Source organism: Synchiropus splendidus, chromosome 1 (genome assembly GCF_027744825.2).
Source record: "Synchiropus splendidus isolate RoL2022-P1 chromosome 1, RoL_Sspl_1.0, whole genome shotgun sequence".
NCBI classification, from domain to species: domain Eukaryota; kingdom Metazoa; phylum Chordata; class Actinopteri; order Syngnathiformes; family Callionymidae; genus Synchiropus; species Synchiropus splendidus.
In genome coordinates, this window is record NC_071334.1 from 60,104,636 (window position 1) to 60,176,724 (window position 72,089).

Here is a 72,089-nt window from a genome sequence, read left to right on the forward strand (position 1 = left end):
CTGAATGTGCGCTTCTGTGCAGTTTGGCTGTGACAAAGTCATAAACCAAGTAATGCTCTGTCCCAGACTCGCCTCATCCCTGTCCCAGCTCCAGCCCACAACAGGACATCAAACCCTGGAGTGGAGGTGTGGAGAGCGAGCACCTCCCCTGTGACACTCTACCACGGTCCAGTGCGGAGACAGGAAAGGTTTTACACCTCAATATGAAGAAAAAACAGTCAGTAAATGTAGCGTTATACACAATAACAAAGCGCGTCGTGGGTCAGCTGATTGGTAGGCGCATGTTATTTATGGTTCTGGCTTTTTTTGGGGGGTGTTCGAGTTGTGGATTTTCGTTCGAAATCCGAAGCAAAAAAATCTCGAAATTTTTGTTCGAACTCCGATTTGTTGGAATTCCAGGATGTTCGAAAACCAAGGTATGTATAAGGTGTGTGTGTATTCCCTTTAGAATTCCTTTTACAATATATTCCTTTTAGAATTGTCTTCCCACATTTCGCCAGTGGCTCCTAAGAAATCGGCATAACGCACATGGGATGATCGTTAGCTGTACGCCATGTGCGCGTACACAGACGATATGACAGGTCATTAACTGCACATTTTAAGTTTGCGTTTGGTATGACATAAAATGGTACATTTCAGTTCTCATATTCCCGTGCGCGAGCGGGCAGTAAGAGGCGCTAAAGCCTCCTCTCCTCCCCCTCTCCTCCCTCTCTCCTCCGGGACTCTCCGCGCCGCCGCGCTGCTCCTGCAGCGCCGTCAGTTGTGGAGAGTCCACGACCAGACTCGGAGCTCAGGACACGCGTCGGTTGGACGTCACGAAACCACGTGTATTTAGAAAGTCTCGCTCAGTGAAGTTGTAAGTTAGAACGACGGGCACACCGTCACTTTGAGGAGTTGTTTTTTTTTTGTGTGCGCGCCACTGTGCGGCGGTGTTTTCACCCGAGTGTCCCTCGCCTCTCAGCCCGTGGATGAAGCACTCGGGCTCGGGATCAGAGCGCGGCTGGAGCCGCCTGTCGTAGAGCACAGAGGCTTCTTTTCAGACAATGAAGATGGATTTATCTGCGCTGATCTTGCTCTCCGTGCTGTGCCTTCCACCTCTAACTGAAGCAGCTCCCTCTCTGACCACCGAGCAACTCGACATGGGGGTGGTGAGTTTATGTTCTGTTCACTTTGACTTCCATTTGAAACGCTTGAGCGAACTTCCTGCGATCCCCAGTGGATCGGTCCAGTTGCTGTCAGTGAAACGGTCGCCTCAGAATCGAACCACGCTGTCGTGTTCCTGGACACTCACTGACTGGAGTCGTTTCCGGCTTTGAAGTGATTCATTGTCAAAATCAATTTGTCATTGAATGCAATATTTATACTGCAGTTAAGCGCATTTGTCTACTGGTGACCTTATGAGCGATTTTAATCCTGATTGTAATTTTACATCTCAAAACGATGAAGGAAAAATAGGGAATTGTGTTGAAATCTACTGAAGTGACTTAATTTAAAGAATGAATAAATAAATATTTTTCATGTATTTTGTCATTCTGTCCTTATTTAAAGGAGTCTATTTCTGTTTGGCAATGATCACTTCATTTTTAAATATCAATGTCATCTGAAGTTCAGCCTTTTTGGAATTCTCACAATGCAGTTAAGTTTATTATGTATTGGGCCAAGTAGTCTGGACGCCTACATGTTTATCAAAGAGCCACTTTCTTGCAGCTATTTACCTCCACATGGTTCATGGTTCTCACGTCACCTCATGTTGGATCAATATGAACATGTCCTTGTTTGCTTGTTGGACAGGAAGCTATGTCCAGATATGGTCAGCTTGTGATCTGATTCAACAAGTCGAAGCTTTGAAGCTTTCAAGAGGCAGTCTTATTTTCTGGCCCACCTTCAGATTGACGGGTGACAAAACAGTCTTTTATGTTGCCATTGTGATCATTGCGATTTCTATTTGGGCCCGTAAAGCTGCCACTTTAGTGTATTTCAACACAATTCCCTAGTTTTCCTTCATCATTTTGAGATGTACAATAAAGTCAAGATGTTGTTTTATCCCTCGGTTGTTCTCTGCTTAAATTATATGAAGGTCATTTTAAGGCTTTAGATGCCACTATCACTTAACTGGGGCAGGCAGCATTATGCTATTTAAACAGGCCACGCTGCAAATTTGAAGCTGATGTAGCTACCAAGACCTGTAACTTCACAAGACCTGTAACTTCAATCTGAGTGACATATGCGGGGATTGTTTCATCTGCCATCTTCATCCGCCAGCAGTACATACTGTCAAAACGGTGACGGAAGTAGCTGGACTGTGGAAAAACATAGCGGCATATGCAGCAATACATCAGTGTTCACAGTCATAAACAACAACGATGATGCCCAGTCATCATTGCTGTTGCTTCAGAGATGAACAAGAGCGTCTCCAGCAGGCACCTAGAGGGGCATCTGGGTGTCCTGGGGACTGAAAGTGGACACCCTGTTCTCTCAGTAGGATGCCCTAAATTTCCGAGTCGTGCCACTTTAATGCCCTACTCATATTGTCATAACACTGGTTTCCATGACAAGGGTGTTTCTGCCTGGTAATTTCACGTATACAGTATATGGTCCAAATTGGCAGATTCCTTTATGCAACCGTAGCTTGGTCATTGGATGCCCCATATTTGCCTACCAGTGTAATTGCACGGTTATCCTCGCGAGTTGCGACGCAGCATAGAAGTTTGATGGGATGTCACACGCTCATGACAGGAGGAAAACACAGGTACGTTCCAAACAAATTGTTTACAGAACTAACTGACAGGCTTTTAATAGGTGGAGTATTTTGGCATTTTTTGAGACTATGTGATTCGTAAACTGCACTGGGGGGGTGGTGGGTGGAGGGTCCACACAGTAACCAAAATAGTGGAACAGGATCAAAATTCATTTGGTTCGATTTTTTAAACAAGCAGCAAGCTTTTATATGTGTTTTTAAAAGTTGGTGAAAAATGTTGCTTCTCAAGAACAATGTGTACATTTTATTTTATTTCATTCAACACACTGCACCGAACTCCTTGACTCTTTCTCCATTCGATCTCACAAAAAAGACAAAAATTGCTTGGAATGTGAAATCACAGGTTGCAGGACGTCTGGGTGTCCTGAGGACGTCCATCCTGTAATTTCCATCCTATAATTTCACCGAATATGATCGAAATTCACAGATTCTCAGCCGTAGCTCGGCCACCATATTCGTTTACCGGCATAATCCCGGGGTTATCCACATCTTGTGAGTCGCCACACTCACGGCTTGGAAGCCCGCTGTGACTGATGAGAGGAGGACATGCAGATGAGTTCCAAACATTAAACAGTCATTTACAAAGCTAAATCATAGCTTTGTAATTGGAGGACTATTTTGGCACAAAGCTTGTTCCCTTCGCCCCCAAGTGCCGAGCCGTGCAGCGAGCTGTGCTGGGGTGCGTTGCAGTTTGCTGCATGTCACCCAGCACTTGCCAAATGCGAGCAAAATAGTTTAACAGTTATCAAAATTCACATGGTTCTGTTTAAGCAAGCGGCAAACCTTCATATGTATTTGGTTTGAACGAATCAATGTTTCAATGTGTGGAAGTTTAGAAAACAGATGAACTGTTGCTTATCTTGCATAAATATATAAAGGAAGTTGAACTAAACAGACACTTAGCTTGTAGTAAGGGAAAGAATGATTATAAAAAGATTTTTTTTTTAATTAATCAGGGTCAGCTGAGTAAAACTGCTTCCCAAGAGACTCCGGCATCTGAAAGTGTTACTGTGGCAACAGCAAATGAGTTCAACCTTTCTTATTTGACTCAGATGTTTGTTTTTATAAAAAGTTATTTTTGTACAAATAGATGTTTACAGCTTGTTGTTGTAAAGTCAGTTGTTGACATGGCGTGTCGGGAGGGGACTGGGCTCTGGGCGAGGTCCTAGCTAAAAGCCTGGTGTTACAACTGAAATAACTTCTTCGAGGAGTCTAAAATATTTGGCTGTTGTTAATGTACTGTGTAACACACAAGTAGGGCTGCCACCATCTGATGAGGAGAACTCTAGACAGACAGTGAAATGTTGAGCGAAGAATGTTGGAGATGGTAGCAACAGAAGAGGGAGACGATCACTGACAAACAACACATATTATACATATTACAGGGTTTTAAATTGGTTATTAAATGTTGCATTTATGGGTGAGAGACCCAGGTGACGCGTTTGTTTTTCCTGACTGACTCTGAAGTGGGAGCAACCCACTTTTGTCTGCTTTGATAGTTAAACTGAAGAAGGCTACAAGGGAGCCCCTGCAAGTTTTGATGATTCAATTTTGAACTGCCACAGTGTGGTTAGTAAATTGGGCCACAAACACGTTTGCCGCGCTTGAACAGTACAAAATATTATTTTTGAAGTGCAAAATTAGTCTTTGTTTTCACATCTTATGCAGTCCAACCAAATTGATTTTTCACCATGAGCAATCAGTCATGTATGAGGGAAAAACAAACCTTATAATAACAAAATGTCTTCTTGTGTCCGACTAATGTAAATAATAAGAATTTGAAATTGGTGAGCAACTGTTCACCCCTGACCTCTCAGTGGAGACACTGCACAGATGGTGGTGGTTGAGATGCTGGTGTTTGATCAGGAAATCCTTAAAGCAGCCGCACAAGCATCTTATCAAACCAGAATACGGCAAGAACAAGAAACACGTGGGCGTCGCTGGAGTTCTGAGCTGATATTCACTGTCAGGCCCACACTTTGGCTCATCAATGCCAGAGAATCTGGGTCGATTCCTTGTGAGATTCTCAACTCTTCTCATCATGTTTGTGCAACTTCTCTAAACCGCAGCTAGTTTGGACAAGCTACGTTAAGCAGATTTTCACACCCAGGGTTCAAAAACATTTCAAGAGATCTGAGCTGGAGATTTACACTGTCAATCAAGAGAGCAGCACAGGTTCCGGGGGATTGTTTCATGTTGTGCTAATTCTGACGTTCCCCACCACAACTTTTGGTGTCAGCAAAAATCTGCCCTCATATCTCCGCCATATATTCACAGTAGGCAGCCTGCCTTTTATGGAGAAGCTGATGTGAAACAGAAATATCTAGTGTCAGTTGAGGAACACACTTGTCCACACGCTTCGTCCATTTTGTCATCAAATTTTCCCTTTTATAGATTAAAGCAATTGCTAAGAGGACGTCACAATTCGAGTCTCCCTAACAAGGACTCCGCAATAGTTGTGTGCATACAGACAGTTAAATGTATGTCGCTTTGAAATATAACCGCTGGTGCGCCATACCATGTTAGCGGTGCTAGCTGCATTCATGTCAGTGTCTGCTTGCTAGCTCATATTTGCTTGTCACACAAATCAAACCAAATGGAAAAAAAAAATATGGTGGACGACAGATGACGGCCATTTTTTGATCTCTTGTTTACGGTATTTTACATTCAAAATTCTAAAATATGTAGTGAAATCAGGCAGATTTATTGTGTGTACCCAGCCCTATTGTCACGGAGTCAAGGATGTGGAGCGGGACCCAAGTGCAAGTGGTGAAAGTCACAGTGAGGCAGGAGCGAGTCAAAAACAAATATTTTAATAATTAAGCAACAAAATCACAACTGAAAGCGTCACCGAACCGGGAGAAACAAAAGCAACGACTGAATGTCCAAACGGAGTAACCAAAACTAGAAGAAGTCCATAAACATGAGTAAAAAGCCCAAACAGAAAGCGTCACCGAACCGGGAGAAGCTAACTCAAATCTGGAAACTGAGAGACGAAAGCACGATGAACGGAGATAGTCAAAAAACATACCAGGAAACGCAAAGAGACAAAACACTAAACTCAGGCACCAGGGTTTAAGACAGAATAATCAAAATAAGCTAGCTAGCGCACAGAACGAGAGAACGAACAAGGAGAGCCACAAGAACCAGGAGTTACCACAGGGAACAAAGGAGAGCGTCATCACAGGGAAACAATGGGAGTCGAACACAGGAACTACAGGAGACAATCTGGCACACGGTGCTGGAGTCCAGGTGTTTTTGTACATGGGTGATCAGGGGTTGATTGGCTCCATCCGTGTGCCAAAGGAACAGGAAGAACGGAGGGAGAAAACAAAACCAGGACTCACGTGAGAAAACAAGAGCAGAATCATGGCACCTATATTTACACTTTGTTTCTTTGTGTAATGCCATTTTCAATCTTGAAATGGCACTATGGAAACAGACAGAAAGGATCAAACTGACACCTGATTAAAAAAAAATAAATGCCTAAATGGTTAGGAACACTACCTACAGACAGACTGGCCAAAGACTTGAAGACATACATGGAGATGTTGAGTTTGTTAATTTATTGTTCCTGCACTTCTGTCTGTGACCTGTAGAAAACTTTGGTCAGCTCCGTTGTGTAACATGTTCTTTATAAATAAAATGGATTGGATGTGTGGGAGAAAGCAAACTCTGCTGGTTATGTGTCTCAATGCAAAGAATCTGCCAAGGTAGGTGAGAGTGCCATGTCTTTTTTTCTGAATAATGCCGTGAAGACATTTGTAAAACAAAACTTAGTCTACAAGCTTGTCTTCCAAAATATTATTTTATTCCTGACGTTTCTATGCCATCATCAGCAAACCTCAAGTTAGGGTAAATATCTGGGTTATTATGGAGAAAGACACATTTGATGGATGGATCATTGAATATTGATGAAATCAAAGTAAAGCAAATGCTAGCTCTCCCTGGGGTCAGGTGGTTTGAACAGCAGACTGCCACTGGCCCCTTCTCAAGAGGGAGGCAGATGTTTTTGTCCTTTGGTGGTGTTGGCTTATTGGACAGCTTGGGGAGTTGATCAGACGGCCAGATGAGCACCCGTCCTGCTCCCTCGTGATTGAACGACTGAATTGATGAAATTGCACCGAGCTGTTTGGGGGCAGGTGTTTAATTTTTTTAGAGAGCGCTTAAGTGGTTACCCCCGGCACAACCCAGTTGTGTTTAGAGCTGCCTGACATTAGGGACTTGGGTCTGAAAACAAGCAGCTGGGAAAGATCCCTGTCCTACACGTCAATCTCATTAGACCCCAAAGAGCTGAATCGATGGGGGATTTTGGTGTGTGTGTGTGTGCGCCACCTGCAGTAGTTGCTGTGCACCGTAGCTAAAATTAAGTGAACTATAAAGCAGCGCCTTCTTCCTATCTGGTTTGATATACATCAGAGAAGGAGCAGGTTGATGCCACGTGTCTTTGTTTGGTGTCATCTGCTTGATTTAGTTCCTCCTCTGTAATGCCTGTGTGTGTAACAGGGACACTGTGAGTGTTGTGTGTAATGAAGACTGACAAGTTGTGTTCTCTGGTTCTGATGGGAAAACTTGCCAATCCGAATTGGCTGGATAATGCCCTCAATGAGAGTCCCATCTGGAGCGTGGAACACAGAGCTTAAAGAAAACAAAATCAAGTGAGTGGCAGAAGCTCCACCCAGTTTCCTTTGCGGTCCCTCATAATGTTGTTTTAACTTGACTTCATGCCACCGCTGGGCCTCATTCATACTTTTTTTCTGTTTCTACTTCATGGAGTTCTTATATTCTTACTGCCTGGCTTTGCTTTCTTCTCCTGAAATGTGTGGGTTTCTTGTCCGGGAGCATTTGATTCATCAGAGCTTCCAAAGAACCTCCAAGCTGAGCCACATGATGACATCATGAGATGGTCTCAGCATTTTTTAAAGAATCCTCAGGATCTTTTCTTTCTTTCTTTTTTTTTTACATAATAATGGAGTTTCAATTTCTGAATACATGTACTGTATAACCCCCAATTTACACTGGAGACAGAGGTGACACAGAGGAATCTTATCAAGAAGAATGAATTATTTTCAGTCTGTCATTTTACAGTACACCGCAGGCTGAGCTCTGCCTTGCGCCGCCTCAGATCGGCGACTGTTCTATTTTTCAAGCTCTCTCTGCGCTGATACCGCTTCAACTTGGAGTGGAGAGGATCGTTCAGACAGGAAAACGGCTAGGAAAGCGAACACTACGTGGTGACGTTGGGAATACTTTATTGTGAAAGAGCAGTAAAACAGTACGTCACAACTGGCTGGTGTGACTCACAAAGCCTTCTCTAAGCGTTTCTGACATGGAAAACAAGGCTTTTTCTATTGGAGGTCGAGCATCAGCCCATTCATTCACTACAAAGACATTAGAAATGAGCCTTGGCTGAAATTTCCGAATTTGTTGGTGGCCCACGAGAGTCATTGCTCATTTTGAGAGCAAGCGCATCACTGACTACGGTTAGATACAAAGCACAGCCCGACTAAGGCAGAAGCTCGATTAAGCTGTGGAGTGAGTAGTTCACCACCGTAACAAAGGGTGGCGCTGTAAGCTCTTCAGTCCTGTCAGTTCCTGTGACCATAGAGGACGAGCATTCAATGTTGAGAGTTAGCGAGGAGCCGACTGTTATATTGAACTCTGTAGACAGTGATAGTGCTGACAGGTTAACAAGTTTAACTTCAGAGGTCCAGAATCGTTGCGTCGGAGCGGCGGTTCAACACCATCACCGTCCTTCTGCAGTTTTTGGCTTAGCATCGGGGCCAAGTCCAGCATGCCAACTTGTTTTACATGGGCAATGTGAGCTCACAATGGTTGGCCTGCGATAACCCCTCAGGTGCGAATCAACCCTAAGCTAGATTCCACTATGCTCTATAATATCATGACCCTTAAAGAGTAGGATAGCTGGCAGTGTTTCTGCTTCAACGTTTAATAGGCCATTCTCAAACTGAATGTCAACAATTAACCACAAAATGTCCTAAGTATATAAGAGTATATAAGTGATTTGAGGCAGTGTCAATGGAGGAGGAAAACCAAACACAGTTTGATCTGCTTCCAGTAAAAACAACAAATTACCTGAGAAAAACTTTTCTGTTCCTTGTTAAAACATTGGCTACAATTCAATGTTGACTAGTGTTTTCTGTCCTGCCAACAACTTAACATCAGATTTTAAGTTGTTGTTGAGGTTCCCTTTTATAGCATCACAACTAAAGTATTTATGTTCATTCTCCCTTATGGAATGTCATGGGAAAGCCTGTGTTTAAAATTCTACGAGTTATGTTCAAACAGAATGTGGAAAAAATACTCAAATACCAAAATATAAGTTTTAATGATCAAAGATGTTTACCCCAATAATGAAACTAAATAATTCAAACTGTGTCTGGTGAATTAAAAAAAACATGATTTACCACCGTTTCCATGTAAATGTAAATAGTCTATGAAAGTTGTGTGGTTGTCTCTATTTCTGTGAAATGTTGCTTTAAGTTATATTCAGGTGCTCCATGGCAGCATGTATTACGTCTGTTAAGGCCATTCTCTTTAGTGTCTGACTCTTAACTGACTGGCACTGGCGGCACCACTACGTGTGTTTTAATGTGTGGCAGCTGCAGCATATCTACAAGGCAGCCTCCATGGGTGACAGATGAATTTTGATGGCTTCTTGGTTTAATGTTTGCTTAGGGCCTTGTGGTTAAATGGCTTACTGTTCAAACTACAGGTCAAGGAGTCATTAATTTTGCATGTGAATTTGGTCTTTGATGAAATCGGTTGGTGATCTGACCTTCTGCCCGAGTGAGATGTTTTGCATGGAAATTGGCTCCTGCATGAATAATTGGAGGCTATATAAATACTGTCTTCTGAATCTTCATTTAAGAATGGACTTCAACTGGTTATTTTCTGTGAGAACCAGCCTCTTCTAATGAAAGGTTTATCATCACTATCGACGGCAAATATCATGTTTGTCAGTGTTTCTCTTCTGCCCAGCCGCACGCGAGCTCCGCGGCGCTGGCACATGTTGACTTCATGACTGGAGCTGGGCCACTTCAGAGCGCCCCGTATAGCAAACCTCTAATCAACTGCATGTGGACGGTTCTATTTCCACTGGCTGAGCCACAGCCCTCCTTCTCGTCTGTGACCAGATCAAAGTTTTAGTGGCTATTGCTATTCAAAGGACCGGAGCTCATAATTGCAGTGGTTTCTGGTGGTGTGTCGGCCTGCACGCAAACGCCAAAAATAATCTGTAGCTCAGCCGACACAAGTGCTGATAGAATACTTTGATTGCCAGATCAAGAAAACCATATAGGAAACATCAGGCCTCCTCATAAATCGCCTCAAGAATTGGCTACGTTCGAGCATACTTGAGGTTTCTGTGCGCCTGGCAAGATTATCGTGTGTACCACTGTGTGAGATACTCAAGACCCCCGATGATCTCAGTGTATCACATAGCTAACATGTGCAACGAATACTGTTAACTACTCAGACAACTTGGTGGCAATTCCCATCAGGAGCGAAGCAGTTGAATTACGGTCACTGCTAGTGTGTATTAATTCAAGATCTTTTTTGTTTACGGTGACGTCCCTTGTGCCGGCGCTTTAACTGGGTGAGTGGTAATAATAGAATCTGAACTATGCCGGGTTTAAAATACACATGCAGCTGTAAGCTCTCTGTGGTGTGCATACATGTGTGCTCATGCATGTATTTTGGCCCGTGTGTAACAGTTGTTGATGTTCCTCAGTAATGAGCCGACAGTGAGGCCTCAATGGTAACACACAGCTTCAGCGAACAATGGAATATGAAAATGGATGCTGCCGTTTGTGGAAGCCTTAGATACCAGTTGCAAACAACACCACGTCCTTGTTGATAACATTTGTATTTGCCATAGTATTCTAGTTGTAAGCATAGAAGAAAGTTTTAGAGTATTCATTTTACATTCTAAAACGATGTACTGTGTTCTTAGCATTTTATTCTCGGGAGAGGGGTGAATCACAAGGCTGGATTGTAGATCCTTAACATACTTCCTTAAATGCGCTGGCATTAGTCACTCTTGGTTAATATCAATGATCAAAGATTTGTCTACGTGTACTGGGCCTCTATGCCGGTAAAGTGTTGAGAGAACTGTGGCTGTAACAAGTTTGTGTCAGTACGTGGGTACAAACTGAGCGCATGTACTTACAGTCCTCTGAAAGGTGTCGCAAAAATAAAAAAATCTACGCCTCTTGAACTTCAATGAATCCAAAATGTTATTTTCCGTAATGCAATATTATAGTCATATGTCTGCATTCTACCGGGTGTGTACACAAAACTATTTTAACCATGACAACAAAATAAACACATAAATGTGATGAGAATTGTTTCCCTGCAAGCCACTATAATTCCTTGGTCTTTAACACTATTTGACCTGCTACCTGCTAACAAGAAGTACAAAGCTTTATTTTTGAATAAAAGCACTGAACCAGGCAACCAGTAGTGTTTGAACTGTTTACATACACTTATTGTGAAATTCTTCACTCACACACTTTTCTCCCAAAGGATCATTGTTCATTATAGTGATAATAGTTCTGGGTACCCACAAAATAATTGTAATATAGTATAATACGGATACTTAAAAACTGCATTTAAGTACGGGTATTTCGACTTTCCACTTTTGACAATGGAGTCCTTCTTTGAAATTGGAGTTCCTGAGCTTGAATTTACAAATAATACAGATAACTAACTTGCATATGAAAAGTTTGTCTGTTACATTTTTATAAAAAGTAAGGTTTGAAGTATTTCACTGCAGAGAAAGGCATCAAATATTCATGTCTCCTGTGACAAAAAAGGCTCGATAATGAGACTTATTCTGAACTTCCATTCATGACCCCACCTGCAGCTGGGATGTCTGAAACCTGACAGGGAGATCATGGCTGAGGATCATTAGGATGGAGGATGGCCTCGCTGGGGAGAGTATGATGAGGTGTCACAGGGGTCTAAAATAGAGCCAGTTGTGGCGACTTTGTCAAGACTGACAAGAAACCTCTCATCTGTTTGTGTCCTACTGAGCAAAACTACTGTGGCAGTTTCGTGTCGTCGCTCATGAAAGGACATCTCACTTGAATGTGCGCAGATAATCCTGCTGTGTTTTGTTGGACTCTCGAAAATGAGATGCTACCAGCACAGATAAAGGAGATTTGGCACAATAGAAAGGTTCCATGAATTAACAAGCAGCTGGAGCAAGATGGTCCCAGAAGTCTCCGAGAGAACATTTGTCATGGTGTTTGTCAAAATGTTAAAATATTCCTTTGCAAATCACATAGCAAGACTCTTTCTCAATTCACACCAGCATGGTTTTGTAAGACGGATGCTGACGCTGAATGAAAAGTGGAGTATCTTATTGGAAAGGAAGAGCTAGGAAATCAACTATTCATGTCAGTTAACCAACCATTTCTCTCCTCTCTTTTCACTCTCTGTGTGTCCAATTTCCTCTTTGTATTCCTGTCCCTTCACTGTCTCCCTCACTCCTGACTACCTCCAGGAACAGACAAGGAATTGTATCTGAGCTCTCTGAACAACCAGCTGTTCCTAAGCCCAGGATTAAATAATTCACTAAAAGTGGCATTCTAATCCTCATCGTCACATTCTCGCTCACATTGTTCTTGTTGCTGACAAGAAGTAGGTTGTTGTGATATTTTTAAAGATGCATTGACCCTCGTGTCATGTCTTCATCATATTGTTTTTGCACATGACAAATATCTCCTCTGGAGATCGAGCACTTGAGCAGGAGGGGATTCCAACTGATCTGTGTGAAACAGTCAGATGGAATCCAGCCACCATCTTCTGCCTACAGCACAACAATATATATATATATATATATATATATATATATATATATATATATATATATATATATATATATATATATATATATATAAATGTGTGTGTGTGTGTGTTTGAGCAGCCAAACAAACCAAATGAATCAAATTTTGGGGGGTCGGATGATACTTTCTAGATTTCAGCGCATGCCATGTTTCAGTCTGAAATCAATGCGAGGACATGAGACAGGTGACGGCATCTAGGAGTGAGATTTACTCCCCAGTATTGAAAGATAGCGCTTTTATTGTCATCAAACGTCTCACTCAGATCACGCCTTGAATGGCTGCCTTCCGTTCCACATCACATTGGAAGTGGGGATCGGTCAGCTCTCCCCACGTTTTTTGTCGTAAACATTGAACATGTTTAACATTTGTCCGCCTCGACTGCTTCCACAGCCAAATATTCTCTTTACACACATCAGACCTCTGGATTATTTTATGGAATAATCTTCTAAGATTGATAAGATAATCAGGCATACATGACATGTCACTTCATATGGAAAAAAACTATGATAAACTTATCTTTCCAAACTTTATCCATGTTGAACCTCTGCGACATTATAGGTTTGATCTTGGAAAAGGGAAAAAAAAGGAGGTGAATCGAGCTGAAAGAGAAGCAGGCCTGCTCCAGCAGAGAAGAGAGACGCAAATGAATCAAAGTGAAAGAAATTCAAGGCAATTTCCAGTCTGGCACCGCCTTGCAATCTAGCTTCAATTTTCTGTGCGATTAAACATGTCATTTAAGCTTCATGTCACCACCAATTTCTCACCCTTTCTATCCTCTTTTCTCCCTCTTTGATCTTATCTGTTTGCACAAATGAGACTAAATCCTTTTTCGTGCCCTAAATGTGTTTATGTTGGAGCGATGGCTTCAGAAGCACTTCAGTCAACAAACATCCACTCCCTGGATCCTGCATCATCCTGATCTAACACTTTTTAAGCAAGCAGTGGATGTTCTCTTGAGGTTGTTGCTCGTTCGCAGTAGTGAATGACCTAAGTATAATATACAGTAAGTTATATTCAATGAAAGGTGGATGTGACAAACTCAATTGTATTGACCTTGTGATGCTGCAGTTTTCTGACCAAATAAATAGTTTGAAAACTAGGCATGCTCCGATCGATCACAGATTATGATCGGCCGATTTCAGCGTGGATGGTGAATGCAGATCACTGCCTCTCATTGCCGATGACAACAACCGTTCATATGTGATGGTTCTTTCAATCTGTCGTTGATCAGTTCGAGCGTGACATTTGGGACTCTAAGCGAATTGCCCAAGAATAACTATTAATACCTAGCTAGAGGACCAGCCTTTCTCTGGTGCCATTTATGCGGAGACGGAAATGACTGGATCCATCGCCATTTTGGAGTCGGGTGCAGCGTTTCTTTGCCACCTGAATCTGACACTTTTGAAAATGTCTGGACTGGAAACTTTCATAAATGCAGTGCTCTCTGTCTCGGAGTCTCACTACAGGTGGCCAGTAAGTAAATATTTCATGGACAACTCCCAAGAGATTCACCAAATTGCAAAGGTCTCACATCAAATTAAATGTTTTAAGTTTTGTGTGAAGTCTTACATATACATACATACATACTTGCATTGTCAATTAACCAGCGCTTAGTCCTGTTCACGGTTGCAGGGAGTGCTGGAGCATATCCCAGCAGCCACTGGGCAAAAGGCGGGAATATACCCTGGACAGGTCGGCAGTCCATCGCAGGGCACACACATACACATACACACCATTCACACACACACACACGAAGAAGTCTTACTTCTTCACTAATGTGGGCGTAACACTTTGATTCCTCCAGTCAAGTCAGGTTCACGTTGACAAAAGTACATTTTTCTTGAGTCATGCTGATGGGTTAAAAATATTCAATGAAATATCGTGCTGCATGAACAGGGTCTGTCACAAATAACATAATGTTCTAATAAATAAATAAATAAAATTTGGAACTATTTTGAAGAAGTGTATTTGCTTACATTAAGAATAAAGAAAATACATAAACATCCATAACAATGTTAACAAGTCTATCATGGGAAAGAAATAAAAGAACGGCGACAAATTTTAAGAGGTATTATTAGTAGAGGGCTGTGATATAATTGAACTATGACAGAAGACGCCAAAGAAGGAGGCATTGCAAAGATGGATTTTTGACATGATTGTCAATGTTCTTAATATTCATAAAAGTCCATCATGTCCATAGCAGAGATTGAAAACATGATTAAAAATATGTTTGTGACTAACTTTGTCATTTGTCCTCCATGCTCGCAACTACTGTAATTAACATCTCATACCATAAAATTATACGAGCTTTTATGTTAATTAAGTTTTATCATAGTACATTATCAGGGAGGCAGCGCTAGTTGAAAGCTTTAATAGTGCTGCACATTTCACTTTCAACTCAGTCAGACCACTATATTTCCACTCTAGACAGGATTCATGACCTTTTACAAGTCAAAAGAGTCAGCTTTGTCTCTGACCTCATTCAGCACTTGAATGTAAACACCATAATGGACTGCGGGACTCTGTGACCTCTGGTGGGTCAGCAAGGTTAAATGTCTCTCAGAGAGTCACTTCCTGTCGGTGGTGGTGATGTGTCGGCATGAAGGGACTCAGCAGCTGTGCATCACAGTTTAACAGGGAGGGATTGTGAGACACCAAGGTCACATGCACAGGGGCGAAACACATTCTGCTTTTGTTGCCATGGTAATGGCATCATTAAAGAATTCATCGCCGGACTATTATAGGACCAAAACAGGATGTTCATGTTTCATGAAAGTGAAAGAATGGATGGCTAATAAGAACAGAAGAAACTCCTGATAAAGCTGTTGACGAAACAGCATGCTTTTTTTTTAAGCAATAACTGATTAAAAATGCAAATGAAACATGCAACATTGTGAGCATTTGCATATAAACAGAAACATTCTATCAACCCTAACAGCACACCGCTTGTCGAGCACGTCACCAAAAAAAGAAAAAGGAAATAAAAATGAGTTACTAGAGGTGCACCAATCCGCATTTTTTTGACCGTTATGATTTCTGTTTGGACGTATTTTGAAGGTCCAAGATGGCCAACGTCAATTTTTGTCCATTTTTTTTCCTTTTCCACAAGTAAATAACTTGCAGAAAACAGTTGATGTTGGAAAATACTTTATTAAGTTTTTAAATTTGCAGTCAAAAATCACAGAGGAAACGGCTGCACCAGCCTCAATACCCATATGTATACTCTCAAATTCTAGTGTTAGAGGAAGATGAATAAAGATTCATTGTTATCACCTGCTACAGAAGCCTGTCCGCCCTCTCATCCACGCAGGCATCAGGCTGCTGAGAAGACTCGGAATTAATTTGACAGGAAACAGTTCCTATTAACATTCAGTGTAACAATCAATTTCAGACTGAATTTGGGAATCAGATATAGTTGCCTGTTCTCGTCTTCATCATTTTTGACTCCTTCCTGCCATTTGGAACATTTCTCTGATCGCCGGTGGATCAGGAACTCGGCACCGCTTCAAATCGGCAACACCATTAATCAACGTCTCGAGCGTGAAGCCTTTACACAAACCTGCCTTTTCCATTTGGTTTGAACAGGACTCTCTCGTGCACAAGTCTGCCCTGGAGCTGCTGCTTGTACACACACGTTTACCATAACATGGCCCGCGTCAAACCGAGTCTTTGCTCCAAAATGCTTCACTCTGAAGAAGCATCTGTGACGTGAAGATGGTTGACTTCATGCCATGCTCTGTGTAATGAGCAACACGTTGGTCTCTAATGATGTAAATCCTCTCGCCTCAAAATAATTGCTCCACCTTATTAATTTAGGAACAAGTTCTTTTTAGATGTATAGGATTATACATCAAAATCATTCCTCCAAAATAAGGGAGTGAAGCCTGTCAAAAGTGCCCGCACCAGCTCTGTGGACACTGTCCCTCTTGACTCTACTGTTGGAGCAAATTAATAGTGCTTAATGTGCAGGACTGGACAAAGTGAGGCCCACGGGCCACATGTGGACCTGTGCTGTTTGAGTATGTACCTGTTAATAGTCCAATTGAGTTGTTCAATTAAAATACTTTGGTTAATAGGATTGTTGTTGCTGTTGTTTAAATGAGTAATGTACATTTTGTCACTGTTTTGTAGCACTAAAAAAATATGTTGAGAAAGTACCTCTCTTATAGTGCTGCTATGTCATGTTCATGACATTTACTTGTAGTTTTCTCCCCAATATATTCACTAATCTTCTAATAATATAAATATGATGTACATTGACTATATTAATTTTAATGGATATAAAATGAAGAAACATGCTTGCAAATGTACCATAATTTCCAGACTATATAGAGCTTATCAGAATGGAAGCTAAACCAACTAAAATTAAGAAAAAAATTGATTTTGCACATGCATCAGCTGTGCTGATCGATAGACCGCAGGAGCATGTCTGCGCATTTGTACGTAGGAACGCTACGTTTTTTAAGTTTTGAAAATGGTGAAAACGAATATAATTAGATTTGTCACGTCAGACCAATGAAATCTCTTGTTTTATGGACATTATACGCTGTTTTCACTGGTGTGTATTTCCAGCACTTTCCTCAAGCGTTCCTGGCTGTGGACGCAGAGCACATATAGCACTTTATGTAAATAAAATGCTCGTAATTTTGTTTGTTTGATGTGATGAGGCTTAATATTTTGGCAGCAAGAAGTGTTTGCCCGAAAAATCTATATATTTGCCACAGTGTTGTTTGAGCCACTGGGAGAGTGTGATCTGGACATTATGGTATTCTTGAAGCATATGACATAGCACTAATATTTACCCACTTTCTCCTTGTTTTATGATTATGTTTATGATGTATTTACTTTAGCCTCACAATGTACACTAAATATATTTCTTCTGTCTTTTGGCCCTGATATGACCCTCACAACAGACAACAGACTGTGTGTACTTGAAACTGCCACGGTCTATTTTGTCTGCTCCAGTCAACCACAAGAACTGATTTATTTCCTTCTTGCTTCCTTGATGTTTCCTTGGGTGAAGCTTGTTGTAGCTGGATCTTCACTGGGAGAACTCACTCTGAATAGAATTCTCAACACTTTTTTACGTTGTTGGTAATAACCATGTTAAATACGGCTTTAAGCAGTATGTATTTAGAATCTCTGATGGCAAGAAGATTCTAAAAAGCATGTTATAATCAGAGCTACAAAGACAATTAAAGCATGTGTTGGGGGAAAGAGGGAGTCACATGCCGTTGCTCAGCAACTAGAAGCAACTTAAGGACGTTCACACTGACCAAGAGGAGCGAGGGAGATTCACATATTGTTCACTGTCCTCAAATCACTGTCATCACAAACACTGTCTTTTTCATTGAAACACATTTTGATGTTGAGTTTCAAAAAAGTTATGTCGATATATTCATATATCATGAGGAAGATTGCATCGTGCAGTGTTTGACAGATACAAGGAGCAAGTGGTAAACACGTTGCTCACACAGATGTGATGAATTTAAGTTAGAAAGGTGATTTTCTTATTAGAGGCTGCTTAAACGCCGTAGCTGTTTATTTACATTTAAGCATAACGGAAGTCACATGTCAGTAGCTGAAGGTTCTGACTTGAGCCAAATATACTTTGCACATCAAAACTGAAGGCGAGCATGTTAGCTCCAATTGAGTGTTATATTTAGTTTTGTTTGTACGTGTGCGACTTGGCGTGTGAACCTGAGCATCTGTCAGCTCAGCAGTTGAGACCCGTTGGGCCAGAGCAGAACATGAGGTCGTGTCTGTTAATGCCACAAAGCTGCACAGTTGGATTACTGCATTAACAATTGTACACATCCTCAACCACTTTATCTGTGTTGTTACTGTTAATTTAACAGAAATTTGGACATCAAATTTCAATGGCAATTTTTATTTGGGGGGAAAAAAGGGGAAATTACATCATCAGAAAGGGTTGGGGCACCTTAGTGTTGCAGAAATGAATGAGGTTATAGATTGGTTGAAGTGGTGGAAGCATCTATTTATGTACTATTCTGATGATGCACACACACATTTGAACCTGTCACAGCTTGATGACCATTTTTCAGCATTTCTCTTAACTGCTCAAAAATGTGTCTGTGCGTGAGTACATGGTTTAAATATGTATTGGCAGCCTGCTGATGTACCCAGTCTCATGCCAAATGCCGACAGTCACTGAGTCCATCATCCATAGATTATCTGCTTGCTGCCTTCATATTCAACTCTTGAAGATTATAGAAATCACTTTGGCTCTTTAGAAAATTATTTAAAAAGACATCAAATTGGTAGCATGCACAGATTGCTCGCTGAATGCGAGCATGTCGGAGATATAATACACCTTCTTCATGTCTGTTGAGAAAAGACGTGAGATGAGGAATGTGTGCTTTGTTTGGGAAGAGGTTTAACTTGCTTTGGGTCGTGTGAGTCAACCTAGCTTTGACTGCTACTATTTTTTTGTTTCTGGAATGAAACAAATCAAGATCCAAACCAAACTCCAGCTCACTTATTTCATAATTATTATTATTATGAAGCACAAACACATGTGAAACGCCCAAATTAAAGGCCTGTTTATTCTCAATGTTCCGGACGGATCCACATGTGGAGTCTTCTGTCCAAACTCTGCGTTCATTTCGTCTACAAAGCTCATGGATCCCGACCAAACGGAACAGTACCACCGAAAACAGTGGGGGCAGTTTTGCTGTCACAACCCAATACGTAGCTCTACTAAGACACGAGGAGGACGGCGGAAATTCTCCGTCCTCTAATCACAAAACAACGGCCTCACCAACCACCACCTCCCACAATGGTGCCTTTGTTTTGTCTTTTGTGCTAGCAGTACATTATCAACACTTCTTCCACAGTCGCCGTGTTTGTTTTGGAGTTTGTTGTTGTGATAAACTTTTGACTGTGGGCTGCTCCCCCTGGTGGATATATTGCTGTACAGTAATAACAATGAAAAGAACACATGGAAGTATGAGATGAGTGACGATAACATTGTTTGAAACGGACAGGTACAATTTTGCGAAGGCAGCATAAATGGGCCTTAAAGTAGACAACTACCCATCTTCCACAGGACAACAAGCAGCACACACTTTATACAAGTCCAGATCTGTTGATGTGATTATTTTATTCCACTATTATTATTTACCTTAGGAGAGTCATTATTATTCTAATGACCATAAGAATGTTATAAATCTGGCTTCAAATAAGTTATATAAAATCAGGGATTGGGCTAAATTCTATTCCAATCTGAAGTAAAATCAAATTCAATTTTAAATGAAGTAAATCCTGATTGTTTGCAGTAAAATGTGTGACACCAGTATGATCAAATTCAAGTTCAATCTGTACATGTAGCCTTAAACATCAAGGTCTAAGTGCAGCAACTCTGAAACAAAACTTGAATTTTCCGTCCATCAGAGCAAGCTGTTTTGCCTGTGACATCACATCGTATTTTGGAATTGCAGCACTGAATATTGTTCTCTTGAGGATAGTTTATACCTGATTATTGCTATTGTTTCAATCAAATAATTGATTTGTCTCAAGTCTCAGCCCTACATAAGACCCAAAAATGTTGAATTTATATCAATGAAATTTGCTAATTCAGTTTGATAGTAAATATAACGGGGTTTACTACTGTAGGCTTTAGTATCAATGGAAAACAATTGCCTTATTTAAGTGAAAATTAGAAAAATAAAAGCATCTAAAAAAAATGTCTGTATTAGCTGTGAAACTGTTATGTTACGTTATTTTAAATCAAGTTAACCCTTTTTCTCAGCAGAGAGAGCAGAGATCTCTACCTGTAAGTCTCATCACAGCTGACATTTATTTTAACATTCTGTCGCCGTTCTGAGTCCTTTTAGTATATTTTCCAGTATATTTACACTTTCTGTGATGACATCATGGTGTAAGTGGGTTGCCTGCTCCAAACAAACATTTTGATGTAGGTTTATGAGCACTGCGTGCTGTGGCTTTTGTCAACAACACAGATATAGTCCATCACTTACTTAAATTCTCGTCCCTTTTATTCTGAAATTGATACTTGCACGCAGAGTACAAATACAGACAGGTTAAATGCATGACAAGGTTGCGTAAAGACGATACCACAGGTTTTATGGATCAAGCACTGTTATGTAACTGTATTGAAAAAGTCATTCGAGTCATGAAGCATTGAGTTGTTGTTGTCATTCAGGTGATGGTAGAAAAGAATGAAGAACATTGTTAGTTGTTGTCTAATATGTCCCCGAATCACACCACATGAGCCTGGAAGTTGTTCCAAAGTATAAAGCTAGTAGAGCTATAGATCATATGAAGACGTCTCAAGTTGTTTGTTGTATTCTTTCATTTAGATGATTGTTTTGTTTTTGTGATGTGCTTTCTTGTTATGACGAGGTGTGGCAGGCTCCAGTTTCTGTAAAATTTCTTCATTTATACGGAGTGTGAAAGCTGTGTATGAAACCTCCTTATTTATTTTTTTGGAGGGAAGCATGTGGGTGACAATTGTTCCAGTAAAATATTGTCATTTATTACTTCTCTTTCTTTTTTTATGACGGCTTTGTTTTCTAACAGCGAGACATCTACTACTATGAAGTCGTGTTTCAATTATGATGTATGTTTCTGGTCGTTGATGGGTAAAAACAGGAACCCATCAGTTGCACCTGAATTTCATTTCCTATGGCTCAGTTTCAGTTAGTCCACCGTAACCATCTGCAGGGAAACATCCTTAGAGCGTGTCATTCCGTTGGTCCTCCATACCCCTCATTTCACAGGGGTTGCTCCACTATCGATCTGTGTCTATCCCTGTCAATGGCTTGATATCAAAAGCCTATTTTAAAGACCACGGGGAGCGATTCAAGGCAATGAAGCGGTTGAACTCTGACGCAAGGTGAAGAAACAAAAAGAGCAACGCAGTGAACCCCTGGTGAGCAGGAGGAAGAAAGGAAAATGAACACACTCACTGTGACATGCACTGTCCCTTTGTCAAAGCGGTGCTCTGGATCCTTGTTTTGTAGCTCTGTGGACATTTGAACTGTGGAAAAAAAACACTTTCATATTTGGCTTTAAATTAGATTATTTGAGAACATATGTTTCTGAAATATTTTAGTCACTGTCAGGCTGTTAGCTAAGAAACTAAATGCCCCGCCCCCAGGCCATAACCTCGCCCCAAATCCATTCCCCTTCCGACACACCATGTCTTCGATTAAATAAAAGGTGTAAACATCTATGTGTATGGAAATAACTTTTTTATCAAAACAAACATCTGAGTCAAATAGCAGTCGTAGACGGAGATTAACTCAGTAGCTGTTGCCAGAGTGACACATTTTTATAATGATTCATTCCCTTACTACAAGCGATCGTGTCTACGGTTTTGTTTATCTTTTTTTATATATTTATGCAAGATGAGCATACAGCTGTGTAAGATGTGTATCTGTGATGGTTCATAATTATTTTTAAGCCTGGATCGCCTACACTTGAATAGGAGGTTCACTGTAGTATTATCAAGCATTTGAGCTGCATCGTTTTCAAAGATTTCATACTTGGAACCATGTTCTTAACTGAACATCCTGCCAACCATTCGGGGTATTTGTGCGATCAAACCGTTTGGGATTGAAGTTGGCACTACATATTTGATGCAAAACAGGTACACAATATTTGATTCTCATGATTAAATTCATGAGGTCCGAACAGCAGCTTCATGAATCATCAACGTGCTTCTTGTTGAAATCTGATTTTTAAAGTAAAGATGAACCTGATAATGTGTGCTCCGAGGCAGATGAAATCTGCCAAACAGGTGGTTTTGGGATTCCTTTTAAATGCCTGGAATGGCTCCTCAACTTCTGGTTTTATGTTTCCCTCCAGGACTGGCTGAGTAAGTTCGGCTATCTCCCGCCCCCTGACCCAGTGAGTGGCCAGCTCCAGACCAAGGAGGCCCTCACCAAGGCCATCAAAGCCATGCAGAAGTTTGGAGGCCTGAAGGAAACAGGAGTCTTCGGTATCCCACTTTTATCTCTAAGTCAAGCTGGGAATCAAGTCTGTCCTGGCTTATACAAACATTCATCGAAAAAAATACATGATATATTGCTTTCCCGACCTTGAAAAAGAAATCCTGACTTCTGCAATTTCCATCCAGTTCTCATCTGACTACAATCTCTCTTCTTCTCCAGACCAAGCCACGCTCGGACTAATGAAAACCCCCAGATGTTCCCTGCCAGATGTGTCGGAGTCTGCCGTTTCTGTGGGCCGCAGGAAAAGAAGCCTGACTCCGCCTAACAAGTGGAAGAAGAGACACTTGTCATGGAGGTATGACAAGTGCAAACACCATAAGGATGATGATGATGAGTGCTTGAAAGGCCAAACACGTATTAGACGGCGTGACAGCGCCATCATCATACCTGTTACCATTGTGTTACACTGACATAGCTTGATAATGTTTTTAAAGAAACTGATCAGTTCAATTTTCTGCTGTCTTGACGATTGTCTTAGTGGTGAACTGTTGTTATACTTATTTATATTTAGACCATATGTATTTTTTCAACAGCCAATTAGGAAATGACTTTGTCTTCGCATTTATTTATGAAGTAAATAAAATTTACGTAAACACATGCATGAAAAACCCAGAAAACCAAGATGAACTCCTGTCCAGGAACATCTCACTATAGTCCAGGAAACATTCTGATCAGAAGCCTGAGTTTGGCTTCTGTGGTTTTGCCCCTCAGAACTTGAAAGTCACACACTGTGGCATCCAGGTTTTTGGCCAAGATGGTAAAGGTTTTTCATGGAATGTCAGACTTGGGACTTGCTCTAAGCGTTTGGGTGCATGCTGCCCTCAGCTGGGCTGACTGAGCACTGAAAAAATGGGAGACAGCCCAGAGAGTGAGGGTGGAGGTCCGCGTGGACACAGCATGGTTTTGGTGTTGCGGAAACACAGCTATTCCAAACCATTCTCACTCTAACAGGGTCAATAGCGACTTGCGAGACTTTTGCTATGACGATGCTGAAGTTAGCGTTCGTGTGACTTTTTCCGTTTTCCAACGAATTTTCAGTGTCTGTATGACAAGGGTAGGAGGCGCAGGGGGGGTGAAAAGGAGCACCCACTGTGGCCCTCCCCCGTAGAAGTTACCGTGACTGAAACACACAGTTGTTTATGGAGCTTTATACACTGACTTATCGTAGTGTGCAGCGTGACAACCCATATCGAACCTAATCTCCATCTTTCTTCTACATGGTTCGCTACCCATCATGTGCTGCAGAAGGTGGAACATGTGCTTCACTTTAATTCTATGTCAGCGTAGGAGGAAAAAGTCACTTGATGAGAGTCGCTATTGGACGCCATGAGACTAAGAAAGTGTTGTCCAATCTTGTCCTCTGTAAAAATGAAGCTGTTTCAGGTGTCCGCACAAATCCACTAAAGGCAACCAAAAATAATATGATATGATGTGCCAGGCCTGTAGTGGGTGCTGTAATGTTCTAACAACATACACAGCCTGGCCAGAGTCCAGACCTTCACCCCATTGAGAATCTTTGGGATGTGCTGGAGAAGGCTCAGACTCTACCATCATCCATGCAAGATCTTGGTGAAAAATAAATGCAACACTGGAAGGGAATAAATCTTGTGACATTGCAGAAGCTTATTGAAACAATGCCACAGCGAATGTGTGCTATAATCAAAGCTAAAGGCGGTCCAACGAAATATTAGTGTATGACTCTTTTTTTTTTTTTTTTGGTGGCGACTTTTTTTTTGGCCAGGCAGTGTAGAAGACTACTACTACACGTGCGGAGGCAGCATGTGCACTGTATTAGCATAGTAGCACAAGAAAGAAAACGTGTGAAGAGACAGTGGTGTGGACTGACAGTGAGGTTGAGCTGTTATTTCAAGTGAACTCTGAACAATAAAGCAACAAGAGGGGAGTCACTGCCTAAAGTTTGTCATCACTCGTGAGAGGAACAACATATATGGAGCCGCTAATAGGGAACTTTGCTTTTTGGCAATGGCTAGGGCACCAATCTCATGCTCTGTCCCCTGTGATAAAGAGCCGGACCCTCACTAAACCAATAGGTTTAGTCAAACTTAATGAGGCCCAGTCTGAAGACACAGACCATAATGATAAAATAGAAGCTTCAGTCTAGCAGCATGTGCACACAGAGCTAGACTTCATTGCTAAAGATTGCACTGCTTTAGCCCTGTGACTGCACCTTGAAATGTAAATGAATGTAATAATGTGTCTGCTTGATAACAAAAATGCATTGAGTTGTCCAAGACACATGCCTGAAGCTTTAATTGGTTTTTAATCTAATAATTAGACTTGCAAAGGTGCATATACGTCTTAAGTTCTCTCAAACCCTGTGTGACTGTGTGCCAAACAGGGAGCCACCAAAATGTTTCCTGCCCTCTCATTTGTTAGGTGGTGCCAGTCAACGCTGTCTTCCTGTCAGCGCTCTCTCTCACTCTGTGGGAAACAAGACAGCGTGTCGTCAGTCAGCACCTTTGTTCACAGCACTCACAATTGTAGAACAGAGCTGAGAAAGTGTTGAAGATAATCTGCTGGCTTTCAGATCCACAGAGATTTCCATACGCTGCAGATTTTCTCTCAAGTGCCACAACAAATCGGTTCCCACTCACTGGCCTCCGCTGTAATTCTCTGGGAACGCGCTCAGATTTTAATGATGCCGAAAAGGCAATTCTATCCCTGCGCTTTGAAATTATTTTTATCTTTTAAAGGTCCCGTATTCTGCTCATTTCAAGGGCTTTTAAATTGACACTCGATCCCAGTGGAGCACTACAGTTAGTTTCTCTTAATAAAACGCTCTATAAATCTTAAATTATGTCCTGTAGACCTGTAGTGTTGCTCCCAGTGCCTTAGGCCCAATACCCACTGGGTGCGTTTGGACTTTAGGGGGCGCAACAGAAATGTCTTTATTTATTCAGAGATTAATGCCAATCTGCCAGTCTGTCCACATCCAGCCACACACAAACTCACTCAGCTCAACGGGATCCGGAATGCTGTCGGAGGACATGGCTGAGTAAAATGAAACTCTTGGAAAGAAAACACCCACATTAACAGGCCAGGTCTTTTGGTTCCAATGAGAAAATAATTACTTCAGTCAAATGATTTAAATAAGCCCACGAGGACTCAGTCATGTTGATATGAAAATCGACACCTACTGTGCTCCTTTTGAAGGTACTGGCGTATTTCTAAAAGTTAGACTGAGTCAAAAATAGAAATTCATATTTCAGCCACATTGGAACTTTTCTATTATCATAACTTTTGTCAGTGATTAAAAGCGCCTTCATTGTCCATCAAGTTGCAGCTCTGTATGTTTGACTGCATTTGCTTCAGTTAGTTTTTCCATCATTATTTTGACTAAATGTGTTCTTTCATTTTCTTCATATATATATATATATATATATATATATATATATATATATATATATATATATATATATATATATATATATATATATATATATATACTAATAATGCAACATCCATTTCCAACAGTTTTGTGGTCTCTCAGGTGTTTTTGAAATTTCCTAAAAAAAAAAAATCTTTAATTATCATGGTCAACAATTGACCTTTTGCTCAATTTATAACACTAAAACTTGCCCAGATTTGACTGTCTGCCACTTTTTTCTCATTTCTTTACCTATTCAATGTGTAGTCACTGATTTTGGAGTGCAATGTTGTCACTATTTCCATCTCTCCTGTTAATGCACAATAGTGCTCTCTGTGTTGGGAATACATCCTGCTCACTTATGCTCAGTGTTGCCAAATTTTGACCGATCACAGGTGAATTCAGAAAAAAAATAAAATGCAGAAGAATGAACAAAAACAGCTACTAAACCGGTTGCCAGTTCAGCAGCATAGTTCACGAATGCATGGCTGAAATCTTCCTGCGCAGTATGCGTCTTTACGCTGCTGACTCACTGAGACGAATCCTGACATGATCAAGCACAAGCACTGTCTCCTTTCTGAACGCTCTTCAATAAAAGGTGAGCCAAACAAATACAGTGGTACCTCGGTTTTCGAACGTCTCGGACTTTGAACAAATCAGAGTTCGAACAAAAATGTTGAGATTTTTTGCTTCTGATTTCGAACAAAAATCCAGAACTTGAACGGCCCCCGAAAAAAAAGCCGGAAAAAAACATTATGAGCGCGGACCGATCAGCTGACCCACGACACGCTTTGTTATTTGTCACAGCCAAACTGCACAGAAGCACACATTCAGAGCTGGACACGCACCGGGCACCTCTTCACTTCTGGAGAGACGTCACTCACTCACCTATTTTAAGGCTTGGAACGCATTATATCTTTTTCCATTCCCAAGTTAAATGGGAAAAATCCATTCAGATTTCGAACAAATCGCTTCTCGAACGGCCGTCTGGAACGGATTGTGGTCGAGAACCGAGGTACCCCTGTACACAGTTTTGCTACTGACAGTCATGCGTAGTCGCCTGAATTGTTTCCCTCACCTCCCACTTGTCTCTCTGTCGTTACACAGGACAGCAAAGTGGAAGGATGATATTTTTCCAACACACAAACTCAAGGGAAGAGTTTTGTACTTGCCATGGCAGAGAGCGTCAAGCCCAATTTGTCTTCACCCCACTTCTTTTCTGCGGCACACTTCAATGGAGTGCGATGCACAAGGCCAGGCTGCGCGGCAGCCAACTGTTAGTTCATTATCTCATATTGTCAGCTCGTTATCACAGCAGACAGCGCAGCTAATAGCTGGAACACAGACGCGATGGGTTGAGAGGAGCGCTGTTGAAAATAGCAAGGATTAAAATAAGTCACGACAGACTGGGTTATCCTCTTTTAGTAACAACAAATGTGTCCTGGAGAACGTTTGCAGATTTCGTATCAGTTACTGACACTGGCAGGAAACATGAAGAAGAGCAACGTTGGAAGCTCTTTTGAAGCTAGACGAACAAGTTGACTACCTGCCTCTCACAACTATAGCTTTATCTTAATGCTGTTTTCCTGAGTGCAATTTTGAACAGTCCGCGGGAAGAAATGGCACATTGGACTTGCGTAAATAAACATGACTAGACCGTGAAACGCTCCTGAGACAGTTGTGGAGAGTTTGGTGGACTTGGCTCACGATTGTAGTTTTAAACTTATTTTTTAATTCAGGAAACCTTTGATAATGACTTTGGTCCATTCGAAGTCTCTGGATATGTGTTTATTTTATTAGATGGTCCTCATAGGTGAAAACTACCATTTTAGGAGTGAGAATTGTGAAAAGGTTTTTCATCACACAAGACAAAGGACTGACAGTTTGTATGATAATAATGATTTCAAAAATAATTTATTATTATTTCTAATATTTCTTCAATAGCATCTAGGAAATGTGTCCAGACTGGTCCCTAGTTAAAGTCAACTGCTAAGTGACATGAGATACAATTGAGCTCAATTTAAATAAAACTGGCAACATTGAATTTCTCATCTCGACACTTAGTTAACTGTTATATTTAAACATATGTTGATGATGTTGGAGAGAAACTCCACTACTAAGTTTCATCATAAAACAGTTTCAAGAGAGATTGTACTGTGCACAACACGTGGAATAGAATGAAAATGTATTTATCGTGATTATTATCGTCAGGGGCTAAATGACATTTATCATGATATTTTTATGTCCATAACTTCCGTCTCCAGCGACCACACACTTGAGTTTGGACAAAGCGGTTTCAACATGGGATGTTCAATCGAAAACACCAAGATTCTGAGAATCCAGGACAACGCCAGTTCCAGAAACAAAAACTTAAAATTCAAGGCTTTCAATGAATAGTCGTTGGAACGCACCCAAAATCCAGCCACCAAAAGACTTAAACCACACTGCTGAATCTGGATGTTGTGATGACGAAAGCTAAACCGTAGTCTGTACACGTGACTGTTTGGATGCGCCCCACATGTCCGCAACGTAGAGATACTTCTGAGAAAGAGAATGGATAGCAGTATGTGAGTTGTGCATCAGTGAAATTACTACAGGGAGTGAATCTGCATCGCGTTTTGCGCTGCATGTAGCGGTGATAGCGAGCCCCTGAAACAATCACCTCTCAACAATGGGCCTTAATGGCGAACATTGTCTGTGGTCTTGCCCCCTTCAAAGCCGATAACTACAGAGAGCAGCTCCCCTGATGCATCTGCAGCAGACACTGTTCCTGGAATTGCAGCAGCCCACAGTGCAAACAATGACCAGTAGACACTCACACTGAGATCTATGCGAAGGCCATTGCGAATGTACTGATGTTTTGGTCTTTCAGCAGTTGCAGTTGTTCTGAATGGAGTGAAGAATTATTGAAGTGCACTTTGAGTTTTTACATGTCTAATTGTACAATCTTTGGCCAGTCAGTTAGAAGCCTGTACATCATTCACGTGTGGGAAACAGTTTGACAACGGAACATTTCGTTTTGAATTTCATTCAAGTTTATACACTGTGGAACTGTCAGTGCTACATAAATGGTTTCATCATTTTTCTATCGATTTATTATTTGAATCTTGACGATTTCATGTGACTGCAATGCATTGGTTTCTGTGAGTCACAGCCATGAATACAATGGTGCGGACATCACCGTTCTCCATTTATAGCCTTGGTCACCTGATTTTCGGATTTCGCTTTCGCCAAAGTTTGTTGAAATTGGTGAGAAAAATATTTGGACCAACAAAGTGACAGTTTATCATTATGTTAATTATGTTTCACAGTAGCCTCTCAGCAATTTGTTTTGGCAATTGAAGCATAATGACAATTTTGCTGCTGTTTTAAAATAGGGAAAATGCATGTCAAATTTCAAAATGTCTAATATCAGTCTAGATATGATGCTCTAAACTTCTAAACAGTCTCATCTTATCTTAGCTGAGCTTAAAATTGTTAACTAAGTAAGGACTCTGTTTTCAAGCTGTTCACTTGTGCCCATCTTGATTTGTTTCTGTTTGTCTTCTTCTTTTTTGTACGATAGATTGCATGCCCTACATTTATTTTATTGATTCCACCTTTAGCATTTGAAAAATGTAAATACTAACAAACTCAGTGCAGGTTCACGCACAGCCATTGATGCTGGTAATGCATTTAATGCTCCTATATAACCACTTTTTTTAAGTCATAAGATTAGTGTTACTTATCCTTCTCACTCATCACTGTGCGCATCTTTTGTTATTTCTAAGCAAAATATTTACATTTGATTTCTTCTGCTGCATTTTGGGGCATACATTCCAAAATGCCAAAATTCCCCCAAAAAAGTACTTGTACCTTGAAATAAGTGGAAACAATATGCCAATAGAACAAGTTAAGTAGCAACATATTTAAGAATGCATTCTTGTAAAATAAGTCCATCCATCTTGCAGAAATGTCATTTATAAAGTGAATTTATCTTAAATCTAGTGGGATGATATTTAGACTCAGCAAACGTGGTAGATTTTGAGTTTTTGCAGTGTGATGTCGGTCACATTTTCAGCCTGCAGGCAGCTCATGTATCTAGCTGCCAGTGACCAGACGTAAAAAAAAGGGAGTGCAGAGAGACGCGTGTTTCTTGCTGAAAATACAGCTGGTACTTTATTTGTGTTTGCTATAGATGTCAGTATTATTTGCCTTAAGTTCAGGGCTGGACTGGTGACTGGGGGCCAATGCCCGGTGGACCATCGCACAGTGCAGTCTAATTCATTGTTTGGTGCAGCGGTCGACGGAGCGCTGAGGTCCATGTCCAAAGAAATCTCTTTCTTTCTTTTTGGTTTTAAAAACTCATGTGCCTCTACTCAGAGTCTCTTGTTGATGACAAAACGTTGCCCCCCATCTCCCAACCATTTCACATTCTGTAATGCTATTTGGGTTATGTGTCCATGTGTCCAAGTTTCAGACCAGTAAAAACAAATGCTGACGCAGACGTTTGCTTTTGTGACTGAGTGGACTCAAAAATCCTGTTGCACCCGCACAAGTGAGTAAGAATATTCACTTCAGTGTCTGATAATGATGGACTAGCAATGCAGCATGTGCCTGACTTTATCACCACAACTGTTCAACAAGGACAAAAACCTGTGGTGTTTTCACCACGGGAGATTACGAGGGTGCAAATATTCATCTAGATATGATGCTCTAAACTACTAATTTTCTCGGTATAAGCTCACGTATGTAAAGAATCCCTGCTGCTTTTTTCTAAGACGGGGGTTGATGATAATTATAGTATTAAAAGATGCAGCTATTAAAACTCAGTGGTGGACCTCTGTCTAATTGAGAGCTGTGAAATGAGGAGATGAATAATGAGGCCAATGGATCTGCCGTGTTTTCACAGTTTACTCTATAATTTGGCTTTTAAAACCAACAACTCAGTTTAGCATCAATGATCAAACCTCATGCATCCGTGTCATGCCGACTCCAACTATGTGGTGGTTCAAAGGTTATGTTAGTGAACGGAACCAATAGTGAGGTCAACTGCTTCCTTTTCAACACTGAGCACCACTGCTGTGATCGGAAGACATTGCCAGCTCAGAACCAAGCTGTTAGTATTTTCTGCAAACATCAGATTTTACATCAGCAGGTGGTTGCAGCACAAGAGTTAAAATTGAGACACCAACCTAAAAGATGAGAGAGTGGACGCATGTGGAGCCCTCTAATTTAGAGACTTTCATCTAGAGCCAGAGTCGTGTGAGCATCTGAAGATGCATTTGCTGTGGCACAGCTTTGAGCGGGCCTAAAATGCAGCTACAAATTTTCCACAAAAATATGTGGTGGTGCTTTTAAATGAGATCATCTCGATTCTGAATGTGTAACTTTTGATGTCAGCTCATGTCGCTGTGGAGCACCAGAGCCACACAGGCTTGTAGCTTGCTGGTGCACAGCAAGTGGTGAAAAAAAATACAGAAAATGAAATGAAAAATGACAAATAATTGAAAGGTTTTTATGATATATTTATATTTCCAGTTTCGGACTTCACACTTTATTCTGTCAAACTGATTATTTGACTTTTTATTTTTTTATGTTTTAAGTTGTCCTCACCTTTCTGTGAAACTTTGCAAGCATTTTTGAAGCATGCGCTCTCATCCCAGCATGGGGCAAACATGAACCTCGGCTTTTGTGAGTTAAAAAGACAGCGGTTGCGATGTAGTCTGTTTCATATGATATCTGTTAGAATGCTGTGAAATAATGATCAACTTGAGGCTAATAAACAAATAAATAAATCAGCACCAATGACAAAGGAGCCTTTCTAAAAGCAGCAAGTATGAGACTACTTCTTTGTTTTCTTCTTCTCTCCTCGTCTTAAATGGGTGTCTTCCTCTCCTTCTTTTGCCAGGTACTTCCATGTCTAATATTCTTCGTCCAGCATGTTCTGTCCTCAAAGGACACTGTGGTAACAAACTGTGTTATGATATTAACAATTATATCTAACAGCTGATGTTCCTTTTCCCTCCGAGATTTGATTCAAAGTATTGGATGTGACAGCTCAGAGAACATTTCAGAACAAAGCGAGGGGCATAATTCTAGAACAAAGAGATCAGGCAGCTCACCATCAATCACAAAATATTGAGCAGAGAGAAGAAAGAGAGATAAGCAAACTTTTGATGGGGTAATTCTACACAATCGTAAATCCTCTTGGACACAAACGTGTTGCAGAAGAGTCATTCATTATCCATGAAGGAATCTCTTTGTACTGTTTAGGGCTTTAAAAAAAAGCGAGTAAGTCAGTCCCATGACACATGAGAAGTTAACTGCGGTATAAAATGAATATTTGTGCAACTGATCAGAAGTAGTGTGAGAACTAATAGGGTGTCCATGTGCAGTACATTAAATGATCAATCTCTTTTGAAGCATTTGCTTCACTGGAATTGAGATTATTTTGTACGGTTTATTTGATAATATATCAACTCATCCATTTGTTGAATGTCCCCGTTGGGAGCATGAGCATGCTAGTAGCATGAGTCGAATTCAGCCCTCCTCCTCTGGACATGAAAAACAGGTCTGCCTATCACAAGTCCGTGGCATGACATATGTTGCTTGCACCTTTTCTTGAAGTGGAAAATTTCAAATTTGTTTTTCGTCTAGGACCGCGCAGGTGAACAGGTCAATGCCTTTTATTGCTCGTATCTTCTACCTTCCTAGTTATATTATTCCACCTCAGGGTTGTGTCTGTTAGAGTGGATTGCAGAAAAATTCTTTGAGGTTAGGGTGCGTAAATGAAGATTCAATGAGATGGTTTTAGATACATTACCAGTCAAAAGTTTGGACACCCCTTCTTATTCAGTATTTTTTTCTTTATTTTTACTACTTTACATTGTGAAGACATCAATTCATGTAGCAAAGAGGTAAAAAAAGTTAAATAACTGTCAGTATGTTTTATATTTTATATGACTCAAAGTAGCCATCATTTGCTGTGTTGACAGCGCTGCAAACCCTTGGCCTTCTTCATGAGCTTCATGGTGTAGTCACCTGTTGGAAAACCATGTGAGGTGACGGCCTCATGAAGCTCCTTGCGAGAATGCCAACATTGCACAAAGCAATAATCCAGGCAATGGGTGACTGTTTTAAGAAACTAAAATTTAAGAACATGTTTTCAGTTGTTTTTAAGCTTTTTATCTACTCTGTCTATTCCATTTAAGCTGTAATGCATTCAGTAAAAATGTGTAATGAAATCATGAAAATAAAAAAAACATTAAGAGGGTGTGTCCACACGTGTGTAACAACTGATACATTATTATATTGGTCAATGTTCAAACCGTTCTGCACCATTATGTTGTCAAAACTTAAATGTAGACTGAAAACTAATGAGTGTTTTCATCCAAAAGACTGGAAACAAGACCATAACTGGCTGCCAAAAACAACACTGCTGACTTGCTTCTTGGTGAAGTGCTGTCGCTCCATAGTTTAAAAATAAATTACTTTGACATGGAAACGTTTTCCTTTCATACATCACTGTATGTCAAGGTGCCATATGCTGGTCATCTTGCTATCACTGTAGATAACTCCAAACATGGAAGAGCATTATGGGCCCACATAAATACTTAACTGAGTTTGAGGAGTACACCATGTCTGTGTTTTCACCTGAGGCAGTAACAACATTAGACAAATATTACAACCTGCTTGAGGAGCTTCAAACCTGGTGCCGTCATGTCGGCGCCACGTTGTTGAATTGCCAAATCTCAGTCAAGGTGCAAATTTTGTTTTAAATTTGGAAAACTCCCATCATGCCTTGCAGCTCACTCATCACCTGTGGGACTGTGTCATTTATCGCGTTTTGTTTCATTCTTATCATTTGTTGGAACGACAAAAACTGTGGTTTTGCCGCAGCCTCGAGTATTAACGGTCAATGGTTTCAGCATCTGTTACTTCGCTTTCATCCGGCTTGTGTGGATCGACTCATTTTTCATCTTAGATATATACTTCATTCCGGCAAGAATGGACTGGAAGGTTGGAATGAGTGGATTAGTGATACCTTTCTTTCTTGGCTGTCGTTTGTCATGCCCAGCCAGTTGCAGAGGTTTGTTTGGCCGGCTGTCAGGAACTCTGGTGCCGGTGTGAAAGATGACTGTGGTGAAGAAAGAAAAATCGGATAAAGGGCCTCAGGTCATCTGGATTTCACATTCGTGCCAGTTCTGAAGTCATTCCAACTATTATCTTGTTAAATATGGACAATACTCCAACTAGCACCCAGGCCAGTTGCGTTTAAGTCAGAAGGTTCATATATTTGTGCCCACTTGGATCTGTCTTTTTTCATGCAGTCTTTATTTTCTATCATTTATTCTGCTCTCTTTGCCTTATTGTTTTTTTCTTTTCTTGCTCTCAGAGTGAGGACATTTCCCAAAGATTCCGCCTTGTTGGGCAGGGACACTGTTCGAGCCTTGATGTACTACGCCTTAAAAGTCTGGAGTGACATTGCTCCTCTGAACTTCCACGAGGTGGCCGGCAGTGACGCTGACATTCAGATCGACTTCACTAAGGCCGACCACAATGATGGATATCCGTTCGACGGGCCGGGGGGCACGGTGGCTCACGCTTTCTTCCCCGGGGAGAGATTCACTGCCGGGGACACTCACTTTGATGATGAAGAAGCTTGGACTTTCAGAGCACCAGGTGAGGACATTTCATTTGCAGTATCTATTATGAATAATAATGATAATAAAAAAAAAACAGTTCAGAACATTGTTCACAAAGTATGAGGCCACACTATTCTTAGCTATTTTCTATGCTCAAATCTGGATGAATAAACTCAACTCAACCTGCTTTATACGTCTTCACACAGTGAACACAGGAGACTTTATGATTACTGTTGGGTTTAAGCGATCTGAACAAAAACAGTTCTCAATGAGGTTTTCACATAACATCCGTCACAACATTTTTGTTGTGTAATTCCTTCCCATATAATTTTAACAAGAAGCTTTCCCTTCAGTTAAAACCACAAAGGACCCTTTGAAAACAAACAGGCTTGTCTAGCTTTTATATGTTGCTGAAGCTTTTGCAGCACAGTAGACATTATTATTAAACGTCTTTGTGTACATTTTGTTACGGTTGCATTGCTTATTTTCAGCGGCCTATCTAGGTTACATAAAGCTAAGTCTTTGATCATCTGACACTGTGATTCGGGCGACCCAGCTGGGGTTTAACGGCCCCACCGTCTGCACTCAAATCTTTCCACTGAAACCTCGAAATGCCCAGCAGTGTTCAGGCTTTCGCGGAGGAAATGCACCTCTCCAGTTAACTTCCACAGGTTCACACAGGGTTCATTCGGCCATTATTTGACACCTACAAAAATGTCCTTTTCTCCATGGAAAATCTCTGGCTGCAGTTGGAATAGTTCTCTCGAGCTACTTTTCCGGTTCACAGTCATTTGGCGACTCATTGTTGCCGAGTTTGTTTGAATCACTGGCCCAAAAGTGTTCCGCTTGTTTACAGCCAAGCTATCGTTCAATTTTGCATTGAGTGTTTTGGGTGCTCTCTAATGTTCTGCCAGGTATATTTAAAAATGATGAGTGCGATTCCCCAGATCCGTCCTAAAAGGCTAACAGCGAGGTTTTAAAGAGAAAATGTGCTCTCATTTCCACTCATCTCGTATTGCTAGGTGAAGTGGCAACACAAGGTGCCTTTTTTGGTCAGGGGAGTGGAGGGGGGGTTGAATCTGTGTTATTTGGATCCATGTGTTTTGTCTGTAATTAATGAATCTCAACTAATATCTTCATTACCTACGCAAAACGCCAAGTGTGATTAGAGGTGACCTGAATTTCTCATTACAGAAACCTTTTCTTGGCAGCCCCATGACCTACATAACCTTCAGCAAGCAAGAGTGTTTGTGAATTTAAAGACATTAAAGTTGTTCTACTGTGCCATTATTTTTTTAATAAAGTACATGCAGTTCAGTTGCACCGAACGGTTGCATGACATCTGGCCTTCACCTAGTGTTGTAGTCAAGACCACAGTGAGTGAGACCAAGACATTATGGAGACAGGAGACTATGGAGACAGCGACAAGACCATGACAGTTTATATGAAGAGTCTCAAACTGATCCAAAAATGAGACACTGTGGGTTCAGACACGTATTGGTCAACTAATTGGGTGTCAGCTGAAACAAGCAACACCAGACTGACAAACAGTCTCTACACAATTTATTGGTGTTTGGGTATCCTCCTGAGTAGTTGCAGCAAAAAGTGGCACCCAATGTGGCCCGTTTTACAGATCAGTTTGAGATAATTATAAAAAAAAAAAAACACAGCAAAACTGAGAAAATCCAGAATCCATCTTTTGCCTATTATGCCAGTTTTCTCTGTCAAGACAAGACAGAGTAAAAAAATCCATTCAAGACTGAGACGAGACCCTAAAAAAGTGATCTTGAAACTGGTCTCGAGACCATGACCAATCTTGAGTACTACAAAACTACCCTCACCACCCCACTGAAAGAACAGTGCCGTTCTCTGAATCCTGAGTTCCACTCTGTAATCACATTGATCAAAAAAAACAGAATAAATCTTTTCTGTATGTATCACGCTGCTCTGCTGCCTACAAATGTCGGTGCCAGAAATGCATGTTATTTACCTGCAGGAGAAATGAAAAATACAACAGTGACTACAAACACTTTTTCATCTGCTCGACCTCAGATGCACCAGATTCGAAGATAAATTATTTATTTTGGCAGAGAAAGTGAATATAAAATGGGTGATAAAAGGCATTATGGCAAAGCTACATAAGTAGCCAAAATAATTAGTAAATACTTCAAGATATTCTTACTCCACTGATGCCTTAGGTGCTTTATCACCCACTCCAGAGTTGAGTATAGTTGTTGAGAGCAAGACTTGTTTGAGCGCCCAAGGCTGAGAGCAAAGTGAGTACAGAACATAGACACACACTTTGTTGCTTTTTTTTTTTTAATAAATCAACAAATGAAGTGCTATCATTGAAAGAAACTATTCATTGCTCTTGGTCTTGACTGGGTCTTGAATTTGGTGGTCTTGACAACAACACTAGCGCAGCATCTTCATCTTTGCTGGTTCTTATCTGAAGTGTCGGTGTGGCCGTTACCCTACTATTTACAGACAGTGTTCATGCTTGATACCAACGAATGTAGTGTGGACTCACACCTGTTTCAGAAAATGTGGTGAATAAATTCATTTGCATCTCCGCCACCTGGAAAATGCTAAATAGTGGACAAGCACCTGGAATTTCAGACCATTTAGACCACAGGGCACACATGCTATTTCTCGCCTCCAAAAGACACTGACCATCGTCTGTCTGAAAAGTCACTTTTGGGACCAGATCACAAGTCACATGGTGGACGCTGAATGAGTGGAATCTTTTTTTTTTACATTACTGTGGATTTAGTTCAGAGTCCCGTGCACTACTTCTATCCATTTTCACGGCTAGCAATTTTATCTCTTGCCCAGCTGATGTATTTTATTTTGCTTCTTTTACTCAGATCAAACTGGAGCAGATACAATGAGATCCGCTCTTCTTTTGTTGACCCATGCTTAAGTCAAATATCAAGATGGAACTCTTTCACTGAAATCCCTCAAAATCATATGCATGTGCAAGGTTTTTCCCCAACACTGAATCTAGTTATAATACTGATGTTCTGCCACAGTGGCGAACATTGAATTAAATTAAATGTCTTTGAGGAAAGACGTATTGTACACTTCAGCAATGGTTGAAATTCCAATCACCATATTGGAACAATGGAAATATACCAGAGCCAAGATAAATGACATGACGGGTGGAGTTAGCAGCAGAGGTTCTGGGCTGACAGTCCCAGCTGGAACGTCAGTGTCAGGTGGGTGACTCCTGTGAATCCCCTCCTCCTATGTTTAAGGCTGTCGAGTCTGTGAACCATATGTCAGAGGACAGCAGCTCAATCTGCTCCTATTAGACCTCCTGCTCAGCTGCAGCAGAGGCTGGACAAGAAGAGCGAGCGGTGGGAGCCTGGCTGGGTGAGTGAGGGTCACTGGAGGCGACAGGGGCAACAGCTGCAGAAATGCGCCGCAGCTTTGGGAGCCTGACACTAAAACATGGTCAGTTGTCAGCAAGTTTGCTTTGTTGCAATAGTTTTTGTGGATGATATTCTCTAGAGAAGACCGAAAAATTACGTTAACACTGACCATGCAAGGTTTGTCCGTGAGTCACAAGTGGAGCAAAAGCATTGAGCCAGGTCCCGGAGGGGGGGAACTACAAACACCAACCACTCAAAAACATCTTTTCCAACAATAGGCAATTTAAAGGGACTTTTTTTATAAAGTGCCCGTTTGGACAAGTCCAGCAGGCAAGATCACACAGTAACTTGAAAGGACCAATCCGGAGCTAATCCTGTACTCTTTGTTGATTGTTATTTTTCAAACGGATTGAGTCAGCTTTGTTACAAATACATAACACCTGAATCCTGTGTGTGTCGTCACGATTCACAAGTGCTTTTGCAATTGTCCAAAACATATGGTAGAAGATGACCCTGTCTAAAGAGTAAAACATCATGCAGATTCCAAAGGGTCTCAGTGGTAGTTTGGAATAGACTGCAATTTAGGTCTGTACATGATGATATGGAAATTCAGTCAAAAGTCACATCCTGAAATGGAACGTATATTGAAGCACTCGCTTGCCAACTGTGAGATGAAATGGTTTAGCTTTGGGTCTGCATTGTGGTCTCAGCCCAGCCAGACATGTCCAGAAAATTCCTCAATATGTTTTTTTGTTGTTTTATTTTTATTTTGTTTGTGTGTGCGCCTGTTCATGTCTATTGATCAACAATAAAAGCTGCCAATTAATTCGGGCCACAACAAAAACGGATGAACTCTCAAACAAATACTTAAATGGCGAGAGATGCATTTATTTATATTAACATTGTCGTTCATGAATAGACAGAAGTAAAAGTAGCGTCCACATGATGGGTGCATTATGGTGACAATAACCTCGGGACATTGTCAAGAAAAAGGTACAGTGGGACCTCTGCTTTCGAACTTCGAGCAAAAATTTGAGATTTTTTTGCTTCGGATTTCGGACGAAAACCCAGAACTCGAACACCCCCCAAAAAAGCGTGTCCCGTTAGCTACATTTACAGTCTGTTTTTTTTTTCGTATTGAGGTGTAAAACCTTTCCTGTCTCCACACTGGACCGTGGTAGAGTGTCACAGGGGAGGTGCTCGCTCTCCACACCTCCGAGGCTGGAGCGCTCACTCCAGGGTTTGATGTCCTGTTGTGGGCTGGAGCTGGGACAGGGATGAGGCGAGTCTGGGACAGAGCGTTACTTGGTTTATGACTTTGTCACAGCCAAACTGCACAGAAGCGCACATTCAGAGCTGGACACGCACCGGGCACCTCTTCACTTCTGGAGAGACGTCACTCACTCGGCAACCCCTCCCACATGCAGCGGCCACACACATAGAGGAACAGCGCACCTGCAGCACACACTCTACATTCACTCCTACAAAAGACTATTTTAAGGCTTGGAACGCATTATTTCTTTTCCCATTCATTGTAATGGGAAAAATCGATTCAGATTTTGAACAAATCGCTTCTCGAACGGCCGTCTGGAACGGATTGTGGTCGAGAACCAAGGTACCACTGTATTTTACATATAAATAAATTTAAAAGAGGTGAAATCATTTTTCAAACATTGTTAGAAACAAAGCAAGTAATACACATTAGAAATCAAATCACAAGTCACTATTGGTTGACAGTGCATGATAGTCCATTGTGGGACTGAGGCGGTGGGCCACATTAAATTTGATGAAGGTGAGTTTGGACATGACTGTGGAAGACACAAAGAGAATAGAAGAAAGAATAATAATTCATTAAGATAAATCAGAAGAGCTGGTTCGAGGATTATATTAAGTTGCATATTTTCAGTTTTCCCTACACAGATGTATGGATCGCAACAGTCACAGCCTGCAGCCGCTCACTGAACTCCACTGGTCCCAGCTTGTTTCTCGCGGAAAAATAGTGAAGCTATTCAATACTGCAGTCGATCTTTTGCTTTGATAAAACCATAAAAGATGACTACAGTGCTTCAGTGCGAGTATCTCATGTCGGAAGCAAACACACTTGGGTAACTCTGTTGCTTAAAATAATAATAATAATGATGAAGAGAAAAGAAAATCTGGGTCCCAGAACACGTGTCGGTAACATTCCTGGGCAGGTGCTTCATCCCTCAATAGTAACTGAAGGAAGAAGACAAACACGTCGGGCCATCCCTGAAGGGCACAAGTCAATGTTGCTTCACACATTGTCCAGCTCACTAATCATCTTAAGAAAAATGAACCTTATCAGACACATCAGAATTTGAGTAATTGCCTTGGTTAATACTCTCCCACCACATTCTTCTCACAGGGACCTTCAATCTGGGGCTGCTGGAGTCAGCGCATTTCACTAGTCCTGGTTCATTTTCATTCATCAGTGCTGGTTTGTGTGACGTGTAGAGGGACAGGGACCTGCTCGTGCTGCTCACTACCTGGACTTGACCCTTCTTTCTTTTCATGGCTTAAAAAAAAACAGAGGATTGTGTGTCACAGTAGGATAATCGTCAGGGAGTGAAGCATGGATATGCTGGAAGCACAAGAGGCTTGAAATAGTAATGGAGCAAGAGCCAGTTTATTTTCTCACAATGTGTAAATCTGATTAAATCAGCCCCAGTTTGAAGCAGTGTGTTTACATACACAGGAAACATGGTTTACACAAACAGTCCTACCTTTTGAGGTTTTGTTTCAAAGCGCCCATGTTATTCTAATTCCAGTGGAGTGTAATAGGAAGTCTGTTTTGATAAAATACTCCATGAATCTTACATTTTGCTGTTGAAACACATCGTTTCAGACTCACCTTCTTTGTCACCATCGGCAAGTGGCAGAGCTGTGATCAGTAATAACATTAATGTAGTCTCTCTTACTGTACTCTTACACCTTAATCTGATTTGAGGTCTGAAATAAATAAAGCAGTTGAGTAAATCTTAGGGGTGGGATTCGATTAAAAAAATAATCTAGTTAATTAGATAAATTGTGATTACTTAATCTCATTTAATCGCAGTTTTATGGTATAAGAATATTTGCCGCATACATGCATTTAAACAACAAAATATTATTTATTTTGCATCAGTTTGACAATGGCACAATAAATCAGGATGGTGGCTATATTCAAGTTTTTACATCACCTTATTTAAACTAAAGCTCTTTTAATGTCTTGAAAATATTTGTATAAGAATTTCAATTTTATAAGAATTTCAAGTACATTCAGAGTAGTGGAAACCCTGGCCGTTGTGTAGTGAAAAACATTCCTCCATGTTTGTTGTTGTTGTTATCATCCTAGCTGCCACGTGTCTTGTGCATCACTGTGATCAGAGGACCAGGAACTCCTGCCCTTACAAAGGTTCCATGTTGTCTGGAGAGCAAACTGTTAAATCACATTACATTCATTTTTTTGTAATTATTTAATCGTAATAATGTAATTAATTCATTGTAATTAACTCGCCACTAATAAATCTTTAAGCTACTGTAAGTCTTTTGGAGCCTAAAATACATTTAAATCGGGATTTTGTGAAGAAGTGAGTGATTGTGCTGCCACATGCTTGACCCGGTGGAAAAGGTTGCACTTAACTTTTGCTGTCACCTCACAAGAGCCACATGGATGAAATGAAAATGTAGTATTTTTATATAGTATATCACTGATTTTTAACTACCTGAATGAGAGTTTGAGTGAAGGTGCTCAGGCCGACCAATTCTTCACCAGTGCAACAACACTTCAAAAGTCATGTGCATGAGGTGGAACTCTGCCTTACCAGCTTTCATCGCCTCCGCTTTAACACAAGACCTCGTCTGAGATCATCCTCATCCATCTTCTGAAAGAATGGAAAATTGACGTCTCTGTGGTGTTTTTGTCTTCTCACCTCAGCACTGGATCCTTTTGTCGACTCCAGGCGACGGAACACGTTCCTCTGATAGTTGTCACACCTCTGTTCTCCTCCGGTGACAGTGCTGCTGAAATCAAATAATTGTGTGATGTTCTTTTGCTTTTAATGTTTTACAGCATTATAACAAGGTTATAAATTCTGGTTGGATGGAAAAAAAATGTGATTTACTTCCTTCTTATTGTGGCCATTGTTCAATTAAATGGGTCGATGAAAAGCTTCTTAGCTAGCGTCGGGGAAGTCAGTGCTACAATAGAAAAAGTCCCAGAGCATAAAGAAAGCCTCACATGGCCCTCTGTTTTTCGGCCGTGATAAAATGATTGTGGTTTATCCACCAGAAGCCTGAGGTCTGATCCACCTGTCTGTGAACACGATGACATGGTCCAGGTTTTGTGCCGTCTCTGTTCCGAGTCCTTCCTTTTGTTCACCTGTCCTTTGTTGCATGTGCCGATGAGTTGTGTTCAGGACACAGCTGAACCCACAGAGGACTAGTTAACCAAATTCGAAAAAAACATTTCCAAAATTGTTTCCCTTCGACGTATGTCAACGTTTGCAAAGTCTTTCACCTGTGAAGTGAGGTTTTCTTTCATAGCCTGAAGCCTCTTCCCTCCTCTCCCTGCACTTTGATTGGCACCCAAGTGACTGAGACAGGATTAGCATAACTATCTCCCCGCCGCACATTCCCCACCAGCCTCAAAGGGTAGTGAGCTGTCCGTTATGCCTCTTCATTTGCACCGTAGGCAGATGAGAGGGGAGGGAAGGGGGAATCAGACACGTGAACTTGAGTTGAATCACTCAGTTGTGGACACGGATTTACGTTCCTCAGTCTGTGGCCGCTCATTTCGCTGCCATTATTCACCATGGATCAAACCAAATGTGTCGTTTTATTGGCTACAGGTGAGGAAGCTGCTCAAATGGAATTAATTCAGGCCGCCGCAAGTCATTGACATCATTTCTGCCTGCGCAAAATGGTATTCAGGGCTGTGGAAGTGGGGATTATCGTTTTACAGCTGCAGAAGACACGAGCCAGGCTGTAACTGGGAGTTCGTGTTATTGCTGAGATGGGCTGAGTTGAAATAACCTATTAAAAACAAGGACCGAGAAAAGCAGGGGTCGTCTCCATGTAGCATTTGTTATAGGACCCATGTCATTCAGTTTGATAATCGCTAATAACTTTAATAATACATCACTTTTACGACACAAGTCAGACTTGTCCCCAGCGCTTTGGCTCTCCATGTGAGGAACTGTGTAGAGAGGAACTCAAGTGCTTGTAATTCCTGGAGTGCACTGAGACTCAGAAGCGCAGGAGTAAAATTAACAGTTTATTTAAACATGATGTGCACATGCAATGACAGGCAGACTGGAGATCTGAGGGAGTCAGAGCCGGGCCAGAGCACACAAACCAAAATGAGGGGAAAGATCTCAACGTGAACACGTATATAAGCAATAAAACGGTAACAGAAACACACCAAGGTCAGCACTCTCTTGAACACACAGATGGCTTGACATACCAAGCTGTTGTTAGAGATGATCTTTTGAAGCCCCTTCATTTCACATCACGGCTGTCAACCTACGGTATTAGGAGGAAGACAACCAATGAATGTATGTAACCTGGAACTCCCATTACCAACGCTCTTCATCCAACATGTGTCCCATCTCTTTTCTGTGTCTCCCTCCACTCCGTTTCTGGTTTCTAATCTTCTGCTTCCTGGTCAACTTTGCCACTTCTAATGCTCCCTCTTGTCTTTGTGTCAACTGTCTCTTGACCGTACATCATGGCAGGTCACACTACTGTCCTATACAGCTGCCTTTTCAGGCTCGCTGCAACATTTTTGTTATTTATTTAACCAGCGCTTAGTCTTTGGGCTATGAGAGGAAACTGGAGTAACCAGAGAAAAACCATGCAGGCACAGGGAGAATATGCAAACTCCACACTCATTTATTATTTAATTTATTTATTTAATTTTGGAGGTGAGAGGGGTTCAGGTGCGCTTGATTGAAAACTCATGAAGAATATTAAGTTGTCACAGTCCCAAGGCCTCATGTCATTCATGTCTACTGATGCGTTTGTTTTTCAAGATGCAAGTTTCACTTTTAGATTTTTTTTGTCTGTGCTCATTTTATTGATAGACTAAAGAGCCATGTGTGAGAATACAGGAACTTTCTTCTCTTCTTGGGTATTTGACTGCAGTGTCTTTGCTGTCAACTGTGTGATGCCGTCTACAGCAGTGACCCTTAACCATAGGGCTGGATAAAACGATAAAGAAAGTAGTGTTGCTTCCCAACAGTTGTTGAAAGCACCTGTTGACTGAAATAGTTTTTTTTAATTAATTAGAAAACTTTATGGCGATACTTTTGTTTACACTTTACATGAATCAAAAAAATATATACATATATATTTTTTTTACCGATAAGTATATTAAATATGGTTATTGAACAGTTATGAGTAATGAATTAGTCCTATTACTTGAATGGGCCACAGGGCCTTTTCTTCTGGAAAGGGTGGGCCTTGACATCCAAAAGGTTAAGAACCTCTGGTTTGCAGCGTGGCTTGACTGACTGTATTTTAGCTTGTGTTCCTCTGCTGAAAGGAAAAGTCAATGAAAAGTGAATGTGTATGTTCATGAAGTTACTGTTTCATTTTGAAATTCAACCATATGATCTTTTTTCTCTCCAGATTCTCACGGGATGGACTTATTTGCCGTTGCCGTCCATGAATTTGGCCACGCCATCGGCCTGGTCCACACCTCCACCATCGAGTCCATCATGAGACCATACTACCAAGGTCCGGTGGGAGACCCTCTCAAATACGATCTCCCCTATGAAGACAAGGTCCGAGTCTGGCAGCTCTATGGTAAGAAGAACGTCTCGATTCTCATTAAAGAGTTTTCACTTCAGTCTTCTGCGCATGAAATCTGTTGAGGTCCATTTGTTTTTACATGTACAAATAGAGTGACTACCTTTGTCAGAGCATTTGAGATTTATTATTGCACATAAATCTTTATCACCACATTGTCTTCTGAGTGAAGCGAAGCTGCAAACCGTGATGAAATGTGCAGGATTGAAAATATGTGGCTTATTTTCATGGCAGGAGACTCTGTTTCATGTTTTCCACTCCATGTATTAGACTTAGACGGTGCTGTTTGGGTGATACAAGTCTGTTGCAGGAGCCTGTAGAATGATTCCACGTACCTCTAAGTGAAAGGCAACTAGCAAAGGCAAGCAAACAGTCATTCACACACAGGAATTATTTTGAATATGACTTTTTTATTCATTTGTTTGCCAGTGATATCACTGGAGCACAGTGTTGCTTGAGGAACAGAGTTGTAGTCGTCCGCTACTGAGGGGTCAAGAGGTTTTGTCCGGTGAACCAGCTGAACCTTTTTGTCATGGTGAGGTGGTCTGGTACTTTATGATCGGAAGACATAAAGAGCTTTGCCTTCTGTGGGCGACTCAGCACCTGGCGCATCATTTCAGTGTGGCAGAGCTGAATCATGACCTCCCTTGTCACGCTGATTTCCCAGTCCAACTCATGTCCCATTGTGTCGCACCTGTGCACAAGAACAGCTCCATCACTGGAGGCAAAGACCTGAATTAGAATTTCAAACTAGCTGCATCATGAACCTTCCTATCGTCAAGTTCTTGTGTACCTTGCCTCACCAGGGGTCCGTGACTCAGTGTCACACACCAACCAGCCAAACAGCCCAACTCAGACGTCAGACCCTCCAGTCCTGCTGGACCTGCCTGAAAACAAGTCTACAACACTGTAAGTTGAAGATTTGGCGCTCTGTGAAAACAGCTGGTTTTGTGTGCGCTCTGCGATGTATTATTCAACAGAACTGTTTCAGGCTTTTATGTCCTGTGTTAGGGTTGAACCAAAATTTCTCATCTCGATATCTCATGCTGAATATCTTGATATCGAGACTGCTATAGGGCAGCTGACACCTGGTGTTGACGTCCATAAACAAAAGTGTCGACTACGGATTTCATTCATTTCTTCTAGGTTAGTTATTTCTTAGTGAGTTACTTTGTTCTTGATTTTGTTTTTCATCCAGCTTGTGACATCATCATGACATCATCTTTGCTCAAGGGCAAATTGAGTTTGAGCTCAATAAAAGAAAAAACATGACTAAAGAGGACAATGTTTTAATATGTTTTAAATGATGGCGTCCTGAAAATCGAAAAAATGCTCATGGTGAACTTGGATCACAAAAGATTGATTTGCGCAATGATAGCATCTACATTGGGTGACCAGGCCCTGAATTATTATTATTATCATTTTATATTGTTCTCCATTCTTATACATATAAAAATAATATAATGAGTCCATGCAGGAATACTGCTCCTCAACAGGAAAATGAGTGTTTGGGGCAGAGAACTGACGTGATGATAAGAAGACTCAGAGTCCCAGCAGCAGCGCAGCCAAGACAGCGGCGCTTGGAAGCCAGCCTGTCTTATTAAGTCATTCCCTGAAGCCAGTTCAGCAGCTCTCATGCTTTTTCTTTTTCACATTATCAAGGACAATTAGACTTCATTTTGTCTGGTTGTTTATCTCCAACCCAAACCACCGACCGCCCAGGATAAATATGTCAACATGAAGACAGACTCATGGTTTCTCAGCGTCAGTGCACCTGTGTGAAATGTGTTTCATCTCATCATGACTAGCTTCCCACAGACTCTCCACCAAAACGTCTCACCAGAGCCTGTCTGCTGGCACGTGGTGCGTCGGTCATTTCTGCTGTGGTTCAGTGGTGTACAGGAGATTTAGCTGGTGAACTGGGCAGCAAAGTCTCCTGGTTCAATTCCATTACACATCTTCTTCTTCTTCCCCTCATCTGGGTGTTTGACATGTATGAATGCATGGAAAATTTCGAGTGACATGATGTTTTGCATATTACTTTAATTCATCTTTCAGCTTGTAGTATCATATTTGTTTATACTTCACTGAATCTTCATGTTCTTTTTATGTTAGTTACATCAACACAGAGATGAAGTAACTTTACTATTGAGGCTTTTTTAATAATAATATTGAATCGTTTTATAATTTACTGGATTCAAGGTTCAAATATATTCAAATAATCCCTCTCACTCATGGTGCCGGTAACGTAACATAATGAATGAATGAGCAATACATGAAAATGAATAAAGATGGGACATATAATGTATTTAAGTAAGTGAATAGAAAATAAGAAAGACAATAAATTCATATGTAAAAATTATTGTTGTGTTGAACTTAAATTCATGAGAAAAGATATCCTGTCTCATCCCGTGAATTGAAATGTTTTTCTCACAATTCTTGTTTCAGATCTTTTTAATTTTAATATTATATATTTTGTAATGACAGTGGTGTGTTTTTATTGTTTTTTTTCCCATAAAGCTTTACTTTTGTTCATATATTTCTGATTTGTCATATTAAGGATTACTTTATTGACATTATATGTTTCTTTAAACTGCATGTTACGTTTTTTGATGAATACAAATATTTAAGCTATGCACTTACTGGTATTTTAAAAGAATGTATTTACCCCTCCTGTACACTCATTTTTAAAATGAGCTATTCATTTTCTAACACTAATGCCCTTGTGTGAGTGGTGGGGGCGCTTGTACTTTGTACATGAGGTGGAGGGACAACCTCTGGTCACCAGCCCATCCAGCGGTTGGTGCTGTTGCCAGTGAAGTGGCATTGTGTTTCCTTCAGTGGAGAGGAGGTCGGAGAATGTGAAAAAACCTATGAAAATGTGCTCCAACTTTACAATTAGAGGCTGCTTTTAAGTTAGGGAAATGTTTGGAACACATTATTATATGCCTGCGTCAACAATTTATTTTACACCTTTCCCATTAGTCATTTTTCTGTTTGCCATTAAACAATCTTTTCTCTCTTTACTCTCTTCCCCGCCAGGCTGGAGCGGGACACCCCAGACAGATGCGACGCCAACTTTGATGCAGTGGCCCAGATACGAGGGGAGGCTTTCTTTTTCAAAGGTACTTAAGGGATAGCAACAAAGCTGCGGCACCGTGTGAGAGGGAAAGAACCAAACTAATGTAATAAATGAGCTAAAGTTGGAAGCAGAAAGGGGATATCAAGGGTAGAGGGGAAAAAAATCTCTAAAAATTTTGCATTCAACCAAGGCGGCTGAGTCACGCTGAGAGTCTCGCCATCCTCAAAGCTTTCACGCTGCCCCTCTTGTGGATTGACCCGAAGCTTCCCACTGTTGGTAGAAACAAGAAACAGACTAAGAGACGACCGGAAGCAAAAGTGCTCACACTTTTTGCGGACTGTTAAATATTCGGATTTCCATGGATTGAACATACTGTATATATGCTAAAGTGCAACTTAAAACAAGACTGATGGGACCATCATTGGAAGCGCCTGACGAAAGTTTGACCACACTGAGACTGACATTTCTCTAAATACTATGTTTTGAAATATTGTTGACCACCACCATGAGGATTTGGCTCTTTTTCTCCACTTCTCAGGGAAGTACTTCTGGCGTCTTACTCGAGAGAAGCACTTGGTGTCTCTGCGTCCGGCACAGATTCATCGTTTCTGGAGAGGCCTGCCACCCAGTTTGGACAGTGTAGACGCTGTCTATGAGAGGCCTGGAGACCACAAGATTGTTTTCTTCAAAGGTATTGTTTGTCTTCAGAAGGATTCAGTCGTTTGGTGAAACACTGATAGTCTGAAAGAGGAGCTGTATCCAAAACAAATGGTGGAAAAATAACATGTTTTAAGCTTAAACTGACTTGCTGTCTGAGTGGCTTTGACAAGGTTTTCAGGTCAAGTTGTTATTCATCTTACATATGAAGTGCATGTTTGTCAACATTTTCCAAAAATGAACGGGAAACATTTGAGCTGAGACTGTAAAATATTACTTTTGATTCATTCATTCCTGACAAAGATAATGAATCGATCCAAATAGCACAGATTAATTGCGTATGAACTCTCTTTCGCAGGGAACATTTTTCACTCCCCCAACAAGCCTGCACCACATTATGAAATGTGATGTCATAATGAAAACATCCACAATGAAGAAGATGACATTGCTTTAAAAAAAAAAAAAAAAACTTTATGCAGTGAAAGATGCACTTATCACTGGAGCATTTCCATCCTGATGGTAAAACTTATGTGTACAGATGCAGATCCAAATGAGTTTACCTATTCAACCACAGCACTGCCACCAGAAGACAGGGAGTCAAAACATGAACTCGGGGGGTATTTGGCTGCAGTTCCCCCTCCTGACCACCAGATATCGCCGTGCTCTGAATCTGACTGATGACGGCGGAGAGTGGAAAATGTGCCCCTGCCTAAAAGAGTGTTTATTCAACTGATCCATGAGTCTGTTTGTAGCGCTGGGCACCAAGCTCACTTGTTATGATGCAGCATGATATGATGTCAAATAACGCAGATTAAGTGAGTATAAACTCTAAGTGTCTGCTGATGCTGGCTCTGTGAGGAGCGTGTGAGCATTTGCCAGATAACTGGAACGTGAGAGGGGCCGGCGCGCTCTTGACGGATTAGAGCCAGTTCACAATCTGGGATCACTTGACAGCCACGAGGCTCTTGACACCCCGTGGAGAGCACTCTGTGTGGCAGAGGTGCCATCAGGCTGCCCGAGGAGCTCTCTGATGCCAGTCAGGGAAGAGCCCTCCCTGGAGACCATCCACTGAGCCTTAACTAAAGATGTCTCCAGACCATTAACAGAAGTTGGCTCAGCCTGTTAATCCACTTTTATTTTGAGTGTGATTCTGGAAGTTACTGCTCAGTGGAAGCTGTGACAAGGTATTTATCTGACGAAAGGTCGCATTTTATGATGTTCAGGTCAAAAATATTGGATCTTCAAAGACAACATCATGGAGGAGGGCTACCCTCGTCCCCTCAGCGACTTTGGATTACCGCTGGAAAGTGTCGACGCTGCATTTGTTTGGCTTCACAACGACAAGACCTACTTCTTCAAGGAGGGTCGCTACTGGCGATACGACGACCACCTCAGGCGCATGGACTTGGGTTACCCGAAGGACAGCGCTCTTTGGAAAGGGCTGCCGCCACACGTTGACGACGCCATGAGGTGGTCCGATGGTGAGTACGGTATTGACGTGGCATTTCACATGTATAGCCCGTGGAGTATTGATTCAGATTTCCCAAATCGACTCAAGGTATCAAGGATTCCGTTCACAATTCAGTTCAATTTTGATTCAATATTTCATTCAGTTATTTTGCTTTATTTTTGCAGTACTACAAAGGAACTCTCAGAATTAAGTAGAAGTAGAAGGACCCTCTAACTCAGCGCATTATTCAAAATACTAATGTTTACGTTCTGGTTCAAACTAAAGGCCATTCTACACATGGTAGAATAGACATTAAATGATTTCAGGCCATGCCCAGGAAATCGATTTGAATGGATCCATCCATGTTTTTTCAATCCCAGTCCAAATAACGTCTGTTGCACAAATTTGTCTCCGATGAAAGCAGTTCTCCTGAGAGGCTCACATGTTCCGATATCACACGACTCTCACCGTCCCGTTTGCAGCTTGCAGTGCAATGAGTCTTCACATTGAATTGATCTGACCAAGATATGGGACGTAATCGGCATCCAATCATAGCATGGATCCGGACGACATGCCAAGAGCTGAATAAAAATAGCCCTAGAAAGGTCAGGAAGGTCTCCACGGAGGATCGTGTGCATCTGGACTCAGATTTATAGCCCAAGCTTTCCATGCGTTCATGACAACGCAGTGCTCCAAGTGAGCAGCGCTGGGAGGTCTTTTGCGTTCGCACCTATAAGAATCGGCGCTAAAATGACGAACGTCTTGTCCAACAAACATTTCTATTCTGTGTCTATGCATGTCTTAGAGCAGAGTGAAGTCGCACACTGTCACACATTCTCCCAGTGTTGTGGAATTTCTGACACAGTTTGATGAGTCTAACACCAGCATGCAAGTCAGACAAGGCAAGGCTTGGGACGTAGTTTGCTTCTGGACAGTCTGACACACTGTTAGAGTTGACTTACTGTCGTGATGAAAATGAGGCTCCAACTGTCAAGGAGAGGATGTATTAAGTGGCAGGACATGAGGGATACATGTGCTAAGTTTCATCTGAGAAAACTCAACGTAATACATTTTTCTCACGTTCTTTTTCAAAGATTGAGATCGTGCTCTTCATACACAATGTTCCCAGTGAACAATCGCTGAAAGATTTCCATTAGTAAGCGTGGACGGTGCGCGGAACATTGTGAGCGGCTGACAAACCAATTCTGTAGCGACACTGCTGTCAATGTTTCTTGCGAGAGGAGCAAAACCTTTAAAAATGATTATATTAAATAAATAAACATGCCAGTTAAATTAGCGTTAAACTATAAGATCAACATTATTTTATGCAGTTTATTTCAGAGAAGAAATGTGCAAACAATTTTACATTCTTATTAAAAATAAATGCATAGTTCAAACTTAATTTTAAAAACTCATTTCTATCATGAATTTATTTTGAAGTCTCAGACTTAGGTCTTAAACAAGTGCTAAGAACAGCTTCCATTTCCGTAACACAATCATGACCAAAAATCAAAATACTAAAATCTGTGATGAGTCTGTTAATCCATTTCCTACATTTGTATGTTTTCTGCTTTCCAACAATGCTGTCACACATTAGTGAGCAAGCTCGACTGTGCATCTAACAACAAGGAAAATCCCGAGGTCAGCATCTGTTAGTCCAGCCAAAGAAACACTTCTCCAGGATGTTGTAAATACTTCTTGAAGTGTGATCTGTAAAAGTCTCTTTAAATGCCAGCGGTCTGACATTTTAGGGAAAATCTCAATGAAAGCCAGATGTCATTAATCCTTCTCAAAAGAGCAGCACTCGAGCGAGCTGTTCTGCTGTTACACGTATCGCTGTCTGCCGTGCGTTGACACTTTCGGTTTCCTCTTAAAGCTCTCGATGGTGGCGTAAGTGTGTGTGTGAGGTCAGCCACATCTCTGCTTAACCTCCTCTGGAAGCTATTTGCTACACACAAAGACACGCAAACGGCCTGGGACGTAGAGCCACATCAAAGAGTGCGAGTGTGATCCTGCAGCTCAGGGGAAAGGAGATCTTGAAGACAGAAGGAGAAGAGGTCTGGGGACGCCTCATTATGGAAATAGACCGTAACAGCAGGGAGGGATATCGATGTGAAGGCGCAGGAAGGGATGGAAGATGCCGTGCTAGAGATTTGCCCACACCTGGGGATGTCTAAGGAGGAGAAAGTCACCGGACAAATGTCATTTAAATGCGCTGAAATTGAGTCATAACTGAAGAAAAAAAAATGCTAGAATGAGAATAGCTCTCATTCATTCGTTCATTAGCATGCAGACGTCCAGGTTCTAAAGGTGGTTCTAAAGAGGAAAGGGCTCCTGAACTCCCTCGACTGGCTCCTTCGTACGTGGAGAGCCGCTGTTCTCCTCCCTGCAGATGATGGAGTCGCTTTCAATATATGAGAATCACCATCCACCCATCAAATGTGATTCTGATAGCCCCTCTGCTTCAGCTGATGCAAAGAAAAATGAGTTTTCTTTATCCACCCTTTGCTTTTGTACCAACACTGCAATACGTTTTACTGCAATATATTGAGTGCCAAGAAAAACATGTATTGTAATAGAAAAAAAATACAGATAAGATCTTTTATGGCCTCATAAATCAGTGTGTCTCACCCATAAATCTTCTCCAGGAGTGGTTTAACTTATGAAACATTCACACTCTTTGAGAGCTGCAGGAACATTTCTGTTCACATAGCGAGGAGGACGGTGTGTTCAGCACTGTGAGCTTGTTGTCCAGTCATGCTGATCGATGCTCCAAGCGTGCGTCAGAATGCATCCAAGGCAATCCTTGGATCAATGAGTTTATTTATTGGCCTTTGTAGTAGGAGAACGGAGTAATACTTATTGGTTGCTAACTGAAAAAAAAAGATTTTTTTCTTCCGAATATCTAAATATTCAAGTCTTGCAGTAGTGATGAGTCGATGAAGCGTCTTGAAGCAGTGCCCTCATTTTCAGCTCTCACTAAGTGGCACTTGGTTTCTAAGTGATGTGAGGCTACAGTACATAACAGCATCTCATGTCAGTGATGGCGAAAGCCTCTTGCTAGAACAGTCATGTGCCTCAGACTGTCTGAAACTGAGCTGTAAACTGGGTTGTGTTGCCATGGCAAAGCAGGGGCTTCTAAAGGTTATACATCTGAATCAATACTGTGTTTTGGTGGGACTATAACTGATTCTAGTGATGTTCAGAGAGCAACTTTACACTTTTGGAATAAGAAAATAAAACGCTGCAGTGTATGAAGTCTATATTTTTCTTGATAAATATGAAGAGCTGAGTATTTTTAATCTGTAATTGCAGCGTGTGTGACATGAATGTACAGCACTAAAGCGACTCCAGTGATGACACCCTGAAATGAATTGTCTGAACCCTGGATCAGTGATTTGTGAAATTACGGTTCATCAAACTTAGTGTTCTTGACCTATTCTTGAAATGAGAAAATACTGTACTTTCTAAAAGTAAAGGGATTTTATTCTCCTCTCCCACAGGCTCCACATACTTCTTCAAGGGGAAGGAGTACTGGCGGGTGCCGAGTAGCGACATGGAGGCTGAGGCAGGCTTCCCCCGCCTCATCGCCAAAGACTGGCTCCTGTGCACCGAGATTCAGTCCGACTCCCCGGACACTGGATCCAAAACCACAGGGACAAGAGTGAGGGTGCAACAGCACCCCGACCATGCAGAGAACGGATTCGAGGTCTGCTCCTGCACCTCGGACTCTGCCTCACATTTAGGCTACCGGCTGTCGCCGTCCCCTCTCTGGCTGTTGCCACCGATCTGGACCATTTCCCTCTCCCTGAAATCTGAATTGCTATGATGCCAAAGCATGAGCGAGAGGACACAACCTGTCATCTTCATTATCGCAATATTGTGTTTCTAGTTTAGCTGCTGTTTACTTGCGAACGTTATTGGCAGCACCTGACAGTGCTTTGTCGTTGTTTTTTTCTTGAATGCATTTGTTGCCTGGCAGAGCGCAGTGATTGAACACACTCCAATGCAGCTAAACCAGCATATGAGTTGTGTGCCACGTCAAGGCAGCTGACCCGAACCATGAGATGCACCTCTCACAGTGCAAGGCAATGAGATTATGTGTCAGTAAGCATCTTTAAATTGACAAAGAAGAGGTTTGTGAAATATATTTATGGCCTCAGAAGGGATAAAACAATAACTAGAATTCACATCAAAACAACATGATTTGACCACATGGCACAACATTAAAGGAATATTAACACCAGGGCTTGACAACAGTTTTAGGGACAGATATTACTGTAAGACAATGTCATTTTAGTTTGAGTGAGGTTGACGCAAAGAATGGAACACAAAATGGTCAATTCACAGCTTTGTAATGTCACCAGCCTAACATGATGTCACCAAAACTAACATTTATAGTCACAAGTTTTTATTTATCTAAGTGGATTTTAGCGTTCAGTGTTGACGCCAATGTTAGCCTTCTGCGCCGCATGTTGACGCAGAGGTGTTTCAGTGGACTCAAACTGTGGGGTTGGGGTTAGGATGTGCGCGTCTAGACGATGGGCTGCTTTCGTCTGTACTTAGTCTTCACACTTTCTTCGGAACCAAGCCGGTCCATGATGTGAACACAAACAAACCTGGCTTTGGCCCCGGATTTGAGTCCATCTAGATCTAGAGAGTCTGATCTAGAGAGATATGATCGAGAGATTTGATTGGTCCTGGATGCTCTGAGCAGGTGAGATTTTGCTGTGTAAACTATGAAAGCAGCACGACGCTCCACCAGATGTTGATGGAACACGAGTAGTTAACTGTCACAGTGTGAGCTGACACCATGATACAAAGACAAAACACGTGTGTTGATGGTAGGGATGTTCGTACAGACGATCGTACAGGAGTTCGTTCGTCGTACACAATATACCGCCAAAAAACATTTCCGAGATGATAATTCTGCATCTTACGATAAATTCCTCCTAGGTCCTCATAGGTTCTATGACGCGGTCGTCTGCCTTGGTTGATATTAACACATACATGTCTCCAGCTGCGCGGCACCTCGGCAAAACACTGTGGTGAAAACGGTTGGATATTGGACGGACCTCTGCTCCGGTGTTGGCGGCGGCATCCTGTTCCGCGTCCCCAGTTAGGGTTCACTCTCACAGGGCAGCACTAATGCTACAACCATCAGCATCAGTTAGGGACCATCAACAATGTCTCATTTGGTTAAAGTATTAGTGAAATCTTCAATAAGGCAATGAAAAACAACCATCTTAAGAGAGAGAATTGTGAAAAGGTTTTTCATCACACAAGACAAAGGACTGACAGTTTGTACAATGGTTTTTAGAATAGAATATGACTAAATGATCATTTATTCATATTATTTCTAATATTTCGTCAATAGCATCGAGGAAATGTGTCCAGACTGGTCCATAGCTCAAGTCAACTGTTAAGAGACGTGAGATACAGCAGACAGACGTCTCAATTTCACCCCTAAATAAAGCTGGCAGAGCAGTCTGTCAGATACGACATGGTTCTATCAGAGACGTGAAACATGGAATTTCTCATCCCTACACTTAGTTAACTATTATATTTAAACATAAACAAAAAATGATGTTGGAGACAAACTCCACTAATAAGTTTCACGAGAGACAGTACTGTGTCCAACACATGGAATAGCATGAAAATGTATTTATCGTAATCATTATTACAATATGTTGTCATATCAGTGATATGACAACATTTATCATGATAGTTTGGATGATGATGTGGGGTTTTCAACTTCACCAGCGAATGTTCAATGGAGAGCAGGAATCTGCACAGCATGACCGAGGTCTTCAGTTACTGCCTGTTTCTCTATAAACAGACGGCCTAGAGGTCATAATAATAAGGATGCTAGTTGAGACTGATGAGGACTCCTTGTGTTTCGTACTGATAGACAAATAAGGTGAGCAACGCAACACATCAAGACAGAGTAGGAAAGATGTTTGACTTGCCAGTGTGTTCAGATACCACTGACTAATAATGATTTCAGTGAGTTGCGAGTGGGGGTGGCGGTGCTGTCTATACCAAGTGACATGAATGTCATCACAGAGTGAAAGGAGCACCGTCCCGTGGTTGGTTGTTTTTGCGTGATCCTCCACCCTCAGCGTCGGGACATGCCACAGGTGGCAGAACATGTGCCTCGGCTGAGCACCTAATGCGTCGACATGCAGCGTGAATGGCTGACTTCTGTGTCACTCTCGGACACAAAGGTGCACTTGCAGATGTTTGCTATTTCACTCCTTGCAAGTGAGAATGTGCGGCAGGAGCAGCTTTTGTCAAGTCATTATTTTCCTGACCATTTTGAATTGTTGGGTAGATGGAAGGGTCAGACCAGTTCGGCTCTGCAGCACCTGTTATTTCCCCTTTACGGAAGTCATCATCCTCATCCATACTTGATAGGGTTGGGTTTTTGGTTTTTTTGCATTTCAGGTGGAAAGGCAGTAAGAGAGAACTCAGGCATGACTCCCTGCACTCTTGCAAAAACACAGCAACCGTTTTTCTTGCTCTTCTGTATATTCTTTAAAAATATGTGTATCGAATGTTCTCCATACTTGAATCAAAGAGAATATCATTACAACGATCTGCAAAACAGATTGCTGCCACTAAGGATCGGTACGTTGGTGAGCTGAATCGACGCCTAAGATCTGAACTGGCCTCATCTCTCGCAATCAGTCTGCAAACCCATAATGAGGGAGCTTCAAAGAAGGACAGGAGATCAGATGGATGGACTGTCTGTGGCACTTTCCGCAGACAAATCCCACTACTCTCATCTAAAGTGACAAACTGCTGCTCGGATATGGATTCCTCAACACTTCTTCACTTTTACGCCTGGTCCAGAAACATTCCCTGATTTCACTTCTCTCACAGGTCCAATTATGTACGTTTATTCGCCGTAACACACAGATCGTGTCGGTGGGTTCTAACAGCCTTTTTGGCGCTCGGATATATTCTTGCTGTAAAGATACATTTGCATAAAGACTGATATATTTCAGGCGTAAGATTCCGCAGTTGAGTCTAAAGTTGGAATGTGTATATTTTGAACTGTTTTATAATGTAATATATTTTTTGTAGAAAAATAAAATCTTGTGAGTTTTCAAACTATTTCAGCTGGTCAAGTATGATGTCAAGTACATCCCCATACATATATATACATACATACATATACACACACACACACACACATATATATATATAGTACGCTGTTGTACTCTCGTCTGCACATCTCAGCTTTGTATCAGAAAGGCTCCCACCAGACGACCACAGTTTGCCAACAGCGGCACAAGAAACATGTTAGAGTAGATGCACTCTGCTGCGCCAGTGCACTCTATTATTAACATGTTAAACGTGAACAAAATAAATATCTGAAACTATCGCAACTATCCATCTAACTATATGTGTCTGTTCACTCTGAGGGGACCTGCTCCTGCACTGTTGCTGCTGAAGGCCTTGGACATGACCACACAAGCTAGCTGCATTCTGATTGGATGAAAACTCTGGCATATAAACTATGACATATGAGAATGATTTTTATATATACTATATATCATATATTTTGGGAAAATACATTAAAGATGAAATTCACTTTTGTCATAAATATGCTGAGGATTTCTGGTTATGTTGGGCCAGCAGAGAAGGTCTTGCTGGCCCTGACGGTTCGCCACTGTCTTTTACCCCCGGAAGCATCGGTGCTTTGATTATGGATTGCTGGAGTTCATGCTGCACACGCGGTGGCATCACACACATATCTGGAGCGCAGGACAAGACAGAGCATGTGGGTGTTCCTTTTGGAGCACAGATCAATAAAGCAATTCCACTTCAATCCACAAGTCTTAACCAGCTCAGTTTCATCTCACTCATGGATGAAGACCAGTCATTACTAGGCAACTTGTGCATGACCAGAGCAGTACGTGAACCGGACGTGTAACAGATGTTTTTCCATCTGTTCCAAGGTGTGTAACGGGTCTGAAACTGACTCACACAGCTGGAGCAGGTTTTCGTTCCAACTAAACACAGTTTAACCAATCAGGCGTCAGCTGAAACAAGCAGCACCAGACCAACTATCAACTGATGAGTCTTCAGACACCTGACTGAAGAGATGGTGTCGTCTTCATTGGTTGGGAAATAAACCTACACCCACTGTGGACCTTTGAGAACCAGTTTGAGCGGAGAATACATTGTTTGTGGTAGGCAATAAAATCCTTTTCAGCAAGGAAAAAAATTTCCCCCATTGATCCATGGTTCTCCGTGGGTGAACCCAATACCAGGACCGGTGCTGGGACCGTCCTATAAAGGAAGACAGATTATTACAGACAACCACTAAAACATTCTCCGACCATGAGATGCTCGACTGAAGCAATACCCACTGCACCACTGTGCTCTGCACAAGAATATAAACTATGAACGCAGGAAACACGCACAGAACCAAACACTCCACGTTCTTCCAATGCATAGATGGAATGGTGACAAGCCAAGAAACTGGTGATGTGCCACAAATGTGTTCATGAATGGAGTGAAACAAAAGGTGTGTGAGATGCAGGTGAGGGCTGGTGGTGCAGGCAGGCAGAATATCTGTTTGGGTTTGAAGGTCAGGCAGAGACTGGCAGGACAAGAAGGCAGTTCAGCCCTCAGGTAATTGGAGATTACCTGAGTGAGATGTATGATCGGGTCAGAAGCAAGAGTCAAGACAGGAATATCATTTCAGGACCTTCTTGTCACAGGGCTCAGAAAAGACAGGAGACTCAACCGCAGGAAGTAAGAGAGGTGGGGCAGTTTATGGATGAACAGAACAGTGTTTAATGAACAAAATCGGCAGAGCCAACACAAACAGGATGCAGCCCAATGTCCTAACAGAGAAAGAGAGTCTTCAATGGAAAAAAAAATGACGTTCGAGGTCCAGAATTGTCCAAACAAAAGAAAGAGTTCACAAGGTAGATCGGGCACGAGGAGGAACAGGAACTAGAGGTCCCGATAAAACTTTCAAAAATGCTCAGACGCAGGGCAAACCAGGAGGGAAAAATAGAGATCGAATGATGAAACGCTCATGATCTGGCGCTGCATTGTCATCCAGCTACTCTGAAAGAAGCTGAGGGAACTGAGGTGCAGCTCCCACCCGTGCCCAAACTGTCAAGGCACAAAACACACAGGAAAAGAGGAAGTGTCCATACAAAATAAAAGCCCAACAGGAGGCGACTTGACACTTCTTAAACAGTGTTTGATTTGGAAAATGTGCGTTGTGGATGTAAATGTGATACAATGATTGATAGGTTTTACTTGTCCCATCAACTTCCAACGCGCCATTCTCAGAAGTTCTCTGATGATTGCGCTACTGCACTTGATGACAGCAGAAAACCAATGACTGCTCAAAACTAGGGAGCTCTGGAAGCCTGAGCAGCGTCACGGTCGGCAAGACGGTCGCTGTGACACAGAACATATGCGTCTCCCAGAAAGTCATTGGAAGGATACATGACTATCACTCTCTGTAAAGCAATGTTGTGAGGACCACAGTAGTCAGAGCGGGGCTGACAGGAAGCAGTGGCAGTGGTTTCGTTAAGACGGATGACATGGAGACACGACCAGACAGAAATGGTATGGACTCCTTTGTTTTGGACACAGTGCATTGTGTGAAACTTCCTTAAGTCACAGTAAGTAGAGTTAGAGTATAGCCCACGTTTTATTAGGCTTGTAATGATACTTGCAAGGCTTGGTATTAGCAACTGTCTATAAATGTTGAAAATATTTATGCCATTTATATGAAGGAATTACAGGAAGGCTGTTCAATTGTTGAACCTGTAATGAAAATAAAGCAGCAGAGAAGTAGCAGCGAAACAAACGACTGTATTGAGTTATGGCTGACATGCAAGGTGGAAGGACTTCTGCATCAACATCCAAGTCCAATGGAAAAGAGTTGCACTTTGGGAGTGAGACCATGTTGTTTTCTCATGGATGATCAGACATCACACGCTGCAGAGTTCCTAAATGCCATAACTAATGATGTCACTGGACAGGAACTTCAAATGTGAGGCAACACACGACAACATGGCAGTAAACACATTATGGGTGGACATGAGGTGTCAACAGTCTGGTGTGATCTTCGAGTTGTTAACAAGACGCTGCGCTACAAAAATGAAAGTGGAACCAACTAACTGCAACATTAATTGAAAGTTATGTTTGCGCTCCTCTCAACTGGCTGGTCCACCGTTAGATGGAATTCTGGTGCTCCCAGCAGGAAGCAGGAGGAGGCGAGTGAAAGAACCACTGTGACCATCAGGCGGGTGCACACACACAGCTGGAGTCATCCGTCTCTTTGACCACATTCAAAGGCGAAATATTTATCACTGCAGTCTGCGGTTTGTCGTCCAAACAGCAAGATCTCGGAAAGTCGAGTTTTCTCGATATGCTGAGAAGGTCCAAGTGTCTGTGCTGACACATGGCACCCTGGCTGCCTCCAGATGGGCCAGGCAGAACCAATCAATCACTCTGTCGCTAAAATATTCAAAGGCGGCTGAAGCTGCTTGTTAAAGTGAAAGCTCACAGAGGGCCGTCGTACGGGAAAAGAGAGCGGGGGTACGGCGGGAAATAAATGCTGCTCCTGACAGATTAATGCTCCGATATACTCCAGGAGTCGGAAACAGACTTGGGGAAGAGAAATTAGAAAAATAGCACGGGGAGAACCAACCACCAGCAAACATGAGAAATAGGACGACAGACAGATGTAAAGATAGGAGAAATGAAATGTCATCTCTTGAGAGACGGTGGAGAGATACGGAAGTAATTGAAGAGGAGGTAAATAATCCAGATAGGAAACATGCGGCTGCTGCCTCATACTTTTAAAGTGCAAGTCTGTGGATCCTTCCCTTGTTTCCACCCTCAATGTGAGCATCTTATGTCATAAACAAAGGAGAAAATTTAATTTTCTACACAGCAAAAGAAGTCGGACACCAGCTGGGAGTGCTGACATTAAGCTCCTGAATGAAAACCTCTCGATTCTCCAACCTGTGGCCGAGGGATATGTGAGAAGATTGTCGGGGCAGAAAAGGGCAACTTCAAAATCAATCATCAGCTAAGCTGCGTCGCATGTGTGGAAGAGAGCAGATCATCACAGCGCAGGTTTGAACTCTGTCAAGTCTGGCCAGTCTTCTACTTAACGCTCCCACACGTCTCAGCAGGGTGCTGTGGATTCACACTGATGTATTATTCTTTCTGTGTTCTTGGATGTTCAGAAGGACCAAGGCTGCCCAAATACTTGTCTATTGATTATCAGGCGAAGGTCCGAGGGGGGTGAGCAGCAGTGACTGTCCTCTTTTTGAATGTGTCTGTTTACCCTCCGACATGAAAGTGCAGGATGGAACCCAGGAGGATGGCTCAGGTGCAAGAGGCCCGGCCCTAAGCTGCAATGATCTAAGAAAGGAAACCAGCTGAGGAGAATCTGTTTTGAGGCAAAACAGAGATAAAAAAAACAATCTAATTATCTCCATGCAAGATGTGTTTTATAAGGATGCTTTAAATAGAACTTAAGTATTATTTGGAATGGGCACCGGAATGGAAATTTCATTATAGCAGCTGAGGGGAAATCGTAAACCTAAACAAGCCTTTTACATATTTATTTTCAGGTGGTTGCAGTTGTTCAGGGAGTCTTAACAAGGGTCTGGGGTTTTGGGACACTCGCACAATATTTGAGAGAAAATAGTGAGGAAATAAAATATGTATTCCCTCAACTAGAACTGGAGGAGCCCCAATAATGCGTCAAGACTTTGAGGCGCATCGGGAAAAATCCTGCAGGTAATGTTGTGACCCGATGACGCAGCTGTTGACATTTGAAGCCTTGCAATCACGTCACCAGTTTAGGAACCACATTGCACAGTTCATTTCCAGATTTAAGCATCAACTAATCTTTTTCAGTCGCGCTAGGATTTTTTTCATTTTTTAACTGACAAAAAGGTCTGATTTTGCGGCAGATTTTACCAAAGAAAGTTGTGGTCGAAGCGACAACAATTTATGGTTTGAGAATCACCGTGACATTAGTAAGGACCTTTGCAAATGTTCTCGTAAAAAACAGAAGCTCTATACTGCAGGCTGCTAAATAAAAACGGATGATGAAATAAATAACTTGCTTTATTTTGATGTTCCATGAGTCATTTCCAAAGGACCATGTGCACTCATTGTTTCGTTACAGAGCTCCTCTGTAACAAAAAACTGTCGGACTTTTGGATGAGCGGAGTCTGAGAGGTAAAAGTGGGGAATATGACTGATGATATGTCACACAGGGTCAGAATGTAGTGTCAGAATAAGGTTAGAGAGAGTTCCGCGGTCGGCCATGTTTGTTTACGTCTGCTCCGTATATTGCGTGTATGACCGTGCGCTGCACTAGTTCTGCTTTTTAGTTCCATCGATCTGATTGGACAAAGTTGGAACATATACTCAGACAGATGAGTGAATCCACTGCCACCTAACAGAACTGCACACAGCAAACAATAGTGAGCGAGGAGGCAGCAGTGCTGATGTTTTTGGCATTACAGCTCACCTTCATCTGACCATGATTCAAGATCGATTTATTTTTGCACTTAAAACGTGGTGTGTTTGCTTACAACTGACTGGGAAAATTACAGTTTTTAACCAAAGCTTTATAGCTAACAACCATTCGGAATTGTTGTGGATCCCCGTCAAGTGTTAGTGTCTTTTTATGTATTTGATTTTAAAAACCTGACTTTAGCAGTGGCGTTCCCAATTGTCACGTCACATGGATCAATGTCTTTGCGCCTCTGATGCTGAGCGTCCACTGCTCAACCACCCGAGGGCTTCCGTGATTAAAACCAGTCTCTCCGACCACTGACAGGCCGCAATGTTCTGACCCAGCACATTGTCCTTTCCAACACCTGAAATAACCATGTGAATCGATCGGGTCGGAAACCAGGGAGCCAATCGCTGCTGCTGTTTCCCTGTGGTGTCTTGAGTTTTGTATTCAGCGAGTGGTCTCTCTCTCTCTCACACACACACACAGATCTGCTAACAGGATCACTGGCTGATTACATTTCTGAATTTAATCCATGAACGCTCGTAATTAGTGCCTGAATCATTTGGGATGGGGAAACCTTAACTAACAAAAACAGCTGTCGGGAGTGATCACTAAAATCCATGCATCAATACACCAGCAAGATTCCTGAGCTGAGCAGCACATCGAGTCCCTGTCTGTCACCACAGGCTTCAGCGGTTTCTGTCATATGTGAGCGGCTCCGGTGACCAGATCCAGTGGTGCATTACAAATATGTTAATATATTTAAATGTCTGATCCGCCGCTGACCTCTAAAACATATCTTTCAGATTGAGTGACGCTAAAAGGTTTGAGTCTGGGGACATTAACCACGCTAACCATCGCGGGGAGCCCAGGAAGAGACGATAAATCAACGCCGTGTGAAATATAAGGAAGGTAGAATAGCAGCAATTTCCTCTTAGAATATGTATTGGATGTGTGCTGGATGACATGGCAGGTGGAGGACAAGTGAGGAGAAAGATGGAAAGATTATCGACCAGTTAAGTGATTCACTTCATATCTAAGGTTTACTGCGCCGGGTATTATACAGTACTGCAGGGGTGAGCATGTCATGGTCTTTATAGGGAACATATTGTATGGTGCGGAATGTTGAGGGCCTGGGCTCCACTGAAAATATTAACATGACATGAAAATGGGAAGAAAAAAATGAAGCACTTTATGATTTTTAATAAATAAAATATATCAAATGATAGTTTCATTTCATATTATATAAAGAAGCAAATATGTCAAGAGAAAAGGTTTAAACAGGAAAAATGATGTGTGTGTTTCAGTACAAAGAAAAACGGAAGGCAAACAAAAACTAAGAGAAAGCTGTGGTCTTGGAGATGGACCAAAGTCAGTGTCCTTTTTAATAGTGTCCATGATGTAAATTTGCTGAGAAAGGCCTGTTTTGTTTTTTAAATCTGGTATGGGTTAAAAAAAAAAAAAAAAAAAAAAAAAAAAGCCTTCATTGGACACAGCCCCTTTGTTTAGTTTTAGCAGATATGATGAAATAGTAAACCGACCATGGTGAAATATTTAATAGTTTTTTTATGTTTAATTTAGAAATAAACCAGTAGAAATTGTTATTGATCATTTAGATCCTATATATATATATATATATATATATATATATATATATATATATATATATATATATATATATATATATATATATATATATATATATATATATATATATATATATATATATATATATATATATATTAAAACAGCTTTTATTTCAATCGTTTATATTTAGTTTTTTAAATTTTATTAGCTGGTTGGATTTTTTTGTTTTATTACAATTTATATTTACATAATTTGAATGTGTTTATCGTATTTTGCATAACAGTTAGTTTTAATTTTGTACTGTGCTGTATTCTGTTCACTCATTTACTTCACGACCTTGGAACTTTATATTGTGGTTTTTTTTCAGATTATATAAAGAAGCAAATATGTCAAGACAAAAAGTTAATACATAATCTGACATAACTCAAGAAAATCGAATAACCATGACTTTAAAAGAGAATTGAAAAATACATGGATATCTGAGGAACGAAATCTAATCTCAAGACCACTGATAAATGATCCAAAATACAGAACACTATATTGAAATATGTTTTATATACTAGTCATTCATATCTTGGACAATTCAAATGATTATGCAGGAATGATTATAGTAAATTATTTAACTATAGGAAATCTAGTGATGCTATAAACAGACGACATAGTCGCAAAGATGAAGTGGTATTTTGAATAAATCTAGTTGAATTGTTTCTCCAGCTACTGGCACCAGACATGCGGGTGACGTCCCCATAGTTTCACAAAAGAACACTTTCATCAGCGGAGCAGAGAGCAAACATCAAACAGATCGAACAAGCGGCCACTGGGAATTTATCTCATTTGCATTTTCACTTTCCTCGCAACTGTGACGCATAGATGGCCAGCAGGGGGCACTGTTTCACTTCTAGTCAAGTTGTTTGGAGCCTCAAGTGACCTATCAGACACTGAAACTTGGTTTTACTATGCAAACACTGGCGACTCCATAGATACCTGGGGAATCTGTTATTCCTGGCATCTGTTTATGTGGGTCCTCTAACGCCAAAGGAGTGGGAACGAATTTAAAACCTAAAAGAAACTTTAAGAAGGAGTGCAGAGTGAGGAAAAAAGGCAGAGTATGTATTTAATATGGATGTTTTTTCTAAAGAAAATAACATTTTCTCAGAGTTGGTGAGCTTCAGCCTGAGCTTGAAAGGGACTAACATTAATACATTTGTTGAGCTGGACTCTGAAGTCTGGGTTTGGTGCATATTACCGTTGAAAGATACCTTCATTACTTTTCAGACCAGGACATATTTTCTCCACATCTTCGCTTAACTAGTTGTGCACTTCTTATCACCAATGACACATTAACTAGAGTGTCAAAACCACAACTTCCTGTCTCACATTTGTGAGATGCGATTAATGTCACACACACACACTTGCAGCACCAACAAGTGAAACTACAAAAAGTGCATCACCTTCACCGACGTTTGATGCAGCAGCTCCACGACAGAGGGGACTCAAACCTTCAGGCAGGGACAAGCGCCCACCTTGATTTAGGAGGAGAACTGTTGTGACTTGTCTGTTGCAATGTAAAGACTTGGTGGACACTGATGGCTGAACGGCCTAAGTAAAGAGGAGGTTAGAGTATGAATTCAATGTATTCATAGTGTCATTTGAAGACATTTTACCAGGGATAGTTAGAAAATGCCACGCTTTGTCTGCGTTTCGGAAAATTGTGTTTAAGACTGGACTTAAAATGCGCAGCATGTCAGTCAGAAGTGAAGTACTGTGGTACTAGTGCTGTCTTACATGTTGAGTATTGTGTAAATAATATAAAGAAAAATAGCATTTGTCATCACCAACAACAAAAATAAACAGAAACACAGTGAGATTGAAGCGAAGTATAAACTTTTCAAACGTTATATCTTACATCTGTGGGCAGACGTGCACAGGAAAAATGATGCGTGCGTTCCAGTTCAAAGAAATAGAAGAACAAAAACTAAAAATAAGTGTTGAAGAAAAGAGAAGGCTGTGGTCTTGGAGATGGACCAGAGACTTGATCGCTTTAAAGTCAGTGCTCTTTTTAATAGTGTCCATGTAAGTCATGAAGTAAATTAGCTTCGAAAGGCCTGTTTGTTTTTTTTACATCTGGTATGGGTAAAAAAAAAAAAAGCCTTCATTGGAAACAGCCCCTTTTATTTTAGCAGATATGATGAAATAACAAACCGACCATGTTGAAATATTTAATAGTGATCTTTTTATGTTTAATTTAGACATAAACCAGTGTTGCTTCTGCCAAATTTCTGTAAAATAATTACATTTTATTTTAAATATATATATATTAAAAATACTTTTATTTTGTGATTTTTTAAATTTATTCATTTTATCTTGCTGATTGAATTTGTTTTGTTTGTTTTATTACAATTTATATTTGCATAATTTGAGTGTCTTTTGATCAGCCTTTTGATCACATCCATAAAGTGGGTGATTCTTCCCAGAGAAAATTGATCATATTTTGTATCATACAAACATTTTATTTTGTACTGTACTGTATTCCGTCCACTCATGTACTTCAAGATCTTGGAACTTAAAATCGTGTTTTAGAAATGTTGCTTGTCCCTTGTTGAAGAGCGGCCGACTTGAAAATGAAATGTAAACCCTGAGCACAAACAACACAAAGGTTTGGGGAGTGAGATTTGTTTGGGATTAAATTCATATGATAAACTGCGGCTGAGGGACCATCCACGCCGCTCTACCCTTCCTCCATCACTCTTTCATGTGAACGATGTGCCAAGTGCTGTCTCCGCCAGGGAGCCCCAACTATTCCCAGGTACAAGTGAAGGAGGGGGAGGGGGGGTCGAGCCAAATGGCCTCTCAGGAGCAACAGCATTGTCCGCTATTGTCAGGAGGGTGACCCCGACTCCAATCACCTCTGTAATCTCTAGACTCCTCTGCAATACACAAGGGGAGCTGCCAGGAAGGGACCTGTTTGTCTGCTCCTCCGTGCCCCCCGCCAGGAGCTTTGAAATTCCACTCCTGCCCTTCAACTTGAAGATGGAACAGTGGGAGTCTAATTACACCACAAAAGGTGTGTTTAGACAATTTGGTTTTTATGTGGAGCTTGTATTAAAAGGAAATCATTTACAGTTGGTTTGCAATTTCCCACTGGTAATGGAACCTAAAGAGGAGTTCAGCAGACTCAACAACAAGTTGCTCTATCTGTTCAAAAATAAAGTGAATCATTTCCTCCTGTGAAAAACGACATTCATTTCGGTACATAAAGTTCTAACCTTTGAATTATTCATCCTTTTTTTTATAGTACAACAATATTTGTGACTTACAAGGGAGCTCTTGAAGTAAGTTATGTCATATTCATTTCTGGCTTTTATTTATAAGGCTGCATTTCAACTCACATTTTATTGAACTTAGGTGTACAGTTCTGTGGCAAAGAGCTTTAGTTGATCAGAAAATATTTGTAAAAAAACAAAGCATCATACAACAAACTGATGTGACAAACAAAATGTTTCAAGTGTTTTAAGGAAAGTAGTTTGAACTTTCCTCATTTCGGAACCATGCAGTCGCAATTCCAATGACAAACTCTTCAAAGGTGAATGCAGAAAGAAAACTTGGCTGGCCCTCCATGAATAATCGACAATAGAGACACATCACCTGCATACAGTCGGAGTGCACGGAGAATGGTTCAATACCAATGACAAAAGGTAGAGACCTCACCTGCCCCCTCTGGTCTCTATCCGCCCAGCCATCACCCCTAATCCTCCTGGGCCCGCCCACTCATGTGGGGACCAATCAAGTGCGAGGACCAAGTTGTTCAAGAATGGAGGTCCAGCAACCGAGACTTCAGTGCTCGAACACATCTGAGGACGGAGAGGCAGGAACATGCAGCACATGCCAGGTAAGCCACCAGTGGTGATGCAGTGGGCCTTCATGGCTCATTCAGACAGAAATGTTTGGAAAATGTTGAGGAAAATACTGACAAATACATCTGAGAAATGACTTCAGAAGTGCAGAGTAGCTGCAGTAGAATAGTTTTAAATCAGAGCCGATGTGTTTAGCAGCCATACAAACAAAACTGCAGATGTGAGGAAGAATTATCACCTATAGAAAGGCTAAGACACTAATGCTAGAGCTGAAAAGTTACCAAAAAAGTGAGCCCAAGCAAGCGAGTCCATGATGTTTCCACTGAGATAGTTTCAGACCAAGTAAGTAGAGGGAGAGTAAGAACGCAAGATCTTGAGGGAATGTATGTTACCTTGCATAAACTACTTTGTTTCTACTTTGTAAACTAATTTGTATGTGTCTCTGCAGCATATTAGCTTGTAGTTTATGCATGGATTTGTGTTGTGCTAAGCATTTTAAGCAGGATTTGTCACCATAGGTTCACTCTAAACAACATCAGAATTTACTGATAATAGAGCGTAAATAGGCAAGTGATTTGTTTATTAATAGTTATGTTCTCCAAGTGCGAAGGCTAATATGACTTCATAGCCTCAGAGAATGTAAACGCTGATATCAAAAAGCTTCATATCAGTTCATTTGTTTTGGAATTAGACCCTTTGAATCTAACTTGTGAGACCTTTGCTGCCACAGATCTCAAAACGCAGAGCATGCTGAGACCCCCTCAAGCAGCGGAGGCGTACATGGCCGGCGGGGCGAAGATGACCCTGGAGAACGCCGACCTCTGGAAGTCCTTCCACAGCATCGGCACGGAGATGATCATAACCAAACACGGGCGGTAAGCAGACTGGTGAACAATGGTGCCTGACACGAACTGCAGTGCAGATCTGAGACCTTCGTCTTGTTCCAGGAGGATGTTTCCACACTGCAGCGTCAGCATAAGCGGCCTCCAGCCTTTCGCCAATTACATCGTCATGGTAGACATGGTTCCTGTGGACAAGTTCAAATACAAGGTATGATGCAGACACGATGGCTTTGTTCACAGGAAGATCACAGTATGCAAAAGAAGGGCTGCATTTCAAAGCCTTCCTGTTTGTAAACCCTCTGCCGGAGGCCCATCAATTAGCATCTCATTCACTGTCGGTGAATAGAGAGCAGTCGTCTGAGCATCCAGTCGATGGCTCTCACATCAGCCCCGACCCATTTGGTTGGACTGGGCTTTTAACACAAACACGAAAACAACAGTGAGATGCCGGCAGACGGCCAGGGTGGGGGGTGCAGGGGTTACCGACCTTTGCAATGGTATCAGTACGCTGAGATTTGCTTTCATTCTGCAGTGGAAGAAAGAGCAGTGGGAGTTGGCGGGAGACGCTGAGCCACAGCCACCGTGTCGCACATACATGCACCCGGATTCCCCAGCTTCGGGGAGTCACTGGATGAAGCAGCCACTGTCCTTTCTCAAGATGAAGCTCACCAACCACACCCTAGACCAACACGGACATGTAAGGTTGACACACACCGGGTCACGTCGCCTTGGATTCAAACAGCAAATAATGGATTCTCTCCTCAGATCATCCTCCATTCGATGCACCGCTACTACCCCAGGTTCCACATCATCCAGGCAGACAGCCCCTACGCAGTCCGCTGGGTCTCCTACCAGACCTTCTCCTTCACAGAGACCACTTTTACTGCTGTGACTGCTTACCAGAACCCAAAGGTACAAACACACCAACAGCACTTTCTGTGTCTGATGTTTGAATTGGTCATTGAAATGGTTCTTCTATTCGCAAAGATCACAAAGTTGAAGATCGACCACAACCCCTTCGCCAAAGGCTTCAGAGAGGGAGGAACACACTCACATGGCAAGAGGTAAAAACTGAGGGCACCACAAAACAAGATGTATATATATATATATATATATAAATTATTTTTCCCCATCATTCATCCCCACTGTTTTTGAAAGGCTGTTCACTGTATTAACAATGTTGTGTTGTTGTTGTCGTAGGTGCCGCTCAGGGAAAAGCCCTCCTGCCAAAAAACCCGCTCTGGACAGGCAAAGGCAGGACCCTTGCACAAGTCCATCAGGTTTGTTCTCCACAGATAATGCTGTGGCAGTCAGAGGTGGCAGTTGTTTAAAACTGTATTTTTTATTTCAGGCATGCAAACGATGCCCCCGTCCTCCTCCTTCTACGGTGCGAGTCCTTCTGGGGCAGCGATCAAGAACGAGGCCGTGAGTTACTCACTCAAGTCAGGTCAACTCTCATCCTGGCCTCTGGAGCACGACCCGACGGAAAGCCTGCACACAGAAGCCCTGGAGCTGCACGAGTACGACTACAGCTGCGAGGAGCAGATGGTGCCCGTGGTTCATCATCCCTACAGGTTTGTTTCTCTAAACTTGCCGCGACAGCCCTGACTTCAATCTCGCCCTAAACTCGGCTCCGTCTCTCCAGATCCATGGAATACCCCAGAGGTCCGTATCCAGAGCAAGATGCAGCGCAGCACACTGTCCAGCCCGCTCATCACCCCCTCACTGCCGTCGACCCGCAGCAACATGGCTACCCTCACCATCATCACCACCATCACCACGGCAGCACAGCCGACTGGAGCCAGCACCCGCTCTTCTCCTACTCCTGCTGGTGACCCGTTTGGACTGGAACAATGTCACTGACACGTTCTCACAAGCCGTGTAAATTGTAAAAATGTGAATAACTGAAGTACTGTTGTTTTTTTTTCCTCAAGAGTTTGGCTTTTATACTATTAAACTGTTGTGTATAGTTGTTTAAAAAAAGGTTCAATCATTTTGTATTAGTGAAGCTATAGAAACTAACTGGTGATGTGATAACATGGTGTTTGTTGACCTTTGTGGAGTTGTTTTATAGTAGCTACAATAAATGACAATGATGGAAGCAAAGTGTTGGAAGTCATCACTTTAAAGCAATGTTTTTCAACCGGTGAGCCATTGAAAACTTTATTGACACTAGTAGACTGTCAAAGTTTGTGGTTTAAAAGTTAGCTAAATGCTAAATGCAGAGCAAAATAAATGTGCTCCAAAATGCGAAGAGAGAAAGAATCATTGTTATGAAGATGAGACAAAGAATGCGAAAGATATCTCTGGAAATTCTCTAGAAAAAATCATCCAAAACAGTTATAAATAAATATAAATAAATAAATGCATCATGATATATTTCTGATATATTGCCCAGCCCTTTCTGGATGCATGCAACATGTTACTGCAAATGACATGGTAAAATCGCAGAGTAACAATAGCTACATTTTTCACAAATCAAAAGGGATTTTCTACAGGACTTTCCTCTAAGCACAATTGTGCTTTGGCTGAGGTTCCTCTGAGGTTATGTGCCTCGGGATTTATTCAAAGAACAAAGTTCTCGGCTTAAAAAAGGTTGAACATCACAGGATAAAACCTAGGTTTCTCAGGTCGCCACAAACCATGACTCAGACACACTGCACCCAAGTACTTAACCATAGGGCTGAAGGTCATGGTTGGCCCCCTAGAGGGCCGCTACAACTTTCTTGTTTTACGCTCAGTTTTAATACACTTGCCACGTATGGTGTCAGTAGTGTGTCACTGAATAGACAGCTGCAAATCTGTGATGGTTAACAACTATGGAGACCTTCTTGAAAACAAAAAAATGATAAAGAAAGTGATGTCGCCTCCAACAGTAAAAACTGTTCCTGAAAGCAGTTTTTAAAATTAAAATGAATTGGAAAATTATATGGCGATAGTTCTATTTACACTTTACTTGTCTTCTTCAGAGTTCATTTATGAAAAAGAAAAAGATTTATGACATTTAGACGTTATCTTTATTATATTATATATAATTTTTATGTACAGTTTTCCAAATGTTTCAAGTCTATTTTTCCCTTCTTTTTTTCTAGAGCAAATTCGATCGACCATGACTTCTTCACCCGCTTCTGTCTGACTTTTAATGTCAAATATCTTGGCGCTGATCACATGGTTTCCAAAGGTTTTGGTTTGTTTCCATGTTATGGTAATTGAACACAAATAAAAGCAGTAATTCTGATATCAGGAATCAAAGTAATGAAT

The 72,089-nt window shown here is 41.5% G+C and overlaps 2 protein-coding genes across 2 annotated transcripts; both read left to right on the forward strand.

Annotated features, from left to right (window-relative positions):
- Positions 1-775: 775 nt before the first annotated feature.
- On the forward strand, positions 776-57,114 carry LOC128752925 (matrix metalloproteinase-17-like). Its single transcript, XM_053854729.1, has 10 exons — positions 776-1,148; positions 22,483-22,615; positions 22,788-22,923; positions 34,394-34,680; positions 44,648-44,824; positions 45,634-45,736; positions 47,870-47,952; positions 48,448-48,600; positions 49,790-50,047; positions 53,520-57,114. Exons 1-10 carry the CDS (start codon positions 1,044-1,046, stop codon positions 53,843-53,845), a joined length of 1,761 nt encoding a protein of 586 aa, XP_053710704.1. The 5' UTR covers positions 776-1,043; the 3' UTR covers positions 53,846-57,114.
- Positions 57,115-67,883: 10,769 nt separating this feature from the next.
- LOC128752926 (T-box-containing protein TBX6L-like) lies at positions 67,884-70,910 on the forward strand. The gene is made up of 9 exons (XM_053854731.1): positions 67,884-68,021; positions 68,717-68,861; positions 68,934-69,036; positions 69,361-69,525; positions 69,594-69,740; positions 69,816-69,892; positions 70,029-70,108; positions 70,180-70,402; positions 70,474-70,910. The coding sequence occupies exons 1-9, from the start codon at positions 68,006-68,008 to the stop codon at positions 70,661-70,663; spliced, it is 1,146 nt and encodes a 381-aa protein (XP_053710706.1). The 5' UTR covers positions 67,884-68,005; the 3' UTR covers positions 70,664-70,910.
- The last annotated feature ends 1,179 nt before the right edge of the window (positions 70,911-72,089 follow it).

What these genes read in the sequence shown, in the direction of transcription:
- LOC128752925 (XM_053854729.1), top strand. Translation starts at nt 1,044, where the DNA reads ATGAAGATGGATTTATCTGCGCTGATCTTGCTCTCCGTGCTGTGCCTT. An exon ending in AGCAACTCGACATGGGGGTG is followed by an intron (nt 1,149 to 22,482) that starts GTGAGTTTATGT and finishes GTTTCCCTCCAG; the next exon opens with GACTGGCTGAGTAAGTTCGG. An exon ending in CAAGATTGTTTTCTTCAAAG is followed by an intron (nt 48,601 to 49,789) that starts GTATTGTTTGTC and finishes TATGATGTTCAG; the next exon opens with GTCAAAAATATTGGATCTTC.
- LOC128752926 (XM_053854731.1), top strand. An exon ending in ACACACTCACATGGCAAGAG is followed by an intron (nt 69,893 to 70,028) that starts GTAAAAACTGAG and finishes TTGTTGTCGTAG; the next exon opens with GTGCCGCTCAGGGAAAAGCC. An exon ending in GTGGTTCATCATCCCTACAG is followed by an intron (nt 70,403 to 70,473) that starts GTTTGTTTCTCT and finishes CCGTCTCTCCAG; the next exon opens with ATCCATGGAATACCCCAGAG.